We start from the raw sequence: 72,089 nt of genomic DNA, 5'->3' as shown, positions 1-72,089 counted from the left end.
ATCAATGAAACAAAGAGTTGGTTCTTTGAGAAAATCAACAAGATAGACAAGTCCTTATCCATACTAACCAAAAAACAGAGAGACAGAGAATCCAAATTAGCAAAACCAGAAATGAAAAGGGAGACATGACAACTGACAATGAGGAAATCTAGAGATGCAAAGTTATTTCAACATATGGAAGTCTGTCAAGGTAATACACTATATAGATGAACTGAAAGAAAAAAAAAACACATGATCATTTCATTAGATGCTGAAAAACTTTTGAGAAAAGCAAGCACCCCTTCATGGCAAAGGTCTTTGAGAGATCAGGAATACAGGGAACATACCTAAATATAATAAAGGCAACTTACAGCAAGCCAACAGCCATCAAAGTAAATGGAGAGAAACTCAAAGTGATTCCACTAAAATCAGGAATAAGACAAGGCTGTATGCTCTCCCCATATTTATTCAATATAGTACTTGAAGTTCTAGCTAGAGCAATGAGACAATGAAAGGAGATCAAGGGAATACAAATTGAAAAGGAAGAAGTAAAACTTTCACTATTTGCAGATGACATGATTGGATATATAAGTATCCCAAAAATTCAACCAAGGAACTCCTTTAACTGATAAGTACCTTCAGTAATGTGGCAGGATACAAGATTAACTAAAAAAAAAAAAAAAAAAAAAAAAAAAAAGATATCAGTAGCCGTCCTATATACAAATGACAAATGTGCTGAGAAAGAAATCAGAGAAAGACCACCCTTTTCAGTAGCCACACATAATATAAAATACCTTGGGGTAACTCTAAGCTATTGAAGGACCTGTATGACAAGAACTTTAAGTCTCTGAAGAAAAAAATTAAAAAAGATGTCAGAAAATTGATAGATCTCCCATGCTCATGAATAGGTAGGATTAACATAGTAAAAATGCCAATATTACCAAAAGCAGTCTACAGATTCATTGCAATCTCCATCAAAATCCCAACAAAATCCTTCACAGACCTGGAAAGAACAATACTCAACTTCATTTGGAAAAAACAAAAAACCCAGGATAGCCAAAAGAATCCTGTACAATAAAGCAACCTCTGGAAGCATCACAATACCTGACTTCAAACTATACTATAGAGCTACAGTAATAAATACAGCTTGGTACTGGCATAAAAGCCAACATGTAGACTAATGGAACTGAACTGAAAACCCTTATATTAATCCATGTATGTATGAACACCTAATTTTTGACAAAGAAGCCAAAACTATATAATTGAAAAAAAGAAAGCATCTTCAACAAATGGTGCTGGCATAACTAGATATCAACATGCAGAAGATTTCAAATAGATCCATATCTGTCACTGTGCATAAAACTTAAGTCCAAGTAGATCAAAGATCTCAATAGAAATCCAGTCACTCTGAACCTGATAGAAGTGAAAGTAGGAAGTAGTCTTGAATGCAGGGACACTTGAGATCACTTCCTAAATATAACACCAGTAGCACAGACACTGAGAGAAACAATTAATAAATGGAACCTCTTGAAACTGAAAAGTTTTTGCAGGGCAAAGGACATGGTCAATAATAAATAACAACAGCCTACAGAATGGGAAAAGATCTTTACCAACCCCACATCTGACAGAGGGCTGATATCCAGAATATATAAATAACTCAAGAAACTAGATATCAAAGTGCCTAACAGTACAATTTTAAAAATGGGCTATACAGCTAAATAGAGAATTCTCAACAGAGGAAGCTCTAATGACTAAAAGACATTTAAGTAGTTGTTCCACATTCTTAGTCATCAGGGAAATGCAAATAAAAATGACTCTGAGATACCATCTTACACCTGTCAGAATGGCTAAGATCAAAAACACTGAAGACAGCTTATGCTGGAGAGGAGGTGGAGCAAGTGGAACACTCCTTCACTGTTGGTGGGAAGGCAAAATTGTACAGCCACTTTGGAAGTTAGTATGGTGCTTTCTCAGAAAATTGGGAATTAATGTCCCTCAAGACCTAGCTATACCACTGTAGGGCATATACCCAAAGAATACTCAATCATACCACAAGACCACATGTTCAACTATGTTCATAGCAGCAAAATTTGTAATAGCCAGAACCTGGAAAAAACCTAGAAGCCCTTCAACTGAAGAATGGATAAATAAAATGAGGTACATAATCACAATGGAATACTACTCAGCAGAGAAAAAACTGACATCATGATGTTTGCAGACAAATGGATGGAAAGCAAAAATATCATCCTGAGTGAGGTAACCTAGACTCAGAAAGACAAACATGGTATGTACTCTTTCATAAGTAGATAACCAGACTGCAACTCACAGCTCCAAGAAGGCTAGCTAGTAAAGAGGATTCTAGGAAAGACACAGGGATCACCCAGCAACAGAGAAATTAATGAGATCTACATGAGCAAACCAGGGGTGAGGGAGATTATGGAGGGCACGTGTCGGGAGAATGAGAACTTAGGAGAACGAGAGGTCCCAGCTGGATCAGGAATAGAGTGAGAGAACAAGGAAACAGATACCACCATAAATAAAGACACCATAGGAATAGGAAGAAGCAGAGTGCTATAGAGGTCCCCAGGAATCTCTCAAGATTACTCTATTATAGACTACAGACAATGGTCGAGAGGGTGCCTGAGCTGACCTACTCTGGTGATCAGATAGCTGAACACCCTAACTGTCATGATAGAACCCTAATCCAGTGACTGATGAAAGCAGATGCAGAGATCCACAGCCAAGCCCCAGGTGGAGCTCCAGGAGTCCAATCAATGAGAAAGAGGAGAGATTGAATGAGCAAGAGATATCAAGACCATGATTGGAAAAAGTACAGAGACAAATAGCCAAACTAGTGGAAACACATGAACTGTGGGCCAATAGCTGTAGAGCCCACATGGAACTGGACCAGGTACTCTGGATAAGTGAGACAGTTGATTAGCTTGAACTGTTTAAGAGGCCCCCAGGCAGTGGAACTGGGACCTGTTCTTGGTGCATGAGCTGGCTTTTTGGAACCTAGGGCTGAAGTTAGAGTTTTCCTGCCTGGCCCACAGTCAGGACAAATCTCTCTCACCCGTCAGGCCCATAGATGCTCAGAACCAACCAAGTAAACATACAGAAACTTATATTGTTTACAAACTGTATGGCTGTGGCAGGCTTCCTGTTATCTACTTCTTTTATCTTAAATTAACCCATTTCTATTAATCTATACTTTGCCACGTGGCTTGTGTCTTTTATGTCATGGTGGTGGCTGGCAGCATCTCTCCGCCTCAGCCTTTACTTCCTGCCTGGCCACTGGCCAATCAGAACTTTATTTACATAGAGCAATATCCACAGTACTTCCCCTTTTCTTTCTTTTTTTTTTAAAGGAAGGTTTTAACTTTTACATAGTACAATTACATATAACAAAACAATTATCAAGCAAGAATTATAGTTCCAATATTAAAGAGGATATCCTATCAATCTTATATTTGTGAGTCTAAGGTTTTATATCTAATTTATCTTTTATCATAACTGAGGAAATTATAACTATCTAGTCTTTAACCATATCAAAGACCTCAGAAGGATATAATATTACCTGGCAACTGGGAGAAGGATGTAAGCATTTTTTAGGAGTCTTGCAAGAGTAGACAGAGACAGCTGGCAGCCTGGAGAGTCATGTAATATTTTTTGTAAGGTTGGGGCATTTGTCTTTAGCCCACAGGGCTAGAGTCTCTCGGTTATTTATTTATTTTTTTAGTGTTTTGCAGAATGTCTGGCAGTTTCCTCTGTGAAGCAGGAACCTGAAGGACCATTTTGTCAAGCAAAGTTTAGTGGTCACCTTTCTATTGGTCCTGTATGTCTAGTTGATCAAGCAGTCTAAACAAGAACAGTTTCTTGCCCAAATGGCTATTTTTGCCAAGGTGAAGTGTCTTTAATGTCCATCCTCCTCTCTGAAGTAAAATGGTGCTGCCAGGAGCAGACATGTCTCATTGTTCAGACAGTCTAAATTTTAAAAATATTTTAAATGTCATATTTTGTAGGTCTTTGAAGTATTTGAAGATTACCTATCTATCTGAAATATTTCTATGTATATATAGAAGACTTAAGTAATATGGCTACGAGTATGATTATCATAGATGACTAATTATTAATCTATTTTTAATTATCTATTATAATTTAAAATGAGCTGTACAAACATGATACCTTAAACATGAGTAGAAATATGTACATAGTATAACAAAATTCACTTTAAGTTTGTATAAATAGACTAAAATCTATACTAATGGAAAACATTTTAAACAAGTTGTTCTTTAGAAGTAAAATTTTTGATCTACCCTTTTTTATTGTATCTATATCGTACCCCCCCCTTTTTTTTAGAAAGAGATCGCATTTATAATCAACCTGATTTAAATAAAAATATTGTTTTTTTTCTGTCCCACACAAGGGGGCTCTTTTGATTTGGACATAAGAATCTCTTAACCTTTTTTTTTTTTTTTTTTTTTTTAGCAATATATCTAGGTTTAGAGAAGGTGTGAGCCAATTCCATCTCCAAAGCTAGCTTGATAATTTTGGGAAATTGGGCGTACCTTTTTTTTTTTTTAAACTAGCAAAAGCTAAATCTACCATGTAGTAGAGTAAAGTGTCATTTGTAGATTTTTCATTTCCGCCAGGAACCCTCCATAGTAGCTCAAACTAGCAGGCTGCCGTTAACTTGAGAGAGACAACTAAAAAGTTGTTTTTAGTTTTGTTTTAGAATCTTTTTAACTGGTTTTAGGTGGAAACTCTTGCCCCACTTTGGGCACCATTTGAAGTTAGAGTTTTCCTGCCTGGCCCACAGTCAGGACAAATCTCTCTCACCCGCCAGGCCCATAGATGCTCAGAACCAACCAAGTAAACATACAGAAACTTATATTGTTTACAAACTGTATGGCCATGGCATGCTTCCTGTTATCTACTTCTTTTATCTTAAATTAACCCATTTCTATTAATCTATACTTGGTCACGTGGCTCGTGGCTTACCAGTACCTTCTGTCTTTTCTCTCATGGTGGTGGCTGGCAGCATCTCTCCACCTCAGCCTTTACTTCCTACCTGGCCACTGGCCAGTCAGAATTTTATTTACACAGAGCGATATCCACAACATAGGGCCTATGCTGAGATGCTTTGCTCAGCCTTGGTGTAGGGAGAAGGGGACTGGACCTGCCTCAACTGAATCTACCAGGCTGGGCTGACTTCCCAGGGGACACCTTACCTTAGAGGCAGTGGGAATGGAGGGTGGGTTTTGGGGAAGGCTGGGGTGGGGAGAAGATAGTACAGTGGAATCCATGGTTGATATGTAAAGCAAATAAAAATATCTTAATAAAAAGAAAAAATAAGCAATTTTGAGATTTTTATCCTGGTTGTTTGTAATATAGAGGAGGTTTATCTTAATTGGAGTTTTAACTATATTCTTTCTTGCTGTTCTACTTTGGAGGTAAGGGCATCCTACTCAAGGTGAACTTTGAAAAGATGAAGTATTTGAGATATAATAAGTGTTTTTAAATCTGTGTATGTGTAAGTATGATGTATGCATGTATATGCGGTTTTGTGAATCTATGTATACATATGCAAACCCTAGAGGATCATGACAGGTATCTTGTTCTATCATTCCTCATTAGCTGGGTGTCTCACTGAGCCTGAAACTTACCATTTCTAACTAGGACACCTGAACAGCAAGCTCAGTGAGTCTCTTGTTTCCACTTAGCATTAAGGTTTTAGCCACACATGGGCATATATAGCCCTCTCACCCTTTTATTTATGTGGGTTCTGGGGATCCAAACTCAAGTTCTCATGTTTGCACAACAAATATTCTAACCCACTGAGTCATTTCTTCAGTCCACAAATATTTGATATTGTTCTTTCCTCCCTTTTATAACACCCAAATGATTTTTTTTAAGATTCAGCTTTGTAGAGCTCTTTAAAACTCACCAAGGACACCACAAGAAAACCTATGGAATCAACTAACCTGGGCTCACAGAGACTGAGCCGACCTAAACCCTCTGCATATGTTATGATTGTGTAGTTTAATCTTCTTGTGGAAAACCTAATCGTCAGAGCTAGAGCTGTCTCTGACTCTTTTGCACATTTTGTGATCCTTTTCCTCATACTGGGTTACCCTGTCCAGCCTTGATATGAGAGAAGGTGCCTAATCTTATTGCAACTTGATATCTCATGTTTGGTTGATATCCCTGGGAGGCCTGCCATTTTCCGAAGGGAAATGGAAGAGGAGTGGATCTGTGGGGAAGGGGAAATGGGAGGGGCACTAGGAGAAGAGAAGGTAGGGAAACTTCAGTGGGGATGTAACACATGAGAGAAGAACAAATAAAATACTTAAAAGAAACAACTCATTATTTTATGTAGCTAATTTTCTAATGTACAAAAATATGACAGATATAATTGTCCTATGTCATTTACAATACTTTATTCTTCTTAAAAAATTCTTGTTAACAGAATGTATACATTAGTTATGCCAACTGTTTATCAATATTCACAATAATATTGAGGTATATTTTAATACATCCATTATGGTAAGATCATGTGCAGAGCTGTTTCTCACTCTCAATACCCTCAAACAACAGAGCATTCAGGATCCACCCTTTTCCTCACCAAGTTGGTTTAGGTTAGTGTGTTATCACAGTAATAGAAAGCAAACTAGAACATCAGGTTTTACAGAACTGTTGGGCATCCAATCTCAAGTCCTGGTGTTTGCAAAGTAAACTTACCACACCACATACCAGTCCTTTTCCAGTTTCCTGAGGAATGATAACATACATGGTATAAGGGAGCAGCTTCCCCAAAACTGAACCTGCTCTCTAAGAGGGAAGGTAAAAGACTTAAGGCATAAATAAAACATCTCATGTCTAGACAGGTGTAAATAACTTATTGTAGATGCCCCATACCTCTCACATGCTTTATGGGAATTAAGAACTTCTGAGGAGGAAAATATGACCAGGCAAGTCAAGAGAGGAGATATATTTTCAGGCTTGTGGAGTTGCCTTCTATGCTGTTTTTGTAAATCGTGTTTGATGTTGGGGTGGGCTTTTTGGCAAGGCAGATTTTTTTTTTTTTGCATCATCCAGCTCCTGTAAACAAGGACCACTCACACCTCTTTTTGTGAGCCCAATAAAAACCATTGGATAACCAAGTTGGAATTTGTTGCAGTTGTTACTTTAGTCTATCATAGATTTTTTTCCCCCTAAGGTGAATCTCAATCTCTCTCTCTCTCTCTCTCTCTCTCTCTCTCTCTCTCTCTCTCTCTCTCTCTCTCTGTGTGTGTGTTTAAAGAAATATACAGTTTTTAAAAATAAAGTCTTTAAAGAGACAGTAAATGTAGTATAAAAATAAGCCACATAAAGATGGATATCACACTAAGAATCTGGATTATGTTGTCTTTGGGATTTTTAACTGCAAAAAAAAGATTTGATCATAAAAGCTATTGAGTTAAACAAATATGTAATTTTTGACTTCAAAATTTAGATGTAAGGATATGTTGCTTTGGAAAAAAAGGCTCTGCATTTGTTTCTGCAGAAAGCCAGAGGCTATGAATTTGTTCCAGATTAAAATACATCAGGTTTGACCAGCCAAGACCACCTGAAAGGTCTCCGATGACACCATGGTCCAGAATGGTTTCATGACAACTGGCTCAGATGATATACCCTCACGAACTATTCCATAATCCTAACATTTCCTTTGTTTTCCCATAAGATACAGCACAACACTCCAGCAGAAAGTAGTAAGAGAAACTATGCCCAAATTCCCAAATATATCAAGCTGGCTTTGGAGATGGAATTGGCTCACTCCTTCTCTAAAACCAGGCATATTGCTAAAAAAAAATAGATTAACAGATTCTTGTGTCCTAAATCAGAAGAGCCCTCTGATGTGGGAGAGAGAAAAAACAATATTTTTATTCAAATCAGGTTGATTATAAATGCGATCTCTTTCTAAAGATAAAAAGGGGATGTGATATAGATATAATAGGATGAAAGAGTAGATTAATGAACTTACTTTGAAAGAACAACAAATTGTTTAAAATGTTTTACATTGGTATAGATTTTAGATTTTAGTTTATTGATACAAATTTAAAGTTAATTTTGTTATACTGTGTGTATATTTGTACTCTGTTTAAGGTATTATGTTTATATAGCTCATTTAAAATTGTAATGGATAATTAAAAATAGATTAATAATTAGTCATCTATGATAATCATACTTGTAGTCAAGTTAGTTAAGTCTTCTAGGTATACATAGATATATTTCAGATAGATAGGTAATCTTCAAATGCTTCAAAGACCTACAGAATATGGCATTTAAAATATTTTTTAAAAAATTAGACTTTCTGGACTGTGAGAGATGTCTGCTCCAGGCAGCACCAATTTACTTCAGAGAGGAGGATGGGCATCGAAGACAATCTGCATAGAGTTTATCTTCACCTTGGCAAAAATAGCCTTTTAGGCAAGAAACTGTTCTTGCCTGGACTGCTTGATTGACTGGACATACAGGTCCCATAGAAAGGTGACCATTAAACTTTTCTTGACAAAATGGTCCTTTAGGTTTCTGCTTCACAGAGGAAACTGCCAGACATTCCACAGGACACTGAGAAAAGTGACTGAGAGACTCTAGCCCTGTGGACTGAAGACAGACGCCCAACTTTACAGAAGAACTCTGGATGACTGTCCAGCCTGCCAGCTGTCTCTGTCTATTGTTGTAAAGCTACCAAAAGTTGCTTGCATCCTTCTCCCATTTCTCAGGTAGTATTATATCCTTCTGAGGTCTTTGATGTAGGTGAAGCTAGATAGTTACAGTTTTCCTTAGTTATGATAAAAGATAAGTTAGATATAAAACCTTAGACTCACAAATATAAGATAGATAGGATATCTTCTCTAATTTTGCCAAATAAACTAGTGATTATAAATAAACTAGATATTATAACTGTAATTCTTGCTTGATAGTTGTTTTGTTATCTGTAATTTTACTATATGAAAGTTAAAACCTTCCTTTTTGGAAAAAAAGGGGAAGTGCTGTGGATGATTCATTGGTAAATAAAACACTGATTGGTCAGTAGCCAGGCAGGAAGTATAGGCAAGACTAAGAGAGAGGAGGATAGAAAGAACAGGAAGGCAGGAGGAAACACTGCAGTGGCTGCCAGGACAAAGAAGATGTAAGGTACCAGTAAGCCACAAGCCACGTGGCAAAGTATAGAGTAAGAGAAATGGGCTGAATATAAGAATAAGAGCTAGATAATGGTAGGCCTGAGCTAATGGCCAAGCAGTTTAAATAATATGAGCGTCTTTGTGTTTATTTTATAAGCGGGTTGTCAGACTAACAGGGCTTGGAGGGGGAGAGACCTTCTCTCTGGCTACAGACATGCTGTATTTCATACATATCTTCCATTTGTATAATAAGGCAGCTAGTAGAAATCCATTCATGAACTATGTCTACTTGCCTTCTGACCATTTGTAGGCATACTGGTGGAATCATAGAATGAAATAAATCCTAGGTTAGAGATGAAAGAGAATTTAAATATTCTCAGATAATGTCTTTGTATGCATACAAAACAAATTAAGCGTCTATGACACTGTAATTATCCATTTCAATTTTTCCAACTGGATTCTCACCACATGGGAATACATTGTTTGAGTGTGCATGTTTGAAGATCTCTTCTGTTCATGAAGAATATGCTACAGCTTCCATTGACCCATTTTCCTCACTGACTAAACATTATGTTTGTAAATTTCTGAAGTGAACAGATACACTATAGTCCAAGAATATATAATTCTAATGCACGTGTTTCAACCTCCCTGCATATTAAAATGTAATATATTTCTTTACTATGAAACATTCTTAAATGCAAGTCATGCTCAGGAGATTTTTGTATAAGTCACGTAACATTTATAGGAAGAGAATTCAGACAGGTGGAAAATACCAGAGGTATGGGGAAGGTGATGTTCTCTCAGAAAGTTGAAACTAATTTTAGAAAACATTGAATTTCTAACTCCAAGTTGCCAAGCAAACTACATAAACAGAAAGAACAATGCAAGATTCACTATTCTTGACCTTGATTTTTAACCAGAGAGCCATAGTAACAAAAACAGCATGTTTCTCATACAAAAAATAGATATGTAGAGTAGTGAAATGGAATTGAAAGCTAAAAATAAACCCACTCAGATACAGTAACCAAATTTTGATAAAATTATCAGTGATATACCTTCAAAGAAAAGACAACATCTTCAACAAATAATGCTGGAAAAATTAGATGTTCACATTTATAAAAGAATGAAATTGGATGTGTATTTCTCACTCTGCCCCCCCAAAAAATCAATTCTAAGTGAATCAAAGAACTTTATATAAAGATGTGATTAAGTTTAGAGAAAACCTTATGGAAAATATTTTAAGACAAATACATAGAAAAAGACGATATGACAAGATGCAAGTCGCATAGCAAGTACTCCATTAATTTGAAAAATTGGATTACATGAAAATAAAATGCTTGAGTGCTGCAAAGGAGACAATCACCAGAGTGAAGAGGTACCAAATGGGAGAACTTCTTTTCAAATATTTATTTCACAATTATAATTGAACAAACCCTCCACTTCTCCAAATCATCCAATGGCCTAATGAATCAAATATAGAATCCTCAAAAGAATAAATGAAGAGGTTGGAGGAATGGCCTAGCAGTTAAGAGCAGTGGTTGATCTTCCAGATGACTTGGATTCAATTTTCCTTATCCATATGGCAGCTCACAACAATCTGTAACCAAAGTTCCAGGAGACCGATCACAGTCCTCTGGTCCCCATTGGCACCAGGCAAGCACATGATACACAGATATACATACAGACAAAATATCTATATATAAAAAATAACAGTAAAAACTTTTAGGGATAAGAAAACCAAATATGCAATAAATACTTTAAAACAGTGTCTAATATATTTAGCTATGGCAAAAAATTACAAGTTAGAATTAATTTGAAAAGGATGTAACACAAGTCAGAAGAATGGACATCAAGAAAACAAGGGATAACCAACACTGGTGATGATATGAGGAGAAAGAACCTCTAAACATTGTTGGTGGGAATTTAAGCTGATACATTCACTATGAAAATTGTTAGGGAGATTTTTCATCAAATGAAAAATATTGCAAGCATATGACCCAGGCTTGCTATGCCCAAGCATATACTCAAAGGACTGTACATCTTACTACAGAGTTATTTACAAATGCTTGTTTATTGATGCTATTCACAGTAGCTAAGAAATTGAACTAGCCCAAATGTCTATTGACAAATGAATGAACAAAGAAAATATAAACACACAGTGAAATTTCATTCAGCCATAAAAGAAAAGAAAATAACATATGCAGGGAAATGAATGAAAGAGGTGTTTACTATATTAAGTTACTAATTTAGATTCAGGAAATGCAAATACCGTATGTTTTCTCTCTTAAAGAAAACTTAGATTTGTGTGTACATGTGCATGCACACATGTTTGTACTGAAGCAAGAGAAGAGACCATTGGAGGGGAGGAAGAGTCCCTGTGGATCAAGGAGCAACGAAAGAGAGAGAAATGAAACACAATGACATAAAAGAAAAAGTAGGGCTATGGACGTGGAAAGGGACCAGTAAGCATACTTGAAAGGACATGGAAAGGAGGGAAGAGGAACAGAGAAGGATGAATAGGACCTAATTATGTGTCTGTTCAGATCCTAGTGTTTAAGTGTTTAAGATGCATTATTGCCTGAGTTTAAATCCTTAGCATTTATGTACAATTCTGGGCTTAGCTGCATAAACCTGGAATCCCAGATATATAGGGCAGAGTGGAAAAAAGGTGTTCATGGGGCTTTGCTGTGGACCAAAAAAAAAAATTATTGAGAGATCCAGGGTCAAAGGTAAGATGAAGAATTGCAGAATAGGACAGCCAATGTTGTTCTCTTGCTTTCCTATGAATGTATACTTATAAGAACCTGAACATTCCTGTGTGGATACAACACACACACACACACAAAGACATCATTCATGAAATATGTTACAATAAATTTACTCTATATGCAACCTTAAATGTTGCACACCATTTGGTTAAATAGATTGCTTGTGAAAAAAAAGACTATAAATTAAAATCTACTGAATAAATTAATATATGAAATAAATTCATGAAATGATGATAATGCATAAATTATAATTTAAAACATTGTGCAGAACTACTTTTTATTTCTGTCTAAACATAACAGTAATATGTCTTTCACACTACCTTCAAATAGAATAAAATTAAATGTGTCCAAATATTGTAGAAATGTAACAGATATTTCCCACCTGCTGGAAGACAGAAAAACAGGTATAATTAAAGCACATAATTTGATAATCTGTTGCAAATGCTGTACAAAGATATTTATTGCCATCTTACTTGGAATGACTTGGCTGAGAAAAACTTATTTCTTTGATTTTTCATTGAAACTGAGAGATTAACCTTTCCATATTCTATGTGCTTGTTTTCTCTTTCACATATTTTGCATCTCTCTTTGTGTGTGAAAGTGTGCACACATGTGTTCACCTGCTGTGTATATATGTAATGTTTGTATCTTTGTAGGTGCCCACTTGAGTGAATGAATATGTAGGCAGAGACAGACATGGGGTATCTTCATCAATCACTCACCACCTTATAGATCACAGCAAGATCTCTCATTGAATCCATTTCTAGCCCATTTGCTAGTCTAGATAGTCAGCTTGTTCTTGGGGACCCCCTGTCTCCCCTAAGTGCTAGATGATGGGCTACCACACTTTTGTGTTGTTAAATGGGTGCTGAGAATCCAAACTCTGCTCCTCATAAAAGTGCTTTGTTCCTATCCATGTCCCTAGCCTCCTTCAATCTTCTTCTCAAGAACTATGAAGTCACATGAGCTAGACAAAGTATGGTATATACTGACACCTCAGGCAAAGCATGTGTTCATAGGCCATTCAGAAAGATTAAACACTGGAAAGCTGTTGTCCTCAAGGCACACACTTGTAGCTCTTCTCATTGAGTTACCCTGAGAACTGTACATTAGCACAGAGGAATTATTTTCATAAGTGATACTACATTTTTTTTGGCTCCAAAGCACTTAACTGTCTTTGTACTATTTGTGGAAATGCACCATGGAACATTCTAACTACAGGAACAAATTTATGAACAGAAAAGGTGACTTTTATAAACTCATTTTGCTAATACATATGTATTATAAGCCAAATGTGTGCCAGATACTCTAGGAGACATTGATGACATGGCAGGAAAAAAAATTTCTGTAATCTGAAACATATTCCAATGAATGGGTGTCCAATGATGATATTGTACAAAAATTAAAAATAATATTTGTAAATGATATTTTCTAATATTTGCCGTTCATATTTTTCATTGTAGTATTCTATGCAGTGAGGAGAGAATAATCTCACCAAGGAGAAGTATTATGGAGGAAGAATACATTTAGAAATTATTTATAAGATTGACATTGAAAGAGGGCCAGTGGTTGTGCTCATCTTTAATCCCAGCACTCGGAAGATAGAGGCAAGTGGATCTCTGTGAGTTTGAGGCTAACCTGGTCTACAGAGCTAGTTCCAGGACAGTCAGGGCTATACATAGAGAACCCTGTCTTGAAAAATAAAAACAAACACACAAAGCAAAACAAAACAGTGGCACTGGAATGTTATACTGAGGACATTTATCTTATTGATATTTTTCTTTTTCGATACTTGGGGAATGACTGATATCACCCGATTGGGGAATTGGGAACCTTACCCTCACCAGAAGAACTTTTGAAAACTATCAAATAAGAAAGGCCAAGAGGAATCAACTGAGACTTGATGAGTAAATATCTCAGACACTAGAAACAACTAGAAAATCAGAGTGTAGTGTGCAATTCTTACAAGCAAAACCCACACTTGAGATATTTCCTGGAGGTTTGCAGATGGGCACACTGTCCAAAACCCAAATGGCCCCAGTGAGAAAACATGATAGGAGAGTGAGCCTTCAAGACGTGATAGGAGAGTGAGAGCGGAAGCTATTCTTTTTATTTCTTTTATTTTTTGTTTTGTTTGTTTTTATTTTTTGGTTTTTTGTTTGTTTATTTTTGTTTTTGCTTTTGTTGCCAAAATAAAAATTAATTGCAAAGGAAGATTTGGGAAAGGGGCTTCACCAGAGAATCCCAGAGAAATGGTAGGTCTAGGCAATATTAACGAGCAAGAGCTCACTGCTATGATGTTGAGAATGGAAAATAACCACTTTCTGGGTATAGCTACTGAGCTCTTGGAGTGTGCCTAGTCCAGATGATAAGGGTAAAAAAGATAGATGGTATTTATATCTATCTATCTATCAGTCTATCCATCCATTCTCCATCCATGTATTTATCACAGGTGGATAGATAAATAATAGTTAAATAGGTAGATGAACAATGTAAAATATACCACTAATAATTTTGCATCATACATTCTAAATAGTAGATAAGATACACTGAATGTGATGTTTTTGTGTTTCCTTCTAATGTAGCTTCCAAAAAATTTAAAAGATACTGGTGTCTTATATTTCTCCTGAACAATACAAGTTTAGATAATAGCTTTCTGACGTCTGGAACTTGCACCCTTGGTGGTTTATGTGATTTTAATGTACCTCCAACATTTATTTTCAAATAATGAATCTGGCAAGCTGTATGTTAAGATGGAATATTTCATAAAATAGGTTGAACATTGAGATTTCAAAAGGTACTATAATAAGAGAGACAAAAATTCCCACAGTTCTCAAACTCCAATGAGTTTCCTGTTAGGCCAGCCTGGATAATCTGTTGAAACTGTTTCCACTTACTTTATAAGAACAGATGCTCCAAGGCCTGGAGCAGTGTTCCCATGGAAGTCCACTTGAGGCCATAGTTAAATTTTCTGTTAATTTTAAATAAAAGAGTCTATTTAATGTGCATGGTATTTGTCGATAAATACCTGAATATTATGTAAATGTTTGCATTCATTGAAATGATTATTGAAAGTCATCTGGGGAAGAGCTCAGATGACAGAGAGCCTGGCTAGCAAGCATAGAGCTCTGGAGTGGTCTCCAGCACCATATAAAACTGCATGTGGTGATGCAGACCTCTAATACCAATTCTTTGTAGATAGAGGAGGAAGGATCAGAAATTCCCACTCATCCTCAGCTATAGGAGGCACTTGAGGCCAGGCTCGGGTACATGAGATCTTGCTTCTAGAAGGGATAAACAAAGAGAGGAAGGAGAGTCAGGTGATGGGATGAACAAATGCTGAGACTGAAGGCCACCTTTTGAGTTACTTCTCTAATTGTAAAGAAAATATGTCGGGTAAGTTTCAAGGCGCCATCTAGAAGACAGACTACAAAGCTGTTGTTCACTGTCTGGCAGTTGATTTAGTTTAATATGATTTGTACCCCCAAGTCTCAGGCAGAGCCTTAATTCACTAAGGCCATGAGAGCAGATACACCCTGGGAAGAACTTCTTGGGACATCACAGCATATTCCTTGTGACACTAATAGCATCTTTCCTGAGTTTGTTCTCAGGGTTGGATTTGTCCCCCAGACAAGTACATTGTAATGACAGGGGTCTGACTTAGCTCATTGCTGCAGGAATCCAGACATCTCACACATGTGTCTGTCTGCTTGTTCTTCTGTATTATGATTTCTCCAGCAGTTAAGCATAATAGTTAGGATCCTGTGAATGGACATCTCATGTTTCCAAAACCACAAGCCCCAAGAAGTCTCCTTTCATCATAAATTATCCCAGGTAGCTATAGGTAGTACGCTACAAAAGTGAACACCAAGTAATGTTAAGTAGTAATATATTCTACACAATATGTTATTTATCCCATACACATTAGTACTATGAACTCTTGAAACTGGCAGGAAAAATTAAAAGTGATTCTTTCACCTGATTTCCGTAAAGAAGAAGAAAGAAGGTAAGGGGTATGTTCACTCAGAAAGTGTTTGCTCCTCAAGCAGCATACCTAAGTTCAATTCACAGCACTGATTTAAAAGGATGGATGTCATGCTTTGTGGTGGCCTGTTCTTGTAATCCCAGCACTGTAAAGGGGGCAAGCAAGATACTCCTAAGGCCTGCAGGACAGCTGACCTAAAATCATTGAGTTTCAGGTCCATGTGAGACACTCTTTCTCAAAAAATAAGATGAAAGGCTTTGAGGGAAAGCACTTGTGGGTTTCACATCTGTGCCCATGTAGGAACAAACATGCACACAGCTGCACATGCACCTGAAGAAGGCAGGTGGGCTGGCAGACTGGCAGGCAGGGAAGGAGGGAGAAGGGGGTCAGGGCAGGTCAGGGTGGGGAGGAGAGGGGAAGGAAGGAAAGGGAAGAGAAAGGAAGGGATACTAGTGTGAACCTGAGAGCTCACATGAACAGTCAGCTCTAGCATTTGTCTTCTGTGGCCTGGCCACCTCTCACCTGGAAGCTTTCCTGAATTGAGAGAAGCTCTACTCTGAACAGAAAAAATTTCTAATTATTTATTGTTTTGTCTTACTTTGCTTTCATTGTTACAGGAGCAAAATACTTTCACACATCACAAATGAATGTGACATTCCAAACGTCTTCTTGTACCAGATGACATGTGTGGTATTGTAAGAACCTTAACTTCCAATGTCTGCATAATCCAAGATAACCTGAGAGTCACAGCAGGAGAAAAGGGCTCCAGCCCAGCACACCATTCTCCATGCAGTTTGACTGTCTGTGCTTAACTGAGCCACTAAGGTTCCCTGTATAGGCTCAACATGCATTCCTTGTAACGTGATGACCATGTGCCAGCACTCAATGGTCTCCTGTCCTCCACTAGCACTCTCAATAGTGGGAACAGATGTTGAGAGCATATGACCAGACCTTTAAAGAGCACATGTGTGGTCAGCTACTCCCTGCACATTAAAAGAAACACAAGGTTTTACAATGAAAATGAAGGGAATCATTGCATTATGCTTTTTATTAGATTTATAAAAAAATAACTTATTAAAAATAAAATTAAATGCTGGGCGGTAGTGGCACACGCCTTTAATCCCAGAAGTAGGGAGGGATAGACAGGTGTATCTCTATGAATTAGAAGCCAGCCTAGTCTGCAGATTGAGTTCTAGGATAGCCAGGGCAATTAACACATAGAAAACCTGTCTTGAGAAAAAAGAAATATTTAAATGCTTTTATATACTCATAGTTAATTAAATCATACTTATATTTAATTAATTCAGCTATAATCAATTTTAAGTGCACATTAGAATTATAAAGAGTGATACCAAGTTCTCTTATTGGTGTATATTTCATGTATGTTATGAAGCTGTTCTTGTGTCTATCTGAGCATGTGTGTGCTCATATATGTTAGTATTAGAAGCCAACCTCTGGTGTCTTCTTCAGTCACTTCTCCACCTTTTCATTTATTATTAATATTTGAGACAGAATATATCACTGAACCTGGAGCTCAGACTCATCTGTACTGGCTGGCCAGCAAGCCCCAGGACCCTCTTCTTTCCACTCTCCTGGATCTAGAGCTATAGGCACATGCCTCTGCACCAGACTTTGTATGGGGTGCTGCAGGACCAAAGCTGGATCTTCTTAGAAAGCAAGCACTTTACTAACTGAGCATCTTCCCATCCCCTATACAAACTTTGAAATCAAGTCTCGTGAGGGGAAATCATTCTTCTACCAAAACTTCCTTGTTGGAGCTCCTTCCACAAGAGGCTCAAACTTTCAACACAGTTGTACAATGTTTGAGCCTTAAAATCCACCTTTAAGTCAACAGTCATTAAATATATTTTGGGGCTTAAGAAGAGCTTCTTTCATAAGCATAAGAACTTGTGCTCAGAACCCCAGCATCTGCACAAAAGCTGGGTGCCATGGCACACACCTTAACCTCCAAGCAAGAAGGGACATAAGGCAGCTGACTATGTGGGTCACTCTCCCATTCAGCCAACTGATAAACTCTACATTCAGTGAGAAACCGTGTTTCAAAAAATACAATGGAGAGCTGAAGAAGACATTCCATTGTCAACATACACCACACACACACACACACACACACACACACACACACACACACACACACTTATTTTTGAAACATCTCATATATGTGTGTGTGAGTGTGTGTGTGTGTGTGTGTTTGTATTTAACAGTATATGTTCAGTATTTCCTATGCATTATGACTTAAGCCTTGATACATAAATCTGCATTAATTCTATTCAGTTGCATAATTTCCACTGCATTTACAAATCAATGGAACTTGACAAAGTTACTGCACTAACAGTAGGAATTCTGATGACCTGGGGTGAAAGGTTCTGCTTTTCTATGCAGTACCTTCCTTTACTGGACAGTGTCTTCTTTAAAACAGTGTCTATTTCTATGACTTTTTGGCTCCAGAACACTAAATGAACAGTGTGGTCACTATATCGGAGGCAGGTCTTGCACATGAGTCACTAACAAGCTAGGAGACCAGTGCAGGAGCTGAGCTGTCATACTGAAAGGCTTTGGAAATGTTGACCTTTGCCCTGTGTTCCAAGCTATCTTGTTGAGACAGGGTGTGTGTGGTGTATACTTAGTATGCACAAGGTTGTAACTTTGAGTGTGAGCACTGTTAAAAGAAAGGAAGATCTCAAGGTAAAGGTGGAGAAAGAAAGAAAACATGAGTATTTTGAGGACCATGACTAACAACTAACCCATGTCACTGAGATAGTAGGACATCACCGTTTCAGAATTCATTCTGCAGCTTGCTGCTGTCTAGAATTGTCCTAGTAGTCGTCCAGTGAATCATGAACTCACCCAGAGAGAAACCCCAGTCTGCTCCGTTGATTTTACTCTAAGAGTCCTACAAATAAAAACAAAAAATTGGTCCATTTACTTCTATTCGTCTTTTGTAAGGAAGACAGACCATTTCTGGCCTGTCATGGATAACTCTGAGAAACAAGGCCTTGAATCTTTGTGATTCTAATCTCATGGTTGACTCAACCAATTCTTCCCCAACTGTGTTTCTCTTACTCAAAAATCTTCAAGTTAAAAGAAGAAAAAAGAAACTGACTCTGTTCTCATTATTATATGGGACTATATCGAAATTTATTTGGAGGACAACTCATGGCCTGCACATTCCTGTAACAAGCAGCTGGACCCAGATGCCATTTAATTCGACCCTGTAAGTAAGGTGCCATCACAGGAATATACCTGAGAGAAATGACTACCATGATGGGTCTCAGAAGAAGAGGGCAAGGGGCACTGGTGTGTTCAGAATTGTTGAATCTATTTTTACTAGTGATCTCTTATCCTGTTTTAACAGCACTCAGGATCAAACCCACAGCCTTGTACACACTAAATACACTCTATGTACTGATGCACTGAATGTCAGGAGCACAGAGGTTGGTCACTTCATTAATTCTGTAGCAGCTTCAAAATGGTGGTAGAGTTGTTGGCTTCCTGCTCAAATGCCAAAAGCAAGATATTGTTTCTTCCAGAAATGGATGTGAGTCACAGAATCATAGGGGCAAGTTAAACTACTTGCAGGAAGACAAATACTGTGTTTTTCCATTTTCTACTCCTGTGTTGTTTAAAGGTTTTTTATAGGAAAGAAAAAAAGAAAAACTTCCCTTTGAGAAGACACTCTCCACAGTGAGACAGCACAGGCAGCCCTGATGAGGGGTTTCCCAGGCTGAGATCATCCTGCTATTGCACCATAGTTTTTTGTTTGTTTGTTTGTTTGTTTGTTTGTTTGTTTGTTTTTCATTAAAAACAGATTCAATAATGATAATGCCTGCCTTTCAGAGCTCCTGCAAGGAATTCATCCATAGTCAATAAAATTTAGTTGTCATTATTATTAAGGAATAACTAAATATTGATGCATTTTCATGTTACAAGAGAACACAGAATCCCAAGAGAGTGACTAATGCAAACAGATGATGTACCTGGGCTAAAGGTAAGGTCTACTGCCTGCCCATTTTGTTTCCATTTATGTGATTAAACTATTAAAGCTTCTTCAGCCTCTAATCTATCTTAAGGCATGGGTTGCAGACCTGTATGTATGCTTGTATGCAAATGTATGTGCATATTCATGTGAGTTGGTACAAATGTGTGTAGGGGTGCTCAAAACTTAGGTGTTGTCCTTGGGAGCCATCCACCTGTTTTTTGAACTGGAGTATCTCATTGGCAGGACACACTCCAAGTAGACTAAACTGACTGCCCAGTGAGCCCCAGGTATTCACCTGTTTCTCCCTCATCAGCACTGGGGTTACAAGTATATGTAGTTAGAGTTTTCCTGCCTGGCCTAGAGTCAAGACATATCTCTCTCACCCATCAGGCACATAGACTCTCAGAACCAACCACGTAAACACATAGAGACTTACATTGTTTAGAAACTGTATGGCTGTGGCAGGCTTCTTGTTATCTACTTCTTCTATCTTAAATTAACACATTTCTATAAATCTATACTTTGCCACATAACTCGTGGCTTACCATTACCTTACATCCTTCTTGTCATGCCGGTGGCTGGCGGTGTCTGTCCTCCCCAGCCTTCTACCTCTCACAATTCTTTGCTTGTCCTGCCTATACTTCCTGCCTGGCTACTGGCCAATCAGCATTTTATTTATACAGAGTGATACCCACAGCAAGTATATACCACTATAATTATTTTTTCTTGCAACTGATAGAAGGTTACTTTATTTCCAAAATTTTGTAGGATAGATTTTAAGTATTCCTACCAAAGAGAGTAGTGTATCTTTTGAGAGCAACATAGAGACACATACACAAGAAGAAACATGTGCACTTAGAATTTATACTGAACTATTGGCAAAATGGAAATGTGTGGACTGGAATTGCAGGTCATTTAAGGATAAATAAGAACAAGAAATAGCAAACACAAATGTTCCTAGATAAAAATAACTAAGAATAAACCACAGCCACCTCGCCACATGTGCTTGGGGAAATTATTACACAGTAAGGGGAAATCATTTCACAGTAAGGGTGTGTTGCAGAAAAGAGGTGTCCAGTTCATGGCTGACACGGATACTGAGATGGGATTCCCTGTCTCTTTCCTTTTTCACTCTAGCAAAGATAATAGATACAGATTGAGGTAATGAGAAGGTGTTAGATAAGCTCCCTAGTATCAACTCTACTGTTAAGGATAAGGTCTGTAAATTTGCATTGTAAAAACTCCCTCTGAAGTTCATGTTCTTGCAAACAAGCTAATATGTTGGGGGAGGGGTCCAGTTTGACCCCTAATTAGTAAATATTTGATTCAACTTTGTTGTTATGGCTATCTCAGCAATAGAATTATCAATTAGGAGCTAGAAGATTCCTATATAAAGTTACTTTGAAATCTCCATGAATGTCCCCAAGAAAATCACATAAACATCACAGCTAAATGCCTGGTGGCTCACAAAAGCACAGCCTCAGTAAGGCATCTTTGAAATGGTTTATATGTTATTTTTACCTACCCTAAGCCTCGGTGAACTCTAAATGATCCTGCAGCCATTTGTCCATAGGCTAGAGGCAGGGAAATGCACATCTCCTAGTGAACATGGGGACACACTACCATGACTAGTGCTATGAGAAAAGACCATGATTTGTCCAGAATATAAGCCTCAATGTTTCAAATTGATGTAGAACATATGCCTGAGACCGATGCAAACACCCCTTCTCAGGCGGCATAAACATGCTCTTCATGCTCACTGAGGTAGTTGGAAGACACCCTTCTGGGCTCCTGATGTTACATTTTAAACCCGATAACGGTTTGCCTTGAGAGTAGTCTTTTCCTGCCTACTTTCAACATAAAGCAAGAAGCAGCAGGAACAGCGAAGTGGAACTGATGACTGTCAGCAGAACAGTACTGACGGTCTCCTCCGGCTGAACCGTCCAAGCAGCTGGACAGGGGAAGAAAGACACAGGGCCGCGGAGTTCAGGAATACCCCAGATGGTATGAAGGGTGGCAGAAAGAGAGCCAGCCAGAGTGCTGAGAACTAAGACTACAGGAGGATAAAGAAATAGAGAGGGCACCCGTAGGGATTCATTTAAACCTGGTGGATTCAGTACAGGCAGGTCCAGTCACCTCCTTCCAGACTGAGCAAAGTGTCCCTGTGTAAGCCCAAGGTTCCAAACAGCCAGCTCATGCACCAAGGACAGGTCCTGGTCCCACAGACTGGGTGCCTCCCAAGCAGATCAAGCTATTCAATTGTCTCACTTATCCAGAGGGCCTGATCTAGCTGGGGGCTCCACAGCCTTTGGTTCATAATTCATGTGCTTCCATTCATTTGGTTATTTGTCCCTGTGCTTTTTGCAATCATGATCTCAACAATTCATGCTCTTACAGTCCTTCCTCTTTCTCAACAATTGGACACCTAGAGCTCCACCAGGGGCCTGTCTGAGGATCTCTGCATCCATTTCCATCAGGTATTGGATGAGAGTTCCAGCTCGACTGGTAGGGTGTTTAGCCATCTGATCACCAGATTAGGTGCCTTGATCCTGGAGGACATGGGAATGGAGGGGAGGGGCTTGGGGGAGGGGAAGGTGGGGGCAGGAGTGGGGAGGACAGGGGAACCCATGGCTGATGTATAAAATTTAAAACACATAATAATAAAGCAAAAAAAAAAGAGAAAAAAAAAGATTATCTCTTTAGGTAGATAAGAAAATGACTGGTTCTTTCTTTGCAGCTACAGCTGCAAGGTGTATAGCTCACCAATCAGGAAGCTGAGATTTATTGCATGTATGTTGTTGGGAGGACTCTGTCTTTCACCATTTACTTAAATGGAATGTGACCTTAAAATTTAACTTCTATATTCAACATGAATATTCTGTTGGGGATATATAGCTATGAAGAACAAAGAGATTTGGAGCCAACATGAGAGAATAAATAAAAGTAACCACCAAGAAAATAAAAAATAAAAAATAAAAAGAAATAGAGAAGATGAACTCAGGCCTTGGTCACTGGAAGGGTTCCAGAGAACTGGTTTAGTTGTTGGCCCAGGGACTAAGGCCCTGGTCAAAGCTACAATACAAACACTTTCAAGTGGTAAGAAATTCTGTCTCCACAGCCCCAACTGTGACTGTAAACACCTGCTGCTGTTAGGGACTAACAGCTGTTGTTGGAGGTGATGCATAGGCCTGCTTGGATATAGAGCATCATCCTCAGCCACTGACTGAGAATTCCCGGTTTTCTAGACCTACACAGGAGCAGTAACTCTTAGCTGTATCCTGCAAAAGAACTGTGACATCAAAGGTAATCAGCTGCTGCTCCCCAAAGTCTACTACATCCTCTGCCTCCTCCTGCCAAACATTGCAGGGGACACAAGCTGCTGGAGACCAGCACTTGAGGTTCAGCTTTTATACACCCCTTTCCATGTGGATAGAGGAAAAGGACCAGCCTACTGCTTGGTAAAATAGTCTGAATCTCAGCCTATGGGAGGCTGTCACAGTATTTGAACATTCCCTTTCTGGAATTGCCTATTAGACACACACAGGGGTCTCCAAGCAATTCTAAATCCTGATGCATCCACAGGAAGATTACACATCACAACCATGCTTGCATGTTTCACAAATTCAAAGAAAGACAAAGCAAGAAAAAAAGTTACAAGTAAAAAGAACATATTTGTTCATATACAAATATTTTATTAAACTGAAAAAATAGTCTAAAATACCAATAAAAATTGTCACATAAGTTGATCACAAATTTGTATCTCTTTTTTATACATATACATGCCCCAGAAGTTGGCACAACAATTATTTGTGCTTTGATTTGGTTTTTTATCTGTTTGTTTTGTTTTCTATGTTGGTAAATGTAAGACCTAGTCAATTCACTTGGTTTCTTTTACTGTGTCATCAGAAAGCAAAAAATATACCTGCAGCACATAGTATTTCAAAACCTGGAATAGACACGGTTCTTTATTCCCATCTCCCTCATCTCTCTCTCTGCCTTTCTCCTCCCCTTCCTAGAGTGGGCAGAGTGTTGGGTTGAACGACACAGCTCAGGTTTTATAGACTCTTCCCTCCAGAGTTTGTTTGCTGCTCACCTCTTAATGCAATGTGTTTTAGGGAAACACGACTCATTCAGTACCTAAAGTGTTCCCAGGGAGACCATTCCTGTGTGACCATGTATTTAAATTGTGAGTGTGTTTGTGTATGTGTACATCAGGTGTGTGCAGGGATAGGCCAGGGAAAGAGAGAGAGAGAGAGAGAGAGAGAGAGAGAGAGAGAGAGAGAGAGAGAGAATATTGAACCAAAGTGTCAAGTGAGTAAGTATCTTTTCAAGACAGTGTTAGGGACCAAGATGTCAGGAACCAAACATGAACCATGGAAAGTACTAGCTAGACCAAAGAACAACTCATAAGCCCCTTCCCAGAGCAGTAACCAGAGGCCTCCCAAGATAAGAGAACATCCCACAGTCAGGTGCCATGATAACCGAAGGTAAAGAGCATTCCAGGGTCAAGCAGCCTAGCAACAGAATATACTGCCCCTAACCAGTGACCTTAGCCGACATCTCGCAGTTGCACTATCTGCCTCACACGTCTTGCACCCCTTCCATGTTCTACACGCCCCTTTTCCCTTTCCCTCCTTCCTGCCCCTTCCCCCCTTGTGCTATATAAGCCATGCAGAGAAAAATAAAGATTGGCGGCTTGATCAGAATTCTGTCTTGCTGTCCGTCTCTTTGTGTCGCCCTTCCCTTTCATACTCTCCCACAGGTGGGTCGCCCCTTGTTGACACCCCGCTGGCCGGGCAAGACAGGAAACTATTCAAAACGACTTCCCACTTCCCTTAATTTGTGAAGTTTGCTTTATTTTTTTATTCAGTCTTGATGTGTAATATTTTCCCAGGTTATAAAAACTCACCCTGCTTCATTTTACTTTCTATATTAAGCATGAATGCTTTTTGCTTTCTACTACTCTCCATACTAATTTCTGTCAGAAAAGGAAAACAAAGTATCACTTCGATGTATTGCCGAAATAGCACCTGAATGTGGCCTTTTTCTCTTTAAGACAGTTGTGCTATGCTAAAGGGCATCTGTTCCTATCCACCCATCCAAGACATCTTGACAGAGTGGATCATAGAGGGTACAGCCACCTGACTTAACAAATGCTGTGTATTTGTTGACCTTTTGTCTTTGTATGAAAATGAAATTTATCACCATAAAGTATAAATATTCCTTTAAGTGGATTTTTCCATATCAACTAGTGCTCAAATTCCATGTGACTTGAATAAGGTCAGTATCTAAATTTGAAGTCCCTTCTTACATGTGTGAAGTGATACAACAAATACTGTGATTCTTTCAATTCTATGAAATAAAATGCTGAATTAAATAATAAACTGTAAATGTATTTGTGAATTTGACTGAGCATACTAACTTTTGTGGTTTGGGTTTTGAAGAATTGACTTGAATTTCTTCTCACACATGGTTACATTTGATTTGAGGTGATTTTCATTGCATTATACATAGTAAAGTAGTTCACCCAAGCTGAGAAATGTGCGTACCCAAATCATTCTGAGAGTATAAAGTTTCAATAATAGTGTTAGATGAAAGTAAACTATAATTTATGATACAATGATTCTAATTGTGCAATAAGGCAGACATGCATGACATGCCTTATTCTATATCAATTTATTCACAGAAGGAGAAGTGGCCTATTATTATAATCATAATTCAGCTTATTTAATTGCACCACAATTTTCAGTTAACATTCAGATCACATCTATTAAATGAATTTTAAATAAATTATCCACATTATAATAATTTGTATTTTCATTAGAATAGAATTTTAAAAACTGCCCTGTCATGTACTTAGAAAAGTTTGCTTAATGAATAATATTATTATTAATTTAAATTACAATTTATCTGACTTTTAACTTTTAAATTTTATTTGTGTGCAAATGTATATCTATGCGAGTGTATGCCAAGTGTGTCAGTAGGTTTGTAAGTCAGAAGAGGGCATCCAATCCTTCTTGTGGTTGTGTACTGCCCAATGTGGATGCAGGAAATGATCCTCTGGAAGATTGGAAAGTGCGATTAAATGCTGATTGCCTGCTGTAGGATAACCCCTCTGTATGTGTGAATATGTTTTATTACCATTGGTTAATAAAGGAGCTACTTTGGCCTATAGCAATGCAGGACAGAGCCAGGCAGGAAATCCAAGCAGAGATACAGGGAGAAGAAGGAAAGAGGAGTCGGGCCAGAAGCCAGACAGCTGCTGGAAAAGCAAGATGTGCTAGAGCAAAGGTAAAGCCACAAGACAAGTGACCAAACATAGATTAAAAGAAATGGGTTAGCTGGGTAGTGGTGGTGTATACCTTTAATCCCAGCACTCGGGAGGCAGAGCCAGGCTGATCTCTGTGAGTTCGAGGCCAGCCTGGGCTACAGAGTGTGTTCCAGGAAAGGCGCAAAGCTATACAGAGAAACCCTGCCTTCAAAAACCAAGAAAAAAGGGTTAATTCTAGTTAGTAATAAGACTGAGCAGTAGGCCAAACAGTTTGTAATTAATATTAAGCCTCTGAAGAATTATTTTAAAAGTGTCTGTGGGACCCCAGGGGATAGAAAAGCTACAATTACAATCGCATTAAACATTATAATTTTTCTATCATGTTTATCACTATATTACAGGATTTCCTTTCATTAACATCCTTCATGATGTCCCTTGGTCTATTTTTAGTTTCATTTGTTTGGTTTTCACTTATTTAGACTACTACTAATTATTATATTATATTATATTCATAATATATATTATAGTAATATATAATATTATTTTTAGTGTGTGTGTGTATGTGTGTATGTGTGTGAAATGTGTGGATGGGTTCACCCATGCCATGGCACACATGTGGAGGTCAGAGGATAGTTTGGAGAAGTCCATTCTCTCATCAACCTTTATATGGGACATGGGAGTTAACACAGGTCATCCAAGTTGCTTAACAATCACTTTTCACTGCTGAGCCAACTCACAGGCCTGATCTGCTTTTTATTTTCTGCAGGAAGATACTTAGCCCATTAATTCAAAGACTTTTTTTTAGTATACACACTTAAGCCTAGAAATTTCTACAGAATGTGTTTCCCACCATTTAGTTATTTTGGTTTACTTTTCCTCTAGCATTACTCCATAAAAATACTTGGTAATTTAAACTTAATATGTTTGGTAAGATAACAATTTTACATTTCCAGGCAAGAAATCAATAATGCAAGCAGTTCTTACACACTGTGTGTCTGGTCTTCTCCCTATTAACTTCTCACATGGATATCGAACATTTGTAGTAAATGAAGCACTGTGAATGGAGCTTTGCTAAGTAAAGTTCATGAATAGAGCATTGCTAAGTAAAGTTTGTACGCGTAACCACATGTTTAACTTTGTGTAGAATTCCATCCATTATGACGCTAGGTGTGCAGTCTTCATGTCCCCTTCAGTTTCTTTTTCCTGAGACAATTTTTAGACTTCCCTTGTTTTGGATGACCTTGATAGCTTTGAGTTGATCAGGAGTGCTTTGTAGCCAGGCCCTCTCCGGGAAAAGCTCTGATCACAGGAGTGAAGTGCGGATTTCAGGATAGCAGAGTACTCCATCGGAGAAGCAGACTGTCAGCTTGATTCACAACAGCTGACATTGTCCTTGGGGCCCTGGCAGATGCAGTACTTGTTGCCCTTTTGCTTCACACTTCCTTCACTGCAATTTCTACAAGCAACTTTTTGGAAGGAAATTAGTATGAAAATTGTATTGCTAAGGGAATTTCTCTTAATTATTATTTATTTGCAATTACAAATGAAATTATTAATAATTGTCCTTAGTACTATTTTGTATGTAGGTGTATATGTACATGCTTATGAATGCTTGTGTGTATGCAAGTACTCATGGGGGTACAACTACATATGTGCATGCATATGCGTGGGCAGCCAGAGGTCAACCTTGGCTGTTGTTGTTCATACTTTATTTACTTTGCTTTTGTTGATACAGGATCTCTTCCTGGTCTGGAATTTGCTAAATGAGCTGGGCTGACTACATAGTAAGTCCCTGGGTCCTCCAATTTCCACTGCTCCACTGTTGGGAACTTAAGTGTGTGCTACCATGACAAGCTTTTTCCGTGGGTTCTAGTTCCCACAAATGCAAGGGAAGTATTAAATGCCGGAGTCATTTCTAGCTCTACTTGTACAATTCAATGTTCATTTTCACAGTTAGTTCAGTTTCTTAGGATTGTGGACCTGTCTTAGGACCCATTGTATAGAATAATTAGGAGAAATGTTGTGTACAACCTTGAAAATAGATGCATTTTCTAATATGAGCTCATAAAGTCTCACATAGAGATGGGACAAATGTTGACCATGTCTCACTCTTTACTTCTGTCTGTTGTACAACTGGTTTACTAGAAATTATTTCTTTATTATGAAAAAAACCTTGAACAAAAAAAAAAATGTGACATTAGATTTAAGTCCAAATGGGAGGCAGGAGAGATGTTGCAACAATGCTTGCTGCTCTTCCAGAGAACCTTAGTTTGCTGCTCAGCACTCCTGCTGGGCAGCTCATATCCACTGTAACTAACTATAGCTCCAGGGTACCTAACTCCCTCTTCTAGCTTCCACTGGCAATTTCATATATATGGTATACATTCACAAATACATACACATAAACAAACAAATAAATTCTAAAAATACATCTTAATAAACTGAAAATATGGAATAAATGCCCAGATATTCTTACAAATACCAAAAAAAAAAAAAAAAAAAAGACTGAGCAAATGTATAGTGGAACAACCCCTTCTTGAGGAGGGAAAAGTCACTCAGGTATACATGTTTCCCTAAAGGAGGCAATACATGCTGAATAAACATCTATAACAGATTTTATTGCCAAGTTACCAAGGTAACATTAAATGTGATATCACTGTGACAGTATGTGTCTTCAATAGGATTCCTGAGCCTGGCTCTTCACCACTGTGGTATTCTTCTCAAAGATCATAAAGAACATCAGTGAAGCATAAGGAAAATTCTGGTCAAATTTCAACTGTGGAACTTCTACAAAAGTTCAGACTAGTGCATGCCAGCTTTACCAGTCATTTAGACAAGGGAGGGTCTAAGAAGTTTTCAAGGCCAAGAAAACCATAAAGAACCAAAATGAGGAAATCTAAAGAGAACTCCTGGTTACATCTCTGAACCAGAAACAAGACATCAGGAAAAATATCAGGAAGGTTGAATGCTGTGTGGAGCTTCTTTAATGTTAAAGACTAATGAGGTTCTACTAGTTAACCAATTTTAGCAAAAACAGCATCCTAACAAATCTAAAAGTTTTGTATATAGGGAAGTAGACAGTATCTGGAACTCCTTACAAGGTTCACAAAAATGTGATAAATCAAACCCTTCTGTAGTAGGCTTAGAGATAGCAAAGCCTTGGAAGTGTGAAGACCAAGTATGAGCCCCCTGAGCTTGCATGGACAGCCGCCAGTGTCTATGTGTCTATAGCATGTGCTTGTAAACTTGGACCTGGGAACTAGAGGCAGGTAGATCCCTAGAATTCACTGACAAGGAAGACTAATCAAATGTGTGAGGTCAGGGCAAGTGAGCGACCCTGCTTAAAAATCAATGTAGAAGGCATCAGAGAAATAACGGAGGTTGTTCTCCAGTTAACATATAGGGATGCACACACATGCCTATATGTACACACACAGAAATAAATAAATAAATACTATTGGCACATCACTTCTAACAAAAACCACTTCTTTAAAATATAAGGATAATAATAGGGGAAGTGAACACAAAGAAATTGAGAACTCTGTACTATTTTTACTAAAACTAAATCTATTCCAAATTTACAGTTAGGGGATTGGAAATAACTCAGCAAGTGAGGGCACTTGACACCAAACATGACAATTTGTGTTTGATCCCAGAAGTTTACCCTGGGAAAAGGGAGAATCAACTCTTGGAAGCTGTCTTCTGACTTGCACAAAAAAGTTATGGCATGCATATGCATGTATGCAAGGATAGATAGATAGATAGATGATAGATGATAGATAGACAGACAGACAGACAGACAGACAGATAGATAGATAGATAGATAGATAGATAGATAGATAGATAGATAAATTTTAAATTATGGTTGTTCGTGGTTGTTTTTTACTCTTGTTTTGGAGGGGCACCACCCAGCTCCCAAATAAATTTGCACAGGGAGGTTTATTATTACTTATGAATGACCAGCCTTAGCTTGGCTTATTTCTTGTCACCTTTCCTTAACTTTAGATTACCTACCTGCCTCTGGGTTTTTCCCATTCTCTTACTATTGAGAGCCACTGATAGCAAAAGTCTATGGGAGTATACAGCATGACAACTAGAGTTCAGAAGGTCAACCTATCAGAACTAAGGGTTCTGTTAGAGGAAACTAAGATGCAAGACATTATGGAATTACTGCCTTTTGAATGAACTGACTGTCTCTTGCAAACTTCTTATGCAATAACATCTATGATTCTCCCCATTTATTTGCATTTCCATGTTGTGTGCATGTAATCTTACAATCACATCTCAATCTTGGGCACAACTTTCCCTATACATTTGGAGTAATTGGATAACTGTTCCCAGTTGTGTTTATTTTTTTATTAACATACATCTGGCCAGGGCCATTCTCCAGACAAAACTATTTCATCAAAGATACCTTTTTCCAAGGACAAAACTGTACATAGATAAACATTAGCTCATCTAATTTACAGATAAGAGAAAATAACCATTAGAAATTAAATCCTCAACTTCTTACCTTCACCCAGGGTTATTTATACAAGACCCTAACTTAAGAGATTTACTGCTCACTTTCTTGGGATAATGTTTTAGCCACTTGTTAGTTACTGAGTTAAGGTAGCTACTTCCCATTGACCCAAGGAGATTGCCCTCAAAGCCAGGCAGGCCATAGGTGCCAAGCTTCTTCCTTGTACAAATTAAATTTTAATTCCTCCTCAGCCAGGGCCTATTCCTAGATTCCCTAATTGATCCTAGCCTTTAGTTGACCCTGCCAGAGAACTCCCCTTTAGTCACCCCCCTTTGGGGTTGTAATTGGCAGCTGACAATTACTGCTTTATATGTGGATCCTTATCACCTCTCTCTGTGACCCTGAAAACTTCAACCTTCACATTGCTTTGCCAAAGAATTGTTGCTTATGTATAAATACTGGTTTCCTCAGAGCACTAGGAGAGAATGGATTTAGAAGAACAAAGACAAGGACAGAGACAAAAAGAACTAGATAGACAAGAGAGAAGAGCAGGAGGAACTGAGAGGACCTAAGTATGAGAACAGAAGAAATACTAAGTAGATAGAATTGACCTAGAAGAATAAGGAGAATGGACTAAAGAACTCAGTGTGCTTAGATTAATTCGATATCCCTCAGATTAGAATCCTTAGCCACTTGTAGTTTCTGTTCTAGACCCTGGTAGAAATCTCCTCAAGGCAGACACTTTGGAGGAATTTGGTATCTTACTTTTATAAATCCTCACTCTTACTCTGTGTAACTGGGTGACTGGCCCCTTGAACCTCAGGCTCCTTCTCTTTTCTCCCAGATTTCTCCTTGTTTGTATTATATTCTCTCTGACTACCAGCCCGGCCTATCCTTTCTCCTGACTTGCTACTGGCCATTCAGTTCTTTATTAGACCATCAGGTATTTTACACAGGCACAGTAACACAGCTTCACAGAGTTAAACAAATACAACATAAAGAAAAGTAACACATCTTAAAAATAATATTCTACAATATATGGCATATTTAAAGATTTTCTTATTTTACTATTTCTTTGTATTTGAAGATCTATCTTTGGGTATTCTGTCATTCTGAGACCAGAAAATATTTGCATTTTTAATGCAATTTTAGAATTCTATTAGGTACTGTAAAAATTTGAGCTAGTGTTCAAGACATCCATCAATTGTAAGATTTGATGGACCATGAGGATAGGGCTCTGGAAGACATGTGGGACTGTTCAACTTAGAACTGGCTGGTACTTGGAAATAAAAAAAAAAAAAAAAATCCTTTAATGATTGGATTTATTGTTTGTTAGACTGTCTATTAAAATCAAATTGAACACTAATACATTCAGATACCTAGTAATTATTTTTTAGTCTGTTAATGAGTGAGGATTTTAATATTATTGGGTGGAAACACCTGACACTGTGGAGAGTGCTTGAAATTGGGGAATTATCTTTGTGCCCAGCAATGGACTATTTGGAATAATAGAGGATAAATGAAGCTTACCATGTCTGATAAGAAACAAAAGGATAATATTCAAAAGAGCATGTGTTGTTATATGTTGTGTAGGCCATATGTCCTGAATTATTCTCTCTTCTAATCCATTTAGTGGTTTGTATCTATGGATAAAGTGACAAATCTCATCAAATAGCACTGTTCTTTATGTCAAATAAAGACACTTAATTTTTATTTTGTAAAATACAAGACATGAAATAATACCCTTATAACCATTTTCATGACCAGAGCAAATGAGAACCTTCAAAGAAATGTCAACTTGACTACATTTTGTTGTAAATTATTTAACAAAATGTATCCACCTTAATCAAGATTCAGTAGCATCTCAAATATGTCACTAAAAGGTAAAGGATATGCTATTTTCTTATTCTAAATACTGATAAATGTTTAAATAATATTCTATGTATTTATGCATGAAACATATTCCCCATTTATAAATTACAGTTTGTCTGTAAAATGTATTTATGTGTCACTTATTGTTACATATCTGTATAGTCTTTACAAAGTTCATGAAAATGCTATAAATTAAAACCTTCTCTTTTGGTTTGGGAGACAGCTCACTCAGCAAAGCCCTTGCCTAGCAAGTGTGAAGACCATGAGCTTTAGCCTCCTGAACCCACACAGTAGAGGATGAGCCTGCATGTGAAGGCCAGAAGACAACCAAAGCTGTCTACTTTGCATTTTTAGGCACAGAATCTCTCAGTGTTCTGGAATTGAGGAGCCTAAGCCATCTAGCCAGTTACCCTGGAGATCTCACTGGCTCTGCTTTTCTAGTGCAGGAATTTAAGCATATTCCACAATTCCTTGCTTTTGTGTTTGTGGTTTATAGGAAACTAATTCAGGTTCTTATTCTGTCAAGGTGAGAACTTTACCAATGTAGCCATATCCCCAGCTATAGATATCATTGGCCTTCATAGACATGGAGAAATCAGAAGAGCTTTGTACCTGAATAAGTCTTATAGCTAGTAATTGGCTGGCATGAAATTAGAACAGAACATCTATTTTTCAGGCAAGTTTCTCATTTCTTTCTCTGTTAGCCTAAATTGTGTCAGGAGGAACTAACATGAAAAGTAAGAAAAAAGCTAAGTTACAAATTGTGAAATTCCATTTCTTATGACTGAAAGTAACTTGCATTTGGGTAACATGACAAATCCCTATTCAATTTGACATGATATTGTTATCTTCAAAACTCTAAGACCTCCTTAGATACAACAAAACCTATAGTCTCTATATAAGGTGTTAGTGCCTGCTCCAAGGACATAAAGCCAAAAAGTCACACTGGTTCAGGTACATGTGCCTTCTGTTAGGATCTTCACAGAACCAGGATCCTTTCATCCAATCAAGTGTTCTCTCTTCCTACCAGCTTCTTTTTCACTCTTTGTGTGTGAATATTTGTGTGTACGTGTGTGGATGTGTGTGTGTGTGTGTGTGTGTGTGTGTGTGTGTGTGTGTGTACGCACACATGTGCGCACGCATGCACCAGTGGGTGTGCTGGTGCCCACAAAGGACAGAAGTGGATATGGATGCCCTTAATCTGAAGTTACAAGCAGTTGTTAGGTACCTCACATGGTTATTGGGTCTAAACCTTGTTCTTCTGCAAGAGTAGCAAGCACTCTTAACCACTGAGCCATCTCTAGTCTCTCATTCTTTAGGGCTGCAAGAATATATTACAGAGATTCAGCTGTGTATTAAAAATAAACTTTGGCCAAGGGTCTGTCAAAAGGCAAAGCCATTTATTATGAATATTTGGTGTTATCTAGCTTTTAATGTTCCAGCTGTCTTTTGCTATGAAATCCGTGCCTGACCAGACCAATTAGCAAACAGTTCAGCTCCCCTGACCTACTGAACTAATAATTTACTAACTCCCCTGCTGAGCTTAGGGGACAAGCTGGAGGGAGACACATAGCTTTGTTTCTTGTGCTAATGAAGCTCAGACCATCCCTCACCTTGAGGAGGCCTAGTGGTTCTCCAGAGCAATTAAGAACAAAAGATGTTTTTACATATTTATGTGGGAAGTAAAACAACATTCCTGAGGGGGTAGAGAATGCATGCCCAGGGAAAGAAAGGGATTTAATTTTATTTTTATTTTTATTTATTTTATTTTATTTTATTTATTTATTTATTTATTTTGTAGAAAAGGACAGAACTGCATGGCAAGAAAGAAGAGAGGATGATAGAGCTTCTGTAGAGGGTAAGCAGATCTCGGGTAGAGTTTTCTGAGTGCCAGGAGTAGAGAGCAGCAGAGAATGGAGGAAAAGGATACAGAGGATGAAGATGAGTCTGGAAGCATGAGAATTTAATTGTTAGCAGGATGATGAGCTGAGCTGGGGAACTGGATGGAACTATAGCTATGGAAACAGGATTTCATCTCAGAGTAATAAAGTAGACAGATAAAGAGCTTGGTATGTCTAGAATTATTCCTGCCTTGAATGCCTGGTAGAGCTATGGTTGAATTGATAAAATTTTGTCTTAGGGGAATAAAGTTAACAGACATAAGAACATAATGTATATAGAATTTTTTTTTTCCCTCAGATGTCTTAATGATCCAGTGTCTCTCACTAGACTGGAGCTTGCTGAGTAGATGGGGCTCTGTGGAGCAAGTCCTGAGGAAATTGCTTGTCCCCACTTATCCAACACTGGAATAACAAGTATATCCTATCACATCTGGCATTTTAGGATGCCCTTTGGAGTCTCCAACTCAGGTCCTCCTTCTTGCAAGACAAACACTTTATAAGCTGAGTCATCTCCTTATCTGGTATATCACAAAACAATAGCATGATCATCTCAATTATTTGAACCACAAGGCCAACACCCAGTCTTCATTATTTACCTATGCTTTCTTTCTTTCATAGTAAATTGAACGCTTAGTCCGGCTTGTTTTAACCTTCTCATACAATTAGTACAGATTGAATGTATTTCTCACCAGTTTTATATCTACTGCCATTAAACCAGGACTTGTTTTCTCCCCTCTGGAGCAACATAGTATGTAGCAAGTCATTCTCTGTTCCACCAGCCAGCTCCCAAATCATAACACAGAGACGTATTATTAAAAATAAATGCTTGGCCAATAGCTTAGGCTTCTTTTTTGCTAGTTGTTATAACTTAGATTTGTTGGTTATATTCCAGATGTTAGTTAAATTGGCGCTGCTTGTGGCTGGCAACTGCCCAAGGCAGCCAGCCAGAGGAGTGCTGCTGGCAGAAGAATCACGAGCCATGGTTACCTTTCTAGAGCTTCATTGAGAGAGAGAGGGGGAGAGAGACAGAGAGACAGAGAGAGAAAGAGAGGAAGGGACATACAGAGAGACTGTGAGGAGGGGAGAGAGAAGGGGGAAGGGAAAGGGGGCACAGAGAGGGCCCACCCACTTTTTAAGCTGGCCCGTGTCCCAGGATTATGACGTAATGAAGGACAAAAGTCTCACATGATTAACCCATTTTCTATTAATCTATGTGCTACTCTGAGGCTTGTTTACCTCATATATGTAATGACCATCCTGTTTTCTTGCTTCCTCCATGTCTGGCTGGTGACTCCTCTATTTTCTTCCCAGTGTCCTTGTGCCTGGAAATACTGTCTAGTGATTGGCTGCTCAGTTTTTTGTTTTTTTGTTTTTTTATTAAACCAGTCCAAGTGACACATCTTTATAGTGTACAAAGAGATTATTTCACAACAATAGTATGAGAGTCCAACTGGATGGAGTTTTGAACATTATGAAAAAAATCACTTGAGTTTTTGGTCTAAATTCTTTGATTTAATTTCTACAATTCTGAGGATCTTACTGTGGTTGGCAAATACAACACAGTCATGTTTTCTTATATGTATGTGTTAATTTGTATGTAACACTTTGTGCATGTGTGTGTGTGCAAGTGTGTGCTCACCATGGAGTGTGTAGAGATCAGAGGGCAATGTAGGGGTTAGCCTTTACTTTTACCTCATTTGAGACAAGATTTCTTACTGTTCACTTCCATGTACATGAGGGTAGTTGGACTGAGAGAATCCAGTGACTCTCCTGACTCAGCTTGCCATACCTTCTCAGTAAGGAACTTAATGCATCTAACTTTATGTAAGTTGTGGGGATCTGAATTTGAAACATTATGTCTGCACTGCAGGTGCTCTATCTATGGAGCCATCACATATCCACTACAATCTATCCACTACGATTGTTGCACATTTTCCATGTTCCCCCCACCCTTGCACCAAAGCTTCTTCAAGTTCCTTTCAGTTATCCTGAAAGTTCTCACCAAGCAACCTTGTATAGATTGATGCTACATTTCATTGTTATAATCTTATCCTTTCTTATGGTTCAAGTGATTTTCATGCAAGATTAAACTATATTTTCAGGATCTCTACCTCTGTCTCCCACTAGATGGCATTATTTTTTCTGCCTATGATGCCCGATTTCTTTGGACATTCATTACTTATCTGAGAGACTAAAATGCAATAGGATCTTACTGAATATCAGGAATTTTTTTTTTTTTTTCATAATAAGTTGTACGGGGAGCAAACGGGTTCCAGTACCAAATCAAGTAACTCTTGCTTTAGGAAAAAAGAAGTCTTAAAGAGAATAAAAGATCTGGCATAATCTTGTTTCTGAGACACCCTCCATGGTCCTTGAGCTGTTAAGCAGCCTCTGTCTTCCCTGTCTTACTTATCAGGAGCAAGACAGAAATACCATAGAATCTGACAGCATCAACCTTTCATTCCTCAAGGAAATGTTAAAGGGACACAATGAAAGTCATCTGTACTCTCCTGGCTGTTGGGCCCATCTCCTAGCAACCTCTGGTTGACCAGAGCTGCACTCCAGAGAGTTACCTTTGAATGTCAGAAAGTGACAGAGAGAAAGGACTGAAATATAAGACAGCTCTTTAAAGATTGATTTCCCTTGTATGAAAAGGACCTACTTGAAAAAACATCTCCCTGGAAGACTATTTTTTCAAACTTTGCACCTGCATTTCCAAAGTCTCTGGAGAATAATCAGTGATATTCTGCCCTGAGGTATAGACTCATGTTCAAACATCTAAGCTATTACTCATGTTCCTATCAAAAAGCTCATCTAGCTCAGTTGGTAGAGCATGAGACTCTTAATCTCAGAGTTGAGGGTTCGAGACAAATGTAGATGTAACAATCTTGTTAAATAAGAAACACAGAGCCAATTGCAGAGTTAAAAGCCAAGAGGTCAAAGCAATAGTTAAGAGCTATAAACCTTATCCTTCCCTGCTGCTCCTGTCCTTCCTTCAGCAAGAAACCTGCTTCTGTGTGTTTTTCCTTTTTATAGACTTTCTATTCTGCCTTTTCATTGGTTGTAAACCTGTAGTTAGAGTTTTCCTGCCTGGCCCAGTCAGGACAAATCTCTCTTACCCGCCAGTCCCACAGTCACTCAGACCCAACCAAGAAAGCACAAAGAAACTTACATTGTTTAGAAACTGTATGGCCATGGCAGGCTTCTTGTTATCTGCTTCTTCTATCTTAAATTAACCCATTTCTGTTAGTCTATACTTTGCCATATGGCTTGTGGCTTACCAGTGTCGTTTACATTTTGCTTTTCATGGCGGCGGCTGGCGGTGTCTCTCCCCAGCCTTCTACTTCCCAGAATTCTCTCTTGTCCCACCTATACTTCCTGCCTGGCCACTAGTGGGCCAATCAGAACTTTATTTACACAGAGCGATATCCACAGCATAAACCCAACCATATGACCTCCTCATCACTGTCTATCTGTACAGACCTCCAGGTCTTCTATGGTATTGAGATTAAAGGCATGTGTTGCCATGCTGGCTGTATCCTTGAACACACAGAGATCCACCTAGCTCTGCCTCCCAAGGGCTGGGATTAAAGGTGTGTACCACCACTGCCCAGCTTCTGCTATGGCTTGCTCTGACCTCTGATCACAAGGCAACTTTATTAACATACAAATAAAATCACATTTCAGTATAAATAAAATATCACCAGAGTATTTCTAAATACCCTTTATTACTGGGGACATAGCTAAGTTGGTAGATTGTTTGTTACATATACAAAGCCCTGGGGCTTCCATCTCCAGTACTGCAAAATTTAGTGTGGCTCTACATACCTGTAATATCTGAACTCCATACATAAATGTGGGAATGGGGTTCTGAAATTCAGGATTACTTTCTGCTACATAGTGAGTTTGAGGCCAACTGTACTACAGACTATTACAAATAAATAAATGAAAGATAGACAGTAACTTTTCCTCTTTGACTGAAGAACATCATTCAAGTATAAGTGAACAATAGCATTATAATTTTAGTAAACTCTTATTACTAAAACATAAAATGAACCCATTCAATAAGCATAGGACTTAAGCATTTATTAGTTATAAAATATGAAATTCCCAGTTTTAAATTTTTTAAATCATAAAACATAGGCTTCTATGTGTCCAAGTGCATAAACCATGATGAGATTGATATTCCAATTTGCTTAGGTGGTGTCCCTTAAATCTGCATCAGTTTTACCCAGACACACCCACTTATCCCTTGAGCTACACTATAATGTCTTAATACATTTACTGTCATTTTACCCCAGGTGGAGGCTGAATACTCAAAGTTCAAACAGCCTATGGAGTGACTTATGGCTCATGAGGTTTAGTAAGATTTAATTCCAAACTGCCCAACTATACAATTAGCACAGTTGAAATCATGCATCATTGGCTCTAACTCTGAATATCTTTGAAGAATTGTATCTTCTTCTTTTTACATTTTTACATGTTTAATAAAGCCTCCTAGAATAGATGGGAACTTAACATAAGGCTGACCTGGGCTTAGGAGAAGTACAACTGAGACCCATGGGCCCAGCATGTACCTGTAATTTCCTGCCTCTCCATAGACATGGAAAGCCCTCTCAAGCCAGTTTGGGAGTCCATATCTTCTACATGGAGATGTGCCATTGGCTTTGGCCTCTGGACACAGAAAATTCTTCCTTATTTCTTTTAGATTCTTGCAAATTAATTGAGAGTAATAAATTGAAACTTAGTTTTATGTTCATATCAGACTTAACTGAGTCTTTTATATTTGAAATATTAAACATTCCTAGAAATATAATGTAGGAAATTTGACTTTCAACAAGATCTTTTTATATTGGAAACTCAAACACTTTTAACACTTCCTGAGTTCTGGATTTATAGAATTTCTTTGTACTTTTTCTATTCCTCCAACTTCCCATTATTATCATACTTTTATTTTAATTGAAAGATTATTAATAGTATGTTATATATAGCCACAGAAACACACACACACACAAATATATGTACACACACACACACACACACACACACACACATATATATATATATTGCTATATATTTATTAACACACACAGAGGGATAAATGGAAGGAGGGGAGAAGAAGAAAGAGAAAGAAAGAGAGAGCGAGAGAGGATTCCTAAGCATGTAGATTCATCATTCTGTCCCAGAATAAATTACATGTTTTTTATCCTCTGCTGCCCTCCTAAGCTGTGTGCATGTGCTTCCCAGAATATGTGTGTGGCGGTTGGATGAGCTCCTAGGGTATCTTTGCTCAGCTTCTGCCTTCTTTGAGATTGGGTCTCTTGTTCTTTTTTGAACATAAAAGACTTGCTGATCCAGGAACACTCTGGGATTCTCTTGTCTTTTCCATCTTTCAGTAGGAACACAGGTATTCTAGGTCCACACTACCATGTTTAGCTTTACCCACTGGTTTAGCAATCCAGCACTGAATGTATGGATTTCAAATTTGCTCATATATACACTGGCTTGATGGCCTTTTCCCCATTATACTACTCTAATCCCGAGTATGCTATGGATTACCTGGGAAGTTCCATTTTTGTTTATAGGATTCATAGTAATCATGATCAAATGTACATAAAATAACAAGTTACATATGGAGATAATGTCTGTGTTTTGGGGAAAACAAGTATTGGTTTATTGCTTGTAAGTCTTCAATAAAATTATAGACAACAGAGCTGGAGGGATGGCTTGGTTAAAAGTGTAGGGCCCTGCTCATCCCCGCCCTCTCCCCCCCCCACCCTGTTTTGGGTATTGGATAGCTGTTGTCTTGCTTGCTGACCTTGACTACCAGAGGTTCTTTGTTCATGTATCCTGCATTTGGTGTAAACAGCTTAGATCCAAGAATGTAGAACATCAGTAGTGAACTTCTGCCCTCTGGGGTTCTCTCATTGTGCTGTAAGCCTGTATTTAAGGTTTCCTCCCTCCTTCAATAAAGGCATTCAGCATTCTGCTGAGGCGAATTACCCACTGTCTCTTGTTTCTCTGATCAGACATGGTGAATGGGTGATAGTAGCACAGGCATTATTGCTACAAAAAGTGCCATCTGATCCATCTTGAAGACTTGAGTTCTGATCCTAGCATCTATATGACAGGCTCTGCATCCTGCAAATGCCTGTCACTTGAGCTTCAAGGAATCTCATATGTTCTTCTGCAGGTGGACAAGCAAATGCTTCCCACATACATATCCACATGCTTCCATGTGGACACACAAACCCATAAACAAAAACACAGTCTTAAATACTTTTAAAAAGAATGTTTTTTGTGTCATAAAATATTAAAAATTCAATAATATATGTCAGAATTTTTTTAAAAATATAATTTTTAGGGTCTCCAGAGAAATTTCCCTTTGTAGATCTCAAATAAAAATGTTAATGATTGATTTCCATATTATTTTTTTAAATTATGATTTATAAAAGATTTATTGAAGTTCTTCAGTTGCTTTTCTCAGGGTATTAAAAAAGTGTCAACAGAAATACCTGCAGCACAACTCCATCACTTCTTGTTTCCAGGTAAACACAGAAAATGCTTCTGCTTTGTCTTTGGAGTCTTTGAGAAATCACTTTATGAAATTCCAACCAATCCCTTTTTCCTGTACTCAAATCACTGTATTGAACTTGAGGTGTGGGCAGACATCATTTTAGGAGAAACTTAATTTTTATCATTTTCATGGTTAGGTGCAGCAGAAACAAGTACTTTGTTTCCAGGGATCAAAATATTAAAAATTTTAGGGCAAGAAGAGTTTTATGTTAGCATTTAATATACAGAAGAGCTTACCATGCAAATGAATACAGCACAGTAACAGAGCACAACATAGTTAACCCATGTTAGGAAAGAGCCAACCCATCAAACAGGACTACATACAGTCTGCACAGGGACCTACACTAGTTAAAGCATATTCACAGTTGACTGAAACAGTGTTTGTGATGCCTTTGCTTCCGGTGTTCTGCTTTAAACATGCACCAACAAAATTAGGATGAAGATTAATGAAATCAAGTTGTATTGTTACAGTCGGCGTCCAAAACAGAGCTTCACTCCGATATCGGGTCTCAAAAGAAGCTTTTATTCAGCACGAGCTCGTGGGTCACCAGCATGAGAAGAAGCTGGCGACCCTGAGTCTAAGGCTTGCAGGCCTTTTATGAGGCAGTTCTATCAGGGCAGGGGGAGCGGGGTCATCCAGAGTGCAGTCATCTGGCCAGTCTGGATGGCCAGGTGTCCCCGCGGTTTTTCTCAGAATCTGGGTGGGTAAATGAATTCTGAGCTTATTTCGCAAGTGGTTATCTTGCAAGCATTCTTGCAAGCTATTATCTTGCAAGCACAGCCACAAGTGGTTATCTTGCAAGCATTCTCCCAAGCAATCATCCTGCTAGCACAGCATGACGGGCTAACTTCCCGATATAGGGCATGGGAGCAGAATGCAGTATTTTTCCACTGAATCTACAATTAGCAGAGTTGGTGGGGGGGTCTCCTTGTTTCTCTTACAATGGTCTTTCATTCCCCCCTTTTTCTTGTGCTGACCTTTAATCCTAAAGTTTATTGCCAGATATCGGCTGGTATCATTATCTCAGGACCATCCTCTTAACCCCATTCACCTGGGATCGTACAAAAGCCGAGATTCGATTGAGGATACATGGTCCAATCATGAGGACAAGAATTAATACAATAAGTGGTCCTGTGAGGGCTGACAATAATGTAGTTAGCCATGGGGATTTATTATACCATCCCTCAAACCAGCTTTGAGAGCCTCGTAAGTTCTTTTCTCTGGCATCTAATCTTTCTCTAAGTTTTGTCATTGATTCCCTTACTACACCCGTATGATCCGTGTAGAAGCAACAGTTTTCCTTTAGGGCAGCGCACAGACCACCTTCTTTTAAAAATAGTAAGTCCAGACCTCGTCTATTTTGCAGGACCACCTCTGATAGCGAGGTTAAAGACTTTTCCAGGGCTGTAACGGAGGTCTCTATTGCTCGCAGATCTTGTTGGACTGCCGCTTCTAGAATCTCCAATTGTCTAGGGCCTTCAATTAGTGCTACTGCTCCGATCCCTACCCTGGCTAGCACTCCTGCTCCTAGCAGCACGGCTAGGGTGACACTGACAGGTTCTCTGGGGAACCGAGTCCTGCCCGCAAAATGCTCCTCGAACTCTTCAGCTGGGTAATAGACTAGCCTTAGATAGACTCGGACAAGGACACAAAAGTCTCAGGACTGGTTGAAATTAGCAACCGAGACACATGGGGTGAGTCCTTTGTTGCATGCCCAATAAAGACCAGGGGCTGGGACAAGGAAAAGAGACTCATCTGTGGTGGTGATGCTTTCTGTTTGGGTGCAGAGATTTCTCTCCAAAGCAGTGGGGTGTCCCAGACAAGTTCCCAAGCCAGTCACTTCAAGTAAGGTTAACATGTGTTTTGTCTCCCAATTACAGCTAGTCAAGGTATTGTAATGTGAATTGTTCATCTATAGCCATTCCCTCATAGTAAGGGGGGCTAGCTTGAAGACAGAACCAACAGGACTTAGTGAGATTGGGATAGGTCAAATTTAAAGCCTGATATCCTCCTCTTATTAAGTCCACGAGTCTCTCTCCTGACCCTGGGGGTGAGAGATTCACTGGAGGGTCTGGGATATCCTGTGGTGAGGGGTGGGCCTTGGGTTGGAGGGTCTGGGACGTAGGGGTGTGAGGTCGGACCATTGGTTGATAGCCCTTAGGTGGGAATCCCTTTTGGTCCATAAGGACTGTGTTTGGGCCGACGGCCAGGTGCACTTGCATGCTGCCCTTCTCTAGTCTGATCTTGAACAACAGTCCTGGATGTCCTCCCAAGACATAAACCCTAAGCCCCCATTGCCTTCCCTTAATCCAGTCTCGTGCCTCCTGTCCTGCCTGGGTAAAGGATATATTCAGGGGATTACAGGTAAATGTTACACAGGGGCCCTCCCCCTTCCAGTAAGTATTATCTTGCCCTGCCCTGACAGTTCCCCAACAGTGTTCTTGGGTGAGTGGGCGCCACCCACTGCTTTCTCCCCATCAGTTCTTTTTATTTTAATGAGATCCCATGTGGATGAAGGCTTCCAGTAGGCATTACCAGTCATTTCACATCCCCATGCTTTACAGTAGTAACTTTCATAACCCCCACACCGCTTAGCCATTTCCCTACTTCTACCATCCTGAGGACAAACGTAAAAGGATAGTTTTGACAGGGCTGCTCTGGCTTCGGGGTGACCGCACCCATATCTCCTCCCATTACATTTACAAGTTCCCTTTCCATCCTGACAGACGACTGGCGATCTGGGGTTCCTGGGGTCAGTTGTAGGGATATCCCAGTCATCTGATCCTGCTGCTAGCTGGCAGAGGTCTGGATGCAAGTCAGGCCACCAGCCCCACAGTGGGTGTTGATTAGAGGTAATTTCCCATACAATTTCCCCTTGGCCTGATATAACCTGCCAAGTCTGAGACACTGGTTGATATGGATTACTTGCGGTTGAACTGGTGACGAATCTGAAGCTTAAGAGGATTGTCAGTCCATTCCACAGCCCAGGAGTCATCTGGCACTTTGGCTGGCTTTAGGTGGGAGGCATGGATCCAGGCGGCGATCCCTTCCACCTTAACCGCTGTTGAGGTGGTCACCAGGACCTGGTATGGTCCCTTCCACCGGGGTTCCAAAGTCTGATGCTGGTGTCTGCGGACGTATACAAAGTCCCCCACGTGGAACTGATGGGCAGCGCTGTCCCTGCCAGGTTGGTATGCAGCGGACAGTTGCTTCCACAGTGTATGCTGGACAGATGCTAAGGCTTGCAGCCTGTCAGACAGACGGGAAGGCATGATTTCTCCTTACTGGAGGGTTAGGTTCTTAACTGGGGGTGCACACCCAAAGAGCAGTTCAAAGGGGGTAAGACCCATGAAGGTAGGGGTATTTCTAGCCCTAAAGAGGGCATAAGGTAGGAGCATCGTCCAATCTCTAGAGCCAGTTTCCATGGTCAATTTGGTTAAGGTCTCTTTAATTGTTCTATTCATCCTCTCTACCTATCCTGAGCTCTGGGGCCTACAGACACAATGCAACTTCCAATCAATCCCCAGTACCTTTGCAAGTCCCTGACTTACCTGGGCTACAAAAGCTGGTCCATTATCTGACCCTATTACCTGCGGAAACCCGAACCAAGGGAAGATGTCTTCCAAGATTTTCTTGGCAACCATGATCGCCATCTCTCTCTTGGTTGGGAAGGCCTCTACCCATCCTATAAAGGTATTTACAAACACTAGCAGGTACTTCAGGCCATATTTAGCTGGCTTTACCTCAGTGAAGTCTACTTCCCAATGCTAGCCAGGGCAGATACCTCGTAGCCTTTTTCCGGGGGCCAGTCTCCCAGGATATGCATTTACCTGCTGGCAGGCCCGGCAAGCAGCTGCTACTTCCTCTGCCATTTGTTTCTTCTCAGATGGGGAGAGGGTCTTATCTTCTGTAGTCAGCTGGATCAATTTTCTGCTGCCCAAATGGATTAATTTGTGGATCCTTTCCAGAGTGTCTTTCAGTTCCGGGGGTGGAGCCTCTTCAGGAGCTGGATCCTCCAGAGTCGAGGCATGAATGGCCAGGCTCCTTGGATCCCAGAGCGCAGCCTCCTTTGCCTCTTGATCGGCCTTCCTGTTTCCCGCTGTCACTGGGGAGTCCCCTTTTTGGTGCCCAGGGCAATGTACGATGGCCAGCTCTTGGGGTAACATTACAGCCTCCAATAGGGCCTCAATCTCTTTTTTATTTTTTATTTCTTTTCCAGCCGATGTTAGTAGCCCTCTCTCTCAATATATTGCCCCATGCACATGCGCTGTTGCGAATGCATACAGGCTGTCAGTATAGATTGTGGCCCGTTTTCCTGCAGCCATGGTGAGAGCTTGCGTGAGTGTGATCAGTTCTGCTTTTTGGGCTGAAGTTCCTTCCGGGAGGCTACTAGACCAAATTACCCGATTTTTGTCCACTATGGCTGCTCCCACTTTCCTCTGCCCCCCACTCAGGAAGCTGCTGCCATCCGTATACCATATCAGATCAGAGTGGGCTAGAGGCTGGTCTGTTGGGTCCTTTTGGACCCCGGTTTCTTCGGCTAGGATGTCCTCGCAGTTATGGACTAGTTCACTCTCACCCTCCTCTGGGGAGATTGGGAGGAGGGTGGCTGGATTCAAAAGGGACGGGGGCCCAAATGTGATGCGGTCTCGGTCTAGTAGTGTTGTCTGGTAATAGGTGGCCAGGGCATTGCTCAGCCATCGTTTGGGTGGCTGGCAAACAATGCTCTCTAGCGCATGGGGAGCAATGATGGTCAGGTGCAGCCCCAGAGTCAATTTGTCAGCGTCTCTCACCAGAGTAGCCTCTGCTGCCACTGCCTAGAGGCAAGTGGGCCACCCTCTAGCCACTGGGTCAAGTCATTTGGATAAGTAGGCGACGGGCCTTTTCCAGGGTCCGAGAGCTTGCGCTAGTACACCAACCGCCACCCCCTTTTTCTTGTGGAGGTACAGGGTGAAGGGCTTATTCACATCAGGAAGGGCGAGGGCAGGTGCTGACAGGAGTGCCTTCTTCAGCATCTCCAATGCTGTCTGGTGTTCCTCTTGCCAGACAAAGGGGTTCTTTTCCTTGAGTAAGGGGGAAAACGGCTCAGTTATGGCGCGAACCCTGGGATCCATAAGCGACAGAACCCTGCCGCACCTAGGAACTCCTGCAGTTGACGGCGATCCGATGGGGCCGGGATGTTGGCCACCATTTTCTTTCGGGCATCTGTCAGCCATCTTTTTCCTCCTTCAAGAGAGTAGCCGAGAAAGGTGACTCAGTTCTGGTAAATTTGTGCCTTCTTGGTGGATGCTCTATATCTCAATTTTGACAAGGTACCCAGTAGTTTCTCTGTCCCCCGCCTACAGGCATCTCGATTGTCAGTTGCCAGTAGGAGGTCATCAACGTATTGGAGGAGAGTGACCTCGGGGGTTGTCTCTCGGAACTCTCGGAGGTCCCGATGCAAGGCCTCATCGAAGATGGTTGGAGAGTTCTTGATTCCCTGTGGGAGCCTGGTCCAAGTTAACTGCACTGTTCTCCCTTTCTCGGGGTCTGACCATTCAAAGGCAAAAAGTTTCTGAGAGTCCGGGTGAAGGGACAGGCAGAAGAAAGCATCCTTCATGTCTAAAACTGTGTACCAATTTCATTCTGGGGGCAGCGTACTTAGAAGGTTGTAGGGGTTGGGCACTGTGGGGTGTATGTCCATTACCTGAGTGTTTACTTCCCGCAGGTCTTGGACGGGTCTATAATCATTAGTTCCCGGCTTCCTTACCAGCAGGAGTGGAGTATGCCAATCCGATTGGCATGGTCTTCGTATGCCCAGTTCTAGGAATCATTCTATGTGGGGTTTAATGCCCTCTCTGGCCTCTCGGCTGAGGGGGTATTATCTTACCTGAGCCGGAACTGCTGTGGGTTTTAAGGTGACCACAGTGGGTGGCTGTTCTACTGTCAGTCCAGGTCCCCCCATCTCTGCCCAAGCCTCCGGGAACCTGCGGGTCCATTCTTCATTTCCCAGTCCTGTGGCGACCCTGGTCAGTTGGCCCGCGAGGATGGTGGTCCCATACAGCCGATATTCCTCTGTTGCTGGGAGTTCTAGAGTGAGGAGGCAGAGGTCCCCGACCATGGGATGGGCAAACTTTAATTCAGGTCCTTGGGCAGTGAAAGTTATTTGGGCTCATAATTTTGTCAGGAGATCCCTCCCCAGGAGAGGCACGGGACAGTCAGGGAGGACCAGAAAAGAATGTCGTACAGTACCTTTCCCCAAGTTGACTGTTCTCTGAGTGGTCCAGGGTCTCTCTCTACTCCCATTGGCCCCTTGGACTAGAGACTTGCGGGAAGATAGTAGCCCGAGCGGTTGTTGTATTGCTGAAAAGACTGCCCCCATATCTACTTCAAAGTCGACTGGGGTCCCCTCCACTTCAAAGGTTACCCGGAGCTCGGGGAGGGGTTCCAAACCCTGACTTCCTCAGTCCTCAAGGGCCAAGACTGACTGGCCTCGTCCTCTTTGTTTTTGGGGGCACTCATGGGCCCAATGACCTTCTTCCTTGCAGTATGCACATTGGTTAGGCTTTAAAGGCAGGCGACCTCCTCTGCCTCAAGGCCCTGAGTTGTCTTTCACTGCACTGCCAGGATCCGTGATAAATTTTGATTTTGCCACTTCTCTCTTTGTCTTTCCTTTTCTTCTCTCTCTTTTTCTAACCTAGCTTCTTTTTCCTCTGCAGTTTCTCTTTTATAATAAACCTTTTCTGCTTCCTTGACTAAATCTCTCAAACTCAGTCCCTGCAAACCATCTAATCTCTGTAACTTGCGTCTTATGTCTGCAGCTGACTGTCCTACAAAGGCCATCGCTACCGCCCCCTTCTGTTCTTCAGACTGTGGATCAAAAGGCGTATACCTCCTGTATGCTTCCATGAGCCTTTTGAGGAAGGCAGAGGGGGTTTCATCAGGCCCTTGGAGAACCTCACCTACCTTGGCCAAATTAGTGGGCCTTCTGGCCACTGCACGGAGACCTGCCATTAGAGTCTGGCGATAGAGGGACAGATGCTTCCTACCTTCCAGGGTATTAGGGTCCCAGGTTGGTCGTCTTAATGGGAAACGCTCATTAATCAGGGTGGGGAGTTGAGTTGGTCGCCTATCTGGCCCGGGGACTAGTTTTCTGGCTTCCAGGAGAATGTGCTCTCTCTCTTCCGTAGTGAAGAGGATCCCCAGGAGCTGCTGGCAATCGTCCCAAGTAGGTTGGTGGGAAAACATGATGGAATCTAAGAGACCTGTTAATCTGGAGGGGTCCTCAGAAAATGGAGGGTTATTATTTTTCCAGTTATACAAATCAGAGGAGGAAATGGGCCAGTATTGGAGAGCAGGCATGTCACCCCTGGCCCCATCATCGATCGTTCCCCCAATGGGGTGCAAAGGCAGTGTGATAGCCGGGGGTGCCTCATCCAGGGGTCTTGCTCTCCTCTGGCGGGTTCCCTGTGCTGGACCTGACAGGGAGACCAAGACAGACTCAGGCCCAGTTTCTGCCGGAGATCGTGGTTTGGGCCGATAGGGAGGTGGCCGTGGCAGTGGCGGGAAGGCTAAGGCAAATGAAATGAGGTCATTCTGAGATTCAGGTAAGGGGGGTTGAGGAGGGGATGGAGTCTGTAATGGAGTCGATTGGGAAGGTTTTGTCGTGAGAATCGGAACAGAAGTAAGTGAAGGTGCTGTAGGAGCAGTCAGGAAAGGTCGGACCCACTTAGGAGGGTCAGTCACCAAATCTTCCCATACCCAAATGTAGGCCTGTTGGTCCGGGTGTCCGTGCGAACCTGGAATGAAAATCTTTTGTTTGAATGCCCTAACTATATTAAGATCAAAAGTACTATCTACTGGCCACCTGACTCCGAAGGTGGGCCATTCAGACAAACAGAAACTGTGCCACTTTCCCTTCCTAACCCAAACCGCTAGGTTCGACGCGTGGTCTGTCACTGCTGACCAGTGAGAGAGGGTTAGGGACAAAGGGGTGGAGGCAGACTGTCCCATTCCAAACAAATAGAAACAGACACAGAAGGACACAAAAATTAAGACACAACACACAAACAAGATAAGCCGGCAAAATGGTAGAGAAAATGAAACCAAAAGATTGTCTATTGGCCCGGCCGTCTGAAAAATCTCCTAGACAAAAGGGAATCAGACAGGGCCCCTGTCTCAGGGTCCCCACACTCCAGAGCATCCTCCAGAGCTGCAGCCTGTGGGTTCAGGACATGTCTGTCCCCCACCATTCAAGGGTCCTCACGGGCTGCTTGAACAGCTGCTTCCCCACCGACTCACCACCGTCCTTACCGATCTTGGTGGGACCTCCAAATGTTACGGTCAGCGTCCAAAACAGAGAGCTTCACTCCTATATCGGGTCACAAAAGAAGCTTTTATTCAGCACGATCTTGTGGGTCACCAGCACGAGAAGAAGCTGGCGACCCCGAGTCTAAGGCTTGCAGGCCTTTTATGAGGCAGTTCTACCAGGGCGGGGGGAGCGGGGTCATCCAGAGTGCAGTCATCTGGCCAGGCCGGAAGGCCAGATGTCCCCGCGGTTTTTCTCGGAATCTGGGTGGGTAGACGAATTCCGAGCTTATCTCCCAAGTGGTTATCTTGCAAGCATTCTCCCAAGCAATCATCCTGCTAGCACAGCATGACGGGCTAACTTCCCGATATAGGGCGTGGGAGCAGAATGCAGTATTTTTCCACTGAATCTACAATTAGCAGAGTTGGTGGGGGGGTCTCCTTGTTTCTCTTACAATTGTCTTTCAGTATGAGAGTATTTAAGGATTAAATTGATTATCTTTTCCATACTTAGTCATAGATACCTATCAGCATTTATACATTCCTGCAAAAGTAAATGTTTAAAATATAATATTTCTTTTTAAACAAGATAATGGACATGACTTATGAAAATATTTTCTGGAGAAATGTCTATATGTGTGTAAGCATACCTGTATGAGTATGAGTGAGCATGAATGCATGTGGACATGTGTGAATGTGTGAGTGCAAGTGTTTGTGTGCACACATACTCCATGAGGCTATAGATGCTTGTTTTGGTGTGTATTCTAGCTTATTTCTCTACTGCTTTGATAAATACCATGGGCAAAGCATATTATAAAAGGAAGACTTTCTTTTTTTTTTATGGTTCTAGTGGGAGAGTGTCTACAATGTCAGAGAAGGCATTGCATGGTGACAAGAGCTGGAAACTAGCTGACCACATTTTCTCTCACACAGAACAGAGAGAGAACACAAGAAGTGGGACAAGAACCACCCATAATACCCACTCACAGTGATGTGGTTCCTCCAGTAAGGACTCTCCTCACAAAGTTTCTGTAGTCTCCTCAAATAACACTGCCAAATTTCTGGTCAAGTTTAGGGTACGTTTCTCATTAAATCACCACATTTCTGCACTGACAAGGTTAAGAAGAGTCTGGAAGCTTACTTATTGCATATGAAAAGCAGCCTGTATGAGAAAAAGTTCTGCTCATTTGCAGCTTCTTGTTGCACACAAAGGGACATTTATAGCATGAGGGAGAGGCTCAACAAACAACCAGATTCTGAAGAAAAACATAGGAAAGGCATACATAGATGAAAGAATTAGGAAGAAGACATAGGAAAGTAATACTGCTGCTGTGGATATCTTCATCCTCTGTCTTAAATCTTCTTATTTTAGAATGAGAGAAATCAGGAAAGTCAAGACACAGGGAATTGGAAGTGCTGGGGCAATGGAACATGTCCTAAGGTTTCTCCTACAAACCACAGACAGTAAAAAAATAACTTAGCCTGTCATATGCAGCTTTCTACTAGGCCAGCATGTGCATACATGGGGAACAATGCCTATGCCAACCACCACCATCATCTTAATCAAGCAGAGCAAGTGGAGGCTGTATCACTGAAAATTTGGAAACCTGCAAGGAGTTCAAGCAGTAAATAAATCCAAGACTGCAGCATGTTCATGACAATAAGTCCCAGTCTACAGTCGTTTCTACAGGACATTAGGTCTGACAAGCTACGAAAGAACAAGAGTCAAGCAAGGATGCACTAATATCTTGGAGGATTTGTATGTTTCCTGATGCAGGTAACTGAGGAGAAGCAATAGTAGTCCAGCACAACACAGACCTGATTAAATCTGTCTAATCAAGTGCATCTCAAACTAATTTGTGATTTCTGTATTTGTAATATAATTAGCAACACCTTGTAGACCCGTTTTCATGGGAGTCATAGTTTCAGAAATGTTGAGGAAAGCTTAGAAACATAGTAAAGCTTAGAAACAGCTGAAACTGAAACCTGCTCTGGGAACACAAATCAGCTATTAACAAGCATTCAACAATAAAGGGATACTATTAACTCTAAGCAGAGATTTCCAAAGCTTTAAAATAGTCATTTTAATTTACTCCACCTTTAAATAGCTATTTTATATGCACTCACATATGTATATGTACATGCATGTGTATATTTATTTGTATATGATATATATGTATTGTGTATTTATACATAAGTGTGTGTGTATGTGTGTGTTTGAGTAACAAAGGTTCTGGGGGTTACTCAGTCATTGACATACTTGCCTTGTAAGTATGAGAACCCAAATTCAGATCCCCAGGACCTGTGTAAACACTAGATATTGTGGCCTAAACCAATAAACCTTCTCTGGGGAAGCAGAAATGGGAGGATCATGGTGGATTGCTACTTGGCTAGTCTAGCCTAATAGTAAGTTTCAGCTCCAGAGAGTGACCTTGTTTCAAAAAATTAGATGTAGAGAAATAGAGAGAGAAACATGGTACTGACTTCTGGCCTCTACACTCATGCACAAACGATTAGACAAAAACATGAACATATACATATATATATATCAGGCAAATATGGTACACAAAAATAAGAGAAAAGAAAAATGTTAGTAAGTCAAGTCCACATATATAGCTACAGACTACAGACATGTTCTGAGAATGTGCTCATTGAGAGTCTAACTACCCTGATACATCTAGAGACTGGTTATGTATATTACAAATTAAAAGTTGATTTTGCACTACTGACTTTTTTGGTCCAACAGAAATGATTCTATTCTTGCATATGAAAAGCTCACTAAATAACATACCAAATAAAGCTGATTCTGGTTCCACATATACCATTGAAACAAGAAAATATTTCATTATTTGTTGGGATTTAATAGATAGTGTTAGCACTTCTTGTCTCAGGACATCAAGGAGCAACAGAGAGGCAGCTTATTTGCACATATCCAGTGGAGCTGGAACAAACCATTTACATCACCTGGGAAACCCCTGCCTCCTACACAGGAGGTAAGATTGTTGGTTAAATTGGCTCTGCTTGTGGCCTTGCCGGCAACAGAGCAAGAGTGCTGGAATCACCAGCCATTGGTTAAAGCAGCAGCAACGGTGGCTGGCCTGTGCTCCTGGCTGGTGGATGGCAGAGAGTGCTGGACAGAAGAGCTTAATTGGGAGAGAAAGGGAGAGAGAGACAGAGAGAGAGAGACAGAAAGAGACAGAGAGAGACAGAGACAGAGAGAGAGACCGAGCAGAAGGAAGAGAGCAGAAAGAGAAAAAGGGGACACACAGAGGGCCCGCCTGCTTTTTAGGTTGGCCCGAGGTCCCAGGCTGATGATGCAATTAAGGACAGAACCCTTACAAAGATGAGGTGAAAACTGAGGGCACTGGGAGTTTAATGAGCCTTGTTGTAAATATGAGCCCTGAAGGGAAAGTGGCCACAATCTTTTCTGAAAGAGAAAGGTGGTTAGACTTGCATTATTTGGCATTTAGGGCCACAAATACTCTCCAGTCTAATTGTTTTGTCATTTTTGATGCTGACATGCTATTCTGTGGTGTATTAGGCCAAACTCTAGTGAAATAGAACTAACATAATGAATATGTGTTTTATACACACACACACACACACATACACACACACACATACACACACACACAAGGCTTGAAGGCTCAAGTCCATCATGCCGATCTTTCACCTCTTTCTATCCACTTCCTGCCTAAGACATCAGGATCCAATCATTTTCTTGAAAGATGGTTAGCACCTCCATCAACCCCTTTATGTTATAAATTACTTGAGTTTTCTACAGCACTAAATTCATTTCCATATATTCATACATTCATTCATGATTTTTTTCATATACTTCCAGTTTAGTCTCGTTAGCTCCTCGGCACTGTAACAGAGAAAACAATGTAAACATTTCAGTCTTGTGTGGTGCTGAATACTATGCACTTGATTACTTCTGTTATCTCTGCTACAAGGAGCTGGTGAGGAAATTGCCCTGTGGGAAGCAGGCCTGGTGAATCAATGCACTGCTTATCATTTATGCACAGATGCAATGTTGCTGCTGCCCTGGCTGCAGGCACTCTAACCTCCTGGGACACCTGCAGAGGGTAATTAGCTTGCAGCAGGCCATAATTAGGAGCAAAAGGTGACCTGAAAATAAATCTCACCAATCTTGACAGAAAGTATGCATAACAGAAGCTGTGAGCTTGAGCAAATGCAGGTTTGGCTGTCATGGAGGCATGGAAAAAATGCAAAGTGTCAGAAGGGTGGCCGGTGAAGGCAGGGTCTCTGAGGGTAAGAGATGCCCAGGAACACCAGTTGCAGGTAGCTGTGGCAAGACAGGGTTCAATTCCTGGGGACTATTTCTCTCAAAAGTACCAGGTCCTGCTGGACAGTGAATGTACAGCTTTCCAGGCTTGCAGAGACATGACAGTGAAAAGCCAGGACATCCACTCATTTATTAGAGCAAGAGCAACATCTTTTAAATTATTACAAATACTTTTATTTCCAGTGTTTTGGTTGATTGCCTGTTTTTGTTTTTAAAGCATAAATTAAAATTACATATAATCAAAAACACTTATTTAATAATTATTCTTAGTGACCACTCCTTAATTAATTGCCATATGCTTTCTCACTACTAAGTTCTCTATTATTTCTCTATACCAACAATATAAGGTAGGTGTGATAGGCTTCATCATGTAGCTAAGAATACCAAAGGGCTCCATATTAGCCATTTTGTGGCTATGACAAAATAAATTATTGACATAAATAAGGAGTGGGTTATTCAGGATCATAGTTCCATGGAGCCAGTCCTCATGGTGAGGAAAGCCCAGTAGCACAAGTGTGAGGCAGCCAGTTACATTACTCCGTAGCCAGGAAGCAGAAAAAGACCATGCTCTTCTTGCTTTCTCCCTTATTATTAATTCCAGGACTGTAGCCCATGGAATGGTGCAGCCACATTTAAAGAGTATTTTCCCTGGTGCTTAGCTGGCTTTTGGTAACATATTCCCCATGCTGGATTACCTTGCCCGGCCTTTATTGAGGGGGAGGTGTGTGCTCCTATGTCAACTTGATGTGCCATGCTATGTTCAAGCCCGTGGGAGGCCTGCCCCTTTCTGAATGGAGACTAGAGATGGAGGAGAAGTGAATGAATGGGGAAGGGGGAAGGAACAGGAGGAGAGAAGGGAGGGGAAACAGCAGTCAGTATATAAAATAAAGGAAAAAAAATAATAGAAAAATAAACAGGGTATTTGCTGTTCACATAAATCTATCTGGTAGAATGCTCATCGATAGTCCTAAAAGTGTTTCCATAGTGGTTGTCACCATCAAGGTGACAATCAAGATGAAACACCACAGGACCAACCCTCACGTATCAGTGGATAAAACTAAACTCAGACCAATGGCTTAGACTTGCATGCCCTCCCTGCTGGTCTACTATACTTTCCCAAAGGAATAGATAGATTTATGGTGGCTTTCTCCTTTTAATTCAGTTGATTTCTTTTCCAGAAATATAGTATATAGGCAAAGAAAGGCAAATAAATATAAACTATGGAGATCAATGATATTAATTTCCATCTCTCATAAAGGTGAGGAATATGAATGAATCTCATATCATAAAGATGCTAACCCAGAGAAAAGTGCACATCTCCAGTAGTGAGATAAATCCATGACGTCATTCTCACAGCCTTCAGTGCATGCATATGTTTACTGTTCCAGCGCCTTCTTCTGGCACTCTGCTGTTCCGGTTTCTGTTTGCTGTGTCTGTATCACTGTCTTCTCCAGTCACCACCAGCTTCCCCAGGTCAAAGCCTTTGAGAAGATGCATTTCTACTCCATCCCAAGTACTAACAGTGCTTGCAATACACAGCAACTAAATTCATATTTGTAATAAACATTATGTAACACTTGAGATTATATTCCAAATTAATTTTTATGTGTTCACTCACAGAAGTATATATGTATGCACATATATGCCCTAATGTGTAGATATCAGAACACAAATTACTGAAGTTCTTGCCTGAACTCAGACAAATGCCTTCATCTGCTGAACCTTCTCAATGGACAAACGTATATTTTATAAATGGAGAATTTAAATTTCCCAGAAGTTAAACAGTTTGGATGTTACAACACTTATGAACAGAGATCTACATGTCTTTTTCTCCACGTGCATTCTCTCAGCTGTGGAAAAGGCCCTGGAAAACCTCCCCCACATACAACAGAAATTGTCACTTCTTTTCTGACTTTCCTCAGATTGATTGAAATGAGTAAGGTCAAAAAACATTTCTGCATTGATTAGCTACCTGAAAGATTTTACCCTAACTTTGTATACTAAGGATTTCTACTAGTATTTGGATGTTATAAACTCTATCATAAAATCTACCATTAAAAGTGTGTGTTTCCATTAAAAAAAAAAGTAAAATGTTTTGATTAGTTCCTCTTGAAATATCCTGCTTCTCACAAGTATCAGGTCATATAAAAACAGGTATGTTAATTACAGTCAATCAGTTCTACCAGAGACATCCTATTTTAGCTCTCTTTAGATTCCTTTATATGCGTGCATGCTTGTTGCATGTTCGCCTAGTGCTTCTGAAGGACAGAAGGTGATACTGAATCCCCTCAAACTAGAGTCATGGATGTTTATGACCCACCATGTGGTTCTGAGAGCTGAATCCTGTTCTTCTGTAAGAGCAACAAGTGGTATTAACTGCTGAACCATCTCTGAAGAACCAAATATTAGTTCTTAAAACCCATTTGCCTGGATTTTTCGAACTCTATAATATGTTCATACACAGGGACACATTCTGTTTCTTGGAATATCTTCTAAACATTAATTATAAGACCTGTATATGTGGTTACTTATATAGCCACCTATCTTTTTAGGAAAAATCTGATGCCAAACAAAATTACCTTTATGGAATACTTTATTGGGCATGGAAATTCTACTGAAAATGAGTTAATCAAATAAGTAACATGTGTGTGTGTGTGTATGTGTGTGTGTGTGTGTGTGTGTGTGTGTGTGTGTGTGTGTGCATTTACGGGTACATATGTATACATGATGTGCATATGTATAAATGCATATGTGGATATGTATATAAGTATATGTGGATGACTGTATTTAATGTGTACGTGTTTGAAAATAGTCTACAATATAACACTGAAAGTGATTGTGAGTGAGGCTGAGCAGCAGGAGCTTGAGGCCTCTGGTCACATTGTATCTCCACTCTGACAGCAGAGAGAGATGAATGCTGATCCTGGTTTCCTCTGTTTTTCTTATTCAGCCCTAGACCTGAGCACATTGAGAGGAACCAACCATATTTACAGAGGGTTTTCCCACTTCAACTCGTCCAGGTTAAAGTTTCCCTCTCACACATGCCCAGAAGTTTGCGCCCTGGAGAATATGAAAGCCTGTCAATTTGGATATATTGTTTAGTACAAAATAATGAAAAATTGGTTTGTAATTAAATTAGGATAAAGCAAAAGTTAAAACAAAACCCAATCTAACTTCCTGTTTATTCTACCCTAGGTAATACTCAGTATCTAAGTCATGCTGGGTGATGATAACAGATTATCCTACAGTCACTTAGCTCTTCCTTCTGTGTCTGTGTGTCTGTGTGGTTCTGTTTTATACGCATGTTGGTGGATGTGGGTGTGTGGTGCACTCGAGTGTGCAGCTGTGCCCACATGTACATGTGTTTTTGGAGTCCTGCAGAGAACATCAAGGGTCTTCTTTTATTGCAGTACTTTATGCCTTTGAGGCAAGGTTCCTTACTGAACAGAAACATCTTTTTGGCTGGGAGAGCGTGCCAGTGAGACCCCAGAATCCATCTGTCTTCTGTTTCCCATTGCAAGTTTTATAGGCCGCTTGGCCATAGAGCCCCACAACCAGGGTTCTGTGCACATACTGGAGATTCAAACCCAGGTCTTCATGTTTTGTCCATTGAGTCATTTCCCAAGTCTCACATGGTCAGTGTTAGTTTTGGATCCAATACCAGACCATAGCTATTCTCACTATTGTTCACGCTCACTTCTAATCTCCACTTAATTGTATATTTTTAGTTTTCCACAACTAATTCTGCAGGTAGATCTCATTAAGACAAACCCAAATTAACCGTAAAATAAAATGGGAGTAAATGCAACGTAAATTGAATTCTATATAACCAGATCTTTGACACTTATCCTGTGAAGCACAGTTGGTATTTCTGGGTTTGTCTATGATACAGAAGTAGCTTGATATAAGGCTATTTTAGACTGTATAACTAAATAGATTAAAAAAAATGAGAGGACTACCCCTATTGAAATTGTATGGGGAAATTGAAACATCATCAAGTCAGTATAGAAACCGAGCTTAACAGGCTTCAGCAGAGGAAGTGAAGGAACACTGAGTTTGTGCCTTTTGACAGCACAGTCTCTGGAATAAAATAAACAGGGACATTTAAATAAATATACTGCTGTATTCAGGATTTCATTTCTTTTCCAATATTTGCAATTACATAGTCAAACATCGTAGCTGGTAGTCATAGATCATTGTGTTATCTAGTAATACGGGATGAGGGGGGCGTGGTGGCAACATAGCAAAGCAATTGGTGGGAAAAAAAGAGCAGGCACCCTGTTAGAAATGCAGATGAATCGAGTTTTCCCGCCACTGTGAACAGAGTAGCCATGAATACCTACCTCTGCCTTAAGACAGCGTCCTCTGGGGATATTCTCAGAAGAGGTAGTGCTGGGTCATATGGAGTTCTTTCAGAATCCCCCAGACTGATTTCCAAAATGGCTACACTGCTTTACACTCCCACCCACAATGTGTATGGATTGGACTTTCCTCACGTTTTCCCACACTTGTTGAGGCACCCGCGGCCCATCCGAGGAGCTGTTGGGATTTGATGGCTGCTGAGGAAGGAAGACTTGCTGCTCTTTGGTGGGGCGGAGAAGGGCCACTGGTGGTTTCCCTTGTAGCATTCACATATGGACAACACTAACTGAACTCAACTGACAAATAACATAAAGTGGGAACACACATGTGTTGAGGGATCCTGAGCAATTTGACGTTGGTGGTAAGGGTGTATATGATTAAGGCATATTTTTTACATGTATGGAATTTCAAATAATAAATACAAATATTAATCTAAAGAGAAATTGATGTTAAATTGAGTTGTTGTTCTTGCAAGTAAGATATTTTGATGGTCAGTTTCATCATGTGGGCACCAGACCTGTCTTGAATAGTCTTTCTTGACAAAGTATGTGATCTATGAATCAAGCATGGATGATGTATTATTATTTCCATTATGTTTATTAAAACTACCCAAGCTAACAAGAGCCTTCATTCATCATTCCTTCACACACTAGCTTAGCCATAGACTTTTAGTGAATGTTGCTTGGGAGAATATAGAGATTTGGAAGACCTAGGACAATTCACAGTGAACTGGGAAAGGCAGAACAAAAAGCCATTACAATAAAGGAGTCATGTGTCTCCTCATGTATGCCTAAGAGTTCTCCACCTAATATAAAAGTTTCAGGGAAAGGTAGGAATCTTGGCTGAAATTTGAATTTATTTGTATCTGTTTATTTTAATTTTAATTATATTGATTTTTATTATTTATTAGTCAATATATTTATTTATTATTAATTAATTTTATTTATTTACTTTGAATGTGTATGTATGTATGCATATGTGTGCATTGTTCATTTGTCTGTGAAGAGACATGGTGAGGCCAGAGGATGACATTCAATGTTTTCCTCAGTCACTTCTCTACCTTATGTTTTGAGACAAGGTCTCTCACAAAACTTTGAGCTCACTGTTGTCTTAACTGGCTAGACACGAAATCCTGAGGATCCATCTGCTCTACTGCTCCATGCTCCCTCTCCCCCATACTGTTGGACTGGAGAAATAAGCAGGAAACAATACACCTCTCTTTTGTTTTTTCTTCATTTCGTTGTTGTTCCTCTTTTTTTTTTTTTTTTTTTTTGAGTTCTGGGGATCCTAACTCAGATTATCATGTTTGCACAGCAATTGTTTGGCTAACAATCCATCTCCTTAGTCCTTTTTTTTTCCCCTGTGACTATCTCATTCTCCATGGCCCATTTGTTGAAGACATCAATTTTGCTTTTGTGAATTTGGCTCCTTCATGAGATGTCAGCTGATAATGTGTTTCTCTATGCATTTCCAGTGTAGACAAATTTTTAAATGGTCTTATTAAATAAGAAACATGGAACCAAATATAAGGGTGTAAAACTTAGATCAGGGAAATAGGAAAAGCCACCAGCCAACCTTACCTCACCAACTCTGCAGCTTCCAAATGCAAGTTACTTCCTGTCTACCCATGGCTTTATTGCCTTGCTTTTCTGCCCTCTCATTGGCTATCTTTAACCAGCTATCTCACTTCCTCTTCGGACACAACTCTGTCACTTTCTGTCTGTCTGTATAGACCTCCAGGCCTGTATGGTTAGTACTGGGATTAAAGGTGTGTGTCACCATGCTTGGCTCTGTTTCCTAGTGTGACCTTGAACACACAGAGATCCTGCCTGCTAAAGGATTAAGGGCATATGCTACCTGACTTCTTGTTAACTTAAAATGGCTTGCCTTTTCCCCCTAATCTCCAGGCAAGCTTTATTTATTAACATACAAATAAAATATCACACTTCCAACCCCCCTATTTTGTTTTATGTGTTTATGCTTCTGTCTTTATACAGGAACCAAGTGTTTGTATTATTCATGATTTTTCATTATATGTATTAATTTTGTGTGTGAATATGTGTGTATATACACATGACTGTCATGGTGCTTGTGGGACTGAGAGGACAACATGGGGGAGATGTTTCTTCCCTTTCATCATGTGGTTCTCAGTGATTGAACTCAGGTTCTCAGTCTTTGAAGCAAGCTTCTTTACTGGCTTTGCCATCTTGAGGGCCCATAGTTTTTAAGAAATTATAAAATAAACTAGAAAGCTCCTGGCTTTATTTGTCTTTCTGTAGATTTTTTCTGGTCATTCTTATTTTTTGTTTTCTTATGAATTGTATTGTTTTTCTTACACCTAGCATGGAGATTTTGATAAGGAATTGAATATTTGAAATAAACCAACATTTCCCTTATTCAGGTCTTCAACTCAATGAGCACCAGCATCTCTTTAAATTGTGATATTAATTTTATTTCCTCATTGTGTTGTGTTTTTCAGTAAACAAGCCCTTCATTTCCTTAGTGAATTTTAATTCTAAGCATTTTATTTCCTGGGGTGTTATAGTTCATTTTAATGTGTAGGAAAAGGTTTTACGTATTGTACATATCCTTTGTATCTTTTAACTTTGAATGCCTTTACTCTAATTTACTTACATAGTTTTGATAGCTCCCTCCCTCCCTCCCTCCCTTCCTCCCTCCCTCCCTCCCTCCCTCCCTTCCTTTCTTTCTGGCTGTGGCTCACACCCAGGACATTGTTGATGTGAGCCAACCACTCTAAAACTGAGATGCATCCAAAGCACATCTTCTGAGGTAAAGACCTATCCTTGAAGACCAAGCTTACTTCACACTCATAATTCCCCTGCCTCTGCCTCACCAGCACTGTAATTATAGAATGTTTCATTTTATTTTGCTCAAATATTTTGTTTGTAACAAACTTCTTCTGGATTCCAATCTGTAAGACTGTATCATCTGTAAGCACACATTGGCCTCGTCCTTTCTGACTTGGACATTTCTCATTTCTCCTTTCAGCACCTTTCACCTGGGATTCTCAGTGTTCTCTTGAGCAGAATTGGTGAGCACAGTCATCCTCATCTTATTCTTGATTTCGAAGAGACCATTTTCAGAATTACATTGTGGCATAACACGATATCCATAAAGATTTCTTATATGGCTTTTGTAACAACAATACATCAAAGTACTTTTACTGAAATTATAGTTTAAGGGCCCCCTCACTGTCATGGAGGTGTTCTCTGTTTGGTACAAAATGCTTTCTAAATCTTTTGAGATCATCATGAGATTTAGACCATTTTTCCGCTCATATGGTCTATCAAGCACTATCATATCTTGGGTCAGTGTTTTGGTTATTCTTCTATTGCTGTCAGGATACAGCATGACAAAGGCAACCTATAAAGTCAAGCATTTAATTTGGAGCTTCCTTACAGTTTCAGGGGATTCTTTTATACCATCAAGGTAGTGAGCATGGTGGCAGGCAGGTAGGCATGGTGCTGTAGCAGTAGCTGAGACCTATACCCTGATCCTCAAGGCAGCAGGCAAAAAAGATTAAGACTGGGCAAGGCTTGAGCCTATAAAATTTCAAAGTCCACCTCCAATAACACACTTCCTTCAGTGAGGCAGCCCCTCCTCTAACAAGGCCACACCTTTAAATCCTTCTAAAACAAGCCCAGTCACTTGGGTCAAAGCATGCAATTATATGAGCCAATGGGATTCGTTTTCATTCAAACCACCACGTTACCTTTGTGTCTGAGAAATAAACACCACTGACCTTGCTGGCTGATACTTTTAATTTGTGGGTATTTTTCACTCATTCTTTCCCTTAGTTTTACTTTTGTATTTATACAGTTTTAACTCATATTTGTACTTGTATCTTATATGCCATTTGTACCTGGGTACTGCAGGCCTCATTATGTGAGCTTGGCAGTGTTTTCTCCAAATTTTTGGGAATTTTCCAAGTATTAACATCATTTCTCATTTCATCATTTATTATTAAGCATTTTTTATTATTAAGCAATTTTCTGTTCATTTAACATACCAACCACAGATCACCCTCTCCTCCCTCCTCCAACCTTTCCTGCCCCCCCCCCCAAGCCCAACCCCGATTCCTACCTCCTCCGACACAAGGTCTCCCATGGGGAGTCAGCAGAGCCTGGCACATTCAGTTGAGGCAGGTCCAAGCCCCTCCTCCCTGCACCAAGGCTGCACAAGGTGTCCTACCATAGGCACTGGGCTCCAAAAAGCAAGTTCCTGCACCAGGAACAGATCCTGATCCCACTGCCTGGGGCCACTCTAAACAGTTCATACTAAACAACTGTCTTGCCTATGCAGAGGGCCTAGTCTGGTACCATGGGGGCTCTACAGCTGTTGCTCCACAGTTCATGTGTTTCCATTAGTTTGATTTTATTTTTTGATATTTATACTTATTTATTTTTATTTTTTGTGTGTGACCATTTTGTCTGCATAAATGTAAGTATACCACATGTGTGCATTCCTGGGGAAGCTAAGAGTAGGTAGATGGCAGATATCCCAGAACTACAATTATAGACAGTTATAAGCCTACAATCCACTATGTGGGTGCTAGGAACCAAACTCTGGACCAACTCAAGAGAAGCAAGTCCTATTAAACTTTGAATCATCTCAGCCAATACCATTGATTATTTACTTTTTACACTTTCCAAATCAAGCCATATGAACCAAATGTTTCCTTTGGCAGTAAGTTATTGAAGGTGTTCAAGGCTGATTTGGTTTCTACACAATTTAGGGGTCTGTTCACACATTTAGTTTTTCTAAGTAGGCTTTATGCTTCTAGGAAGTTACTTCTTTCTTCTAAGATAAGCACCTTATTTACATGTCTTCATACTAAGCTCCTGTGGCTTTTTTTTTTCTTACTGTGGCATCAGTTACAATGTCTTCTGTTTCATTTATCCAGTTTTTTAATCTAAATGTTCTCAGTTTTACTTATTAGTCATGTTTGGATTTGGTTAATTTTGCTCATCAATTTGCAAGTTACAACTCTCAAATTTTCTATTTTAATTAATTTATATTTTACTTACTTTGTGTGTGTGTGGTGTCTATGTATGTACTTGTTCATGTGTGTGCATGCAGGTGGGCTTCCATCTGTGTTAATGTGCATGTGAAGGCTAGAAATCATCATTTAGATGTCTTCTTCAGTAAACCTTCTCCTTAGGTTTTGAGAGTCTGTCACGTGAGCTCACTTTGATTCAGCAAGGCTTACTATACAGGGTGCTCCATGGATCTTCTTTGTCTCTCCCCCATCACAGAACTACAATTACAGATATATACTGCTGAACATGGCTTTTTACATAGAATCCAAACTCTGTTCCCCATGAAACTGTTGCAATCACTTTGGGACAATCACTCAAGCACTCAATTAATTTAATTTTTTTTGAAATAGTGTCCTTCTGTTTAGCTCATTCTCTCTTTAAACTCTCAATCCTCCTGCCACTGATTCCTCAGTACAGAGACAGCAGGTATGAGCCATTATGCCAATGCTTAGATTGTTTTCCTATGGACAGTTTTGTTTTTTTCTCTACTTCATTTCTTCTCTGATGAATTGGCTTTGTCTTATGTTTCTTTCAGTAAAGTTCTCATTACTAATAAAAATTATTTCAATAGAACAAATGCTTCATGTTACCTGTTTCATATGAGGTGATTTTTAGAAGTTTACTTTGAGGAGACTCATGCATTTCTTTTCTAAGTAGTTTTAGTCAGCTCTTAGTTACTGTGACAAAATACCTGAGGAAACTACTGTAGAAAGTATGTGGCAAGGGAAGTATCTCAGTAAAGTGCTTGTGAGCATACAGACTTGAGTTAAATCCCTACAATCCAAGTACAAATCCTGGGAGTGGTAGTGCAGGTCTATAATCTCAGCACCAGGGAAGCAGAGGAGGTAAGGTATCTGAGGCTACAGTAGACTTACCAGTCTACTGCACTTGGTGACCTCCATATTCAGTGAAACACCCTGTCTCAAAAGCAGTAGATGCTCCTGAAGATGGCACCCGAGGGTCTCAGTTTATGGTCTGCTTGTTCCATTGCTGTAAACCTGTGTTGAGGCAGAATGCAGGAGTACATGGCAGAGAAGACTGCTCACATCCTGGTAGCCAGGGAGCAGAGCCAGAGACAAGAAGTTCTGCCTTCTGTCTTCTTGCCTGCCAGAGATTAGCTATACCTTTCTAGAGTATATCACATTACTGACCTCTTACAGTCAATCCCCTCTTCATTGTACCAGTGAGGTAAACAAATGATGAAACTATCAATGAGTTAATCACTTGTCAATAGCTCATCAGATGGAGGCTGAGCCCTTAACATGAGCTTTTCAGGGAATTTCAGATTCAAAACATAATTGTAATTAAGTTTGTACATTTTTTTTTTTAACTGAAGACTGGCTGAAATTTATTTGACTGGAATCTGTGGGAATAATGGTGTCAAACTCTGAGATCTTCAGTGGGAGGATTGAAAGATGTCAGAAACAATAGCTGGGACCAGGATGCCTTAAATAGTCTAATGATTTAAGCCAAAGAACTTTATTGAGATGTATGGTATCATGTATATTATTTGCAGGGCAGGGGAACAGCCAAGATCAGCAGAAAGTTAAGTCAGACAATGTTGGCAAAAAGAACACAAGATAACTCAGATGCAGCTGCTTAAGAACTGATAATGACATTTTGAGGGAAGAGTCTGGTCCCCAGGAACTACAACCTTGACTCCCTTGAGGTGCTATCTTCAGCATCAGACACACCTTGCCAAGTTCATTTCTGGATAAGGAAACAGAACTAATGTTCCCTTAGGTCTTTCATCCAGGTATCTCAGAAGCTCTTAGGTCTATCTGGCTCTTCACATGTATTTATTCCTTTTCTACTTAGATGGGACTTTTGATTTGTCTTCACAGAAAAATCCCTGTTAGATCACAGACCCTCTAGCTGTTTGCCACCTTCCCCAAAACCAAGCCATTCTCTTCTGTAATCTCTCTCTGGAGGTGATAAGCAAAGTATGTTGTGGCATTGCAGTCCCCCTTTCCCTTGCATCTGCTATGCCCCCCTCCCCAAATATCTAATGATAATTATACTCCTGTCTTATAATCTTATACCTTCTTGTCTTATGACTTTTTCCAAGTAGTCTAGGTCATGTGACATATAATTTACCACCACCCCCCAAGAAAGATCCTTACAATGAGAAATATCCAAACTCCCCTAGTTCCTTGGAAGTGAAGGTTCTGACTCTTCCTCCTCCCCTTCAGTGTCCAATCATGGTTGCCTATGACCATAATTCAGTAACTCCCTCCATATTCTGGGATGTAAGCATATTTTCATTTCAGGAGCCCTGTCATACTATCTGTGATATGTATTTCTTCTCATTACTGTTCTTCAGACCGGAGGAGTCCACAACACTGTACACCTCCTTACAAATCTCATCTGAAAAGTGTTTCTGTGTTAGCTTTCTTTCTGAGAATCTTCAACACCTACCTTTCATTTGTAACAGATATAATTAAGATGATGGTTCTAATTTTTATACTGACATTATGATATAATCATTTCCAGCCATGAACTCATTCTACAGTGCAGAAAATTTGCATATCTGTTAAACTCACCTGTTATTTCTAAAAAAATATTTTCATAAATATTTTAGGATTTTCTATAGATACTCTATCTTTTGTGAATAAAGAAAACTTTTGAGTTTTTAAATATTTTTATTTACTCTTTGAGATTTTCATATATGTGTGCAATGAAATATGTTCATATTCACTTTTCACTCTGTCCCTACTCTTCAGTCTCTTCATCCTATTCTCACCAAATCCACTCCCCCACTACATCTCTTCTCAACTATAGGCTTTCAGTTTTTTTTCTTTTGATAATCCATCAAAAACTTTAGAATATAATTGTTTCATTAACAGACATGGGGTCCTGTTTTGTAGCACAGACAAATTACCAATGGCAACACCCAAAAATGAATGATTCTCCCATCCCCAGCAGATATCAAATGCCAACAGCCTTTCAATGTAGCAGCAGCAAGGGTGGATCACCACAATCTGTGTCATAACTTTATATGGCTTGACCATGTGCAATAACTCCAGTTCCTGTGATTTCATGAATGTGACAGCCCTGTCATGCTCAGAAGACAGCGTTTCATAGCTCCTCCCCACCGACCAGTTCTCACATTCTTTCTTTTCTTTTCTTCTTTCTTTATTTTTCTGGGAAGCTTTGATGCCTGTCCTGAGTCTCACTCTGTAGCCCAGGCTGGCCTCGAACTCACAGAGATCTGCCTGGCTCTGCCACCCAGCAAGTTATGCATTATTTTACTAGCATTTAATTTATACTTCAAAGAGTATTTTCTCTCACATACATAGATACATTTTAATTCATAAAATCTGGTTAAGAAATCTGCACCTTGTTTAATGTAAGTCAATAACTTGTTTTGAAACTATAGTTTTATAAAGTTTGCATATATAATTTCCATATTCAGTTGGTATCACATTTTAGGTATTGTTAATCATGAGCAGTAATCCTACATTATCTTTACAGATGATGAATGCCATTTCTTCTGTACTGTATTAGCAATATCACATATTTTGATCTATGAACATGATAATTATTAATTTAGGTTTTCTTTTAATAATAATAGCAATATATGTTGTGTCAAATACCTGAGCTTCTACTATTTAATGTAACAGTGATTGTACTATACATTTTTTTGTTTTTCTTCAATTTAATTCATAGCTGGTTCAGGGTTGATGTACAGAAAAACAACAGAACATGATATTGACCTTAATGTTTTTAATCATACAAAAAATTTAAAATACCATATTTTAATTTTTTATTATATTTTTGTTTATTGTGTGCATTTTTGTATATGTCTGTGTATGACCTTGTGGGTTCAGAGAACAACATGTTGAAGTTGGGACTCTTCATTTTCCATGTAGGTCCTTAGAATAGATCTTAGGTCTTCAGACATGATGAGATACATCCTTAACTGCCTACAGCCATATTACTGGCTATGACTCTAATAATTTAAAAAATGTATTGTCAAGAAATTTCCTCATAATAGTTTTGACATTTGAGGCTTGTTCTCTCCTTCCTAGGAAATATTTATTCATTTATTTTTATTGGATAATTTCTCTGAAAAAACATTAGAGTAAAACAGTGAGCATCTGTGGAGAGAGTGAAAAATCTCCCTTTTGATCAATGTTTTTACATTCTTTCTTTTTAAAAAAAAATTCAGCTGCATTTGCACCGTACAACATTGTATAAAATGCACTTATATATATATAAGTGCATATTTATATAATTTCATTGTAATAAATGTATATTTTCCAAGGTGACTGAATTTTTTTTTTGTGATTGCTCATTCTAGTACTTATTTTAATAAAAGAATTCAATGAATAGTGAGTGATTCTGCCAATATTATCACTGTGATCATCATCATCATTATTATCATCTTCATCATTATTATTCTCACCATTATACCTGGGAAGCTCAATATGTGGAATAAAAAGGAAACATTCCTCAGTTTCATGAGGTAAATATTGTTCTCTCTGGGTAGTAAATACATTTTATTTCACTGCCATATCTAATCCTGGCATGCTAGTCCGTGTTATTAAAGCTTAAATGGCTGAATTTTACATCATCATAGAAGATCAATGTGCCCAGTTGATCATGTCTGTGACTGAGATCGAGGAATACTGAATATTTCAATATAATAGATTTTCAGACATATTCCAGTTGTGGAGTTACCATACATCATGGAAACCATTCCTCATGTTGCAGATATTGTCTGCTGCAACAATGCCTCTTCTGTCCCGGGTACAAACAGAGCACTAGTACATACCAGTTCTCTATCTTTTGTGCTATATTTTCCCACAGAAGCAATTTGACTTCAGACAAGTGAAACTTCATTAACAGCATGTGTTACACAGGCAAGAACTAACTCCAGTTGAGGATTGAGGAAATGAATCTAATATTAAGGGCATCTTCAGCAGATTCATACACCTCCTCTTCCAACAATAACAACATAAATTTTGATTATTGTAATGAGTGAGAGATTATTATATGCAACTGGAGTGTGGGCTTGCTTTTTACTCTGAAATGTGTTCTGTTTCAGGCACATGTTACATGGCTGTGGATACGCACATTGTTAGCATAACTTACACTCAAATCACTGCCCTTTTCCATATTTTTTTAGCTTTTCATTTTCAAAAGCACATTCTCTTTTTTTAAACATTTGTGTGTGTGTGTGTGTGTGTGTGTGTGTGTGTGTGTCTATATCTGTGTGTGCAAATGAGTGCAGGTGTCTGCAGAAGTGGGAAGAGGTCACCTGATTTCCAGGAGATAGAATTACAAGTGATAATGAGATGCTAGACTTGGCTCTTGGCCACTGAACTTGAGTTTTCTGCTAGAGCAGTGAATCCTTTAGGCATTGAGGCATTACTCCAGCCTCTGCTTTTTATTTTTGTTATGGCTTTAGTTCTGTTTGCCTTTCTTAATTATCTCTTATTGTTTGTTTTTGGAGCTGAGGATCAAACCCAGGGCCTTGTGCTTGGTAGGCAAGCACTCTACCCATTGAGCTAAATCCCCAACCCCTACCTTTTTTAATTATGAAAACAACTTTACATAGTTTGACACAGAAAATAATGTCTAAATTTTCATCTTCAAATAACTGGGATTCAGAATTTCAAAATTTATTTCTTGTTGAATCAAGCAATACTACCAATATATAGGCCACACTATACTGAAGCATACTATCAGAAAATTCTGCATGCATGAAAATGAGAACAGTGAAGACATAAAAGAAGAGTACTTCACAAAAGTATGATACTTACACCAGTCACCGCATTAAGATATAAGCTGACATGGGAAAAATTAATCTTCAGATAATCAGTTAATATTTTTCCTTGTTCTGGTACTATCCATTCACATCATACACTTTCTATCACTGTGATCCAAATCCCTTCCTCATGTGACTGCCTTGTGGAGTTTCTCATTATTTCTACAAAGAACCCAGTATCTGAGAAAGAACCATGGAATTGAAGGTGACAGGATACAGAGACTTGAATCTGGAAATTTGAATATATTATTGCTAGTAACACTTAAGGATTATTTTTTGAAATTCAGAATCACATAACTACCAATAAGAAGCCAAACACAAATTATCAGGTGAAAATGGTTTGGGTTGATGCATGAATATGTGTAAGTCTGAGCATGTTTGTGTGTGTGCAAATGTGTGTATATGGAAGTACATGCATATTTGTGTAGAGTGTATAGGGGTGCATGTACATGTGGAGCCAGGTCCTCTTCTCTTTACTGTCTATTTGCTGTTTGAGATTGTCATTCACTGAACCTGGAGTCCATTGACTAGCTAGGCTACCTGGCCTGTGAGTAACAGGGAACCTCCTGTTTTCTCCTCTTGCTATGAGGATTGCAAATGCATACCTCTATGCCTTGCTTTTATGTAGGTGAATTCAGGACCTCATTCTTCTGTACCAGGCACTTTACTCATTGAGTTTTCTCCCTGAAAGCTGTTTCTTTTTCTTTCTTTCTTTTCTTTTTTTGCTTTGTTATTATGAGTTTTAAATTTTATACATCAGCCATGGGTTCCCCTGTCCTCCCCCCTCCCACCCCCAGTCCCACTCTTCCCCTAACCCCTCCCCTCCATTCCAATGTCCTCCAGGATCAAGGCACCCATAGGGATTCATTTAAACCTGGTGGATTCAGTACAGGCAGGTCCAGTCACCTCCTTCCAGACTGAGCAAAGTGTCCCTGTGTAAGCCCAAGGTTCCAAAGAGCCAGTTCATGCACTAAGGACAGGTCCTGGTCCCACAGACTGGGTTCCTCCCAAACAGAACAAGCTATTCAATTGTCTCACTTATCCAGAGGGACTGATCCAGCTGGGGGCTCCACAGCCTTTGGTTCATAATTCATGTGCTTTCTTTCATTTGACTATTTGTCCCTGTGCTTTTTCCAATCTTGGGCTCAACAATTCACACTCTTACAGTCCCTCCTCTTTCTCAACAATTGGACTCCTGGAGCTCCACCTGGGGCCTGGCTGAGGATCTCTGCATCCACTTCCATCAGTTATTGGATGAGAGTTCCAGCACAACAGTTATGGTGTTTAGCCATCTGATCACCAGACTAGGTCAGATCAGGCTTTCTCTCGACCATTGCCAGCAGTCTGCAGAGGATGTATCATTGTGGATTTTGGGGTCCTCTCAAGCACTCTGACTATTCCTGTTCTCACGTGGTCTTCATTTATCATGGTCTGTTATTCTTCGTTCGCCCTTCCTGTTCTTGATCCACTGAAAGCTGTTTCTTCAGTTATATGTACATAATAAACTATACATATTGATGTATATTAAGAAGTATGTATTATCCTTTACCACAATGATTGAGAAAAATAAAGCCAAACCCATTAAAGACCAAGGCCTGCTCATGGACTCCATAGGGATAAGTTTGCTCTTGGTGTTTGATCTTTCCAGTATGTCCTAGAGAAAGCGTCACTTTCATTGAGAAGAAACTAATACACAGTTGGGCTTGGAATCTCTGTAGTCTGAATGAATTGATTTTATACTAAGCATGGAATACTGAGGAAGTGCACGAGCTAAAAATGGACTCAGCAAGGACAGATTCTAGATCTTTCAATACACTTATTGTCAACAAAAGTAAATGATTAGCCTTTTTTGTAAGTTAACATAAGTTTTCAGAAGAGTCTATGCTGCTGCAGGATTCTGCTTGGCTCCCACAGATTTAGGATCCCTTTTCCTACAACCTCACCTCAATGATTATCTGAACAATCTCCTCTTTGATAAACACTGTTACTAATTTTGCATAACACACACAAATACGATTTGAATTAATTTCATGTTCACTGAATCATTTTGTTCTCAATGAGTTTTAGTTTAATTTATGTGAGCATGGTCTATTGGCTTAGGTTCAAGGGAAGAGTTCATATAATTCAGGCTGAGCTTAAATTCAGTTTGTAGCTGTAGATGTATACCTTCATCTCCTCAGTTGCTGAGATTACAGGAACAAACATGTTATACTGGTGAGTAAATCCTGGGCTTTGTTCTACTAACTAGGCAAACACTTTACCAAGTAGGCTACATCAACTTCCCCATAAGAGCATAGCTGCTTAATCTCATTCTTTCTGTTTTGTTTATATATTTATGGATGGATAATGCTTTTTAAATTATTAGGAATTTATTAAATTATTTTAGCTGGTTATTTTGCAGTGTTTGGAAATTTTTACCTTAACATGGAATTAGTCAATAATCTTATTGTTATCATATGAACTTGTATAATGACTTACTATAACTAAAGTTTATTAATATACTTGATTTTTCTTTATAGATTTCTTCCTTGTATGTCTGTCAATTAGAAAAATCCAAGTTCATGAAGATGACTGACATCAAACTATGTTGAATGCTAGTCCAAATATATATATTTTTAATCTATGCCGTATGTTAGTTATCCTGTGGTTCTCTGTATGTGGATCATGATCCTTCTCAATGTGGGTCTTTGTCTGACTATTGCAGTCACACACATGGTAGATTTTGTTCTATCACTTGGAATACTTGGTCTGATGGAGGTTGTGGATGGACAAATAGCAACATGGTTTTGAATAACTGAGTCGTTATAAGAGTGCTTTATCATGGGAGCAAGAAAGAAGACATATTCTATCTTATTCCAGTGCATCATTTCTAGAAAATTCACACAAAGCTGAGTTTTAATTAAGTTGTATCCTGAAGAAGGAAGTAAGACATCTTTGTAAGAGGATCAATAGTTCAGAGCATAAAAGGATATCATGGGCTCCTTCCAGAGTTATGAGCAGCCAGAAGACTTACTCAAGGCAAAATATGGGTCATATTGAGAGAGGCCTTTGATCTTTAAACAGTATTGTTCTTTGTCCCAAGCAATTTCTTCCTTTGCATTTATTATCTTGACCCTTACAAATTCTCCTGGGTGTGTATGAAAACTGTGCACTTTCTCTGAATTTTAGATGTCATTCCCTCTTAATACAAACATGGAAAATTTAGATGGCAAGACTTACAATGAGCAAAGGGAATTATGTGACTTCATGAAGCATGGCTTTGGAACATGGGTGCTTATAAACACTGATGACATCTCAATTCCATTTGTTAAACACAA

Source organism: Onychomys torridus, chromosome 11, assembly GCF_903995425.1.
Source record: "Onychomys torridus chromosome 11, mOncTor1.1, whole genome shotgun sequence".
Classification (NCBI taxonomy): Eukaryota; Metazoa; Chordata; class Mammalia; order Rodentia; family Cricetidae; genus Onychomys; species Onychomys torridus.
Note: the sequence above shows the minus strand (reverse complement) of the source record.